The following is a 71,851-nucleotide window of genomic DNA, read 5'->3' as shown; positions in this document are numbered from 1 at the left end:
CTGGCTGCTGCTGCTGCTGCTGCTTCTGAGGTCATCTGTGTTTGACGAGTCACCTCCACTGTTCAACACCTGAACCTTGAACAAGCTGTTGTGGAAGGGAGGGAGGGAGGGAGGGGAGGATACGGAGGGAATAAAGAATTGATAGAGGAGGAAGAAAGAATAAGAACACGAAACGATTGCTGCTGCTGCAAGCTTGGAGGCTTATGTGAAGATGCAGCCTATGGGGGATGGTTGAGCATCTTTTCTTCGTAATGTACTGTAGTTCTATCTTAACTAAGCATGTCATGGATTTCAACAATTTGAGGGATTAAAGAGTGCGTCAGCACTACTAATTACATTTTTGGACAGCGAAAAACTAGAAACATGCTTTCATATTGTGAAAAACATCAATCCTACTAATTTAAGCATTTTTTAAATTATGTTCTGCATCTGCCTCCAAGAAGAGTTGCAAGGCCACATATCAATCTTTGTCAGTTAAACACTTTCAAATCATACTAACCCCACGTCACAGCTTTACCGTAAAGGTCCAGTGTGTAACGTGTTTAGTTGTTCATTATCAAAATCTGTATTGCCCAGGGCTCCAGACTAACTTTTTTACTAGGAGCACAGTGAAACTGAAAATTTTAGGGGCCCAATCAGAAAATTTAGGGGCACACACCGTAAATCAACATGCTAACCAAATATTCACATTTCTACTAATTTCCACTAATAAATACTTTGATAATAGATTACAATGTGCTGTTTCAAATTCAGTGTCACTTTTGAAGATGCAATATATAAGGTAAACTGACAGCCCCATTGCTCTCATGACAGTAAAAAAATAAATATATATTTTGTTTATTATTGTATTTGTATATTATTTTTTAGTATATTATTATTTTTTTAGTTTTATTTTCATCATGACCGTTTTTAATTGCTTTTTAATGTTTCATGTAAAGCACTTTGAATTGACTCGTTGCTGAAAGCTGCTGTAGAAATAAAGTTGTTTTGCTTTACAACCTCAGCCTGTCAGTCAGTCACCAGGGCATAGAAACCACTGTTGTGCCTGGCTGTTCGTCTCCGAGGAAGTGTAACATCAACAGCACTGCGACAGCTTTTGGCTTGCCATTAACATCATATCGCGGCAAACGCTGTCTGCGTGAAGTTATGAAAAACTGTAACCACACTTGAAACCACTTTATCGGCATTTCCGTGACTCACTGTGACTTCAACAAAACTGCAGAGCCGACGTAGTTTGCTCTGTCTGCAGCTCTGCATGTGTGCGAGTGTGTGTGTTTGTGTCAGAGCTCTGCTCTCTGTCAATTTTCAAAGAGAACAGATAAGCTTGTGCTTACGCGCTCTCAGGTACCGACATTTCAACGTTTAGGCTAAAGTGTAAAAAAAGTGGGCAAATTTACTGGTCGCACATGTGCGACTGGATGTAAAATTCAGTTCGCGTTTTCGCTGTCACATGATAAACTCACAGGTGCTGCTAATGCTGTTAATGGGTATCATAGCTTCCCAGCCCCCCGGCAAGTTTGAAGAAGGAAACATGGAGGACCACACATATTCAAAATCCAAATTTCAGGAACAAGAGTCTTCTTTTTCACCCAGAAAAAGGAAATTGAAAAGAGCAAGAGACCGGCTTTTTGAAGCGTGAAGGCTACCGTAGCTGTGATACGTACTTTGAACTGCGTGGCGCGAGAGAGTTGATTGCGATATATGATCTCAACGCTAGATGGGAGAAATTCCCACACATTGGACCTTTAATGGCAGATACAACATTAAAGCTATGATAGGCACTTCATTCATGTGCGTTATTGTGCAAAAAAATCCATAATATTTTTTCAGCATATTGTAATTCAAGTGATCTGAAATAAAAGTCAATTTCTGCATTTCCTCTTGGCTTTGTTTTCAGCCTTTAGAAAAATCTAACCCGTGACGGGAGACTTTGACCGTCTCACTGTACTTTAAATTCTGGCGTTTTTTTTTGCATATTACCAACTGCAGCTTTAATTCTGGGACGGTCGCAGGATGGAAGGTAGACCTAGCATAATCTCCACAGCACTGTGTCAGCACTGGAGAAAAGTCTGGCTGCACCCATTATCATTCTGGTATTGTGGAAAAACGCTCTGGCTTGTTTGTATTTATTTATTTATTTTTTTTAAACCAATCACAATCGTCTTTTGGCGGCGCTAAACCCAGGATGCAGCAACGGTGCCCTTGCAAAATAGATAGTGGAGATTGCGGAAGGGGAGGTAAATTCCATCTGAAATAGGCGCCCAACGGCTGGCTTATACCAAGAGTCTACATCCGGTGAGTCAGATTTGAACGTTTCATTTTCTCTTTGTCTCTCTATCTTTCAGACAGATGGCCTTATTACACGGGCATAACCACAGTGTTTACAAAAGTTAAAAAAAAAAGAAATAAAAGGGAAACACAAGGTTTACAGATATTAGAATAAAAACCTGTTCATTTATGAATTAAATTCATGTGATATGAATAAATCAATGAATATGTTTGTATACGTAACAAATATTTTTTATAAAATGTTAGCTAATTTATAGTTTCATCATTTCAGTTTTATTTATGTGACGCATCACTTTTAATGATAATAATAATAATACATTTTATTTAAAGGCGCCTTTCTCTGCACTCAAGGACACCGTACAGGGATACAAAAGACATTAAAATTAATGAAAATTTATTAAAAATGATGGGAATAATTTTATTGTAATTTAATAATTAGGATGGCCAGTGTTTACTTCGGGACAATTTAAATTGTATTTCGCTACGGTGGTGAAAAAAGTTAAGTTATAGCCCTGCCCCAAGTGGAGAATTCTTCTCATCTTTCAAAATATGTACTACAGGGTGGCCGGGTTGGTAAAGCAGGCGCACATATGTGGAGGTTTACTCCGAGATGCAGCGGCCATGGGTTCGACTCCGACCTGCAGCCCTTTGCTGCATGTCATTCCCCCTCTTTATCCCCTTTCATGTCTTCATCTGTCCTGTGAAAATAAAGGCCTAAAAAAGAAACTTTAAAAAACTAAAAAAAGTTCTACAGAGAGACTGTCTGAAAACTATGTGCACACACTCCTTAATTCACAATAATGTAAATGCTGTCTCGACAAATAACTGACACTTGCCTTCTCCGTAGAGGTGGGCTTTTGCTGCAGTCCAGAGACAAACCCCTCCTGCTGATGGCTGCATGACCAGAGTCCTGCAAGGTTTCATCTCCACTTCTGCCACTTTGGCAGGCACCATTAGAGTCATCCCTGAACCCTTCACCTCCCCAAAAGACATCAGATCTTCTATTGCTGGCATTATGAGTGTCCTCAAAAATGTTCTCATCATTGTTAAAACTGTAAGGACTGTTGCTTTTTGATGGTAAAACCTTAAGGCCATCTGATCCCTTAAAAGGAGGCAGGAATCTCTTGGGTATCTGTGAGAAACCTGTGAGTAATATTGAAAAGGGAGAGTTTCATGAAACAAAGTTGTTGGTAACTGTAATTTGGTGCCTTTTATGGGTGTGACTCTCAAATTTAAGGTTGACTATTTTGCTATTTCACTTGCTGATGAAAATAATTTACAGCAGCGAATTTACCATTCCAGATGTACTAGGGATTATTAAAATATATCATAAGACCCTAATCCCAGTTTGTTTAGGCAAGCCAAGGAATATTGAAAAAGCTTCAAGCTATCTTGTCTGTGAGTCACAATGTTAAATTTAGTAGGGCTTCAATAGGCCAGAAACTGAGCAGTTTACTCAAGTCAAGTGAAAAGGAATTCACCCTAATCCAGAGCACAACATACTGTATAGGGTGGAGAGAGACTCTGCCTCCTTCTGCATATCCTGAGTGGATGGAACCTGAGAAAGAGATGGAGGCACTTCCAGCTGCCATGGGCTGACCTCCTGGTGTAGTGGCTTTCTGTCAAATACAGTCCACAGGAGGAAACATTAATTCAGCTGTGAGAGGAAAAAGGAGAGAGAGAGGGGAGGATGTTTTTGTACTCACACTTTGTGGACAACGGGTTTCTCAAAAAACAGATTGTCCAGGGATAAGGTGCAGTCATCAGAGTCTACCATCTCATCAGATCATGTAGGTGCTCACACATTTGATTGCAAAGCAGGGCAATGTCGGTCAATCACTATGGATCCTGGTTGGGGAAATCTGGCTAAAAGAAGAAAATAAACCAGATATACTTATATGGATGCAAAAACGAACCAATACATATATTTGTAGCTATGTATTTACAATATAACGTATGTGGCTGAAATTTTGTTAGCGGTTGAATGAGAGGAAGAAGCTATTGTTGCTTTAAGCTCAGAGGCTTTTTTGAAGGTTTATTTTGTTGTGTGGCAATACGATAAACATGAAAAATGGTTTACCATCTTTTAATATTTCTCTCATGATATATCCTAGGATGTCAAGACTTCAAAAGATGTACAGTTAATTACCTAAAATTAATTTGTGCATGGATTTAAACTATTTGAGGGGTTAAAGAGAAAATCACAACTTAAGTTGCATTACATTTTTGGGACACGCAAAGAAAACTGTAAATGGATATGGGACTTTCATACAGTACAACTAGAGACAGCAATATTCCAGCTGATTTAATTTAAATTTAAGCATTTAATTAAGCTAAAGTAGCTTTTTCTAGCTCTAGCTAGCTAAAGCTAAAGCGTTAGCTAGTGAACAACCAGCTAGCTAGCAACATTTAAATATGACATGTTAACCATTAGTTAGCTGCAATAGTAATGTTAACACTAGCAGCAACATATTAAGCGAGGACCTGCATGCAAGTTATCAGTAGTATTTTCTCGCGGTGTAGCTAACGTTAACGTTACCTACCAGTGATAATGAATACATTTACTCCGTAGACATTAAAACTTTGTTGTTCGGTGAGAGCTTGACCCCACTACATTTGACAGTATAGCATTTGACAGTTTAGCGCCTCTTTACCGTGTTCACGCGAGATTGAACCTCCCATTATTATACAACAAGTAGATCCGACCAGGCAATCTGATTGGTCAATTAGACATTTAGAACGTGCACAGCATGCTCATCACTAACAATATTACTCCGCAATTTCCATGTCAACAGTCCGATCAAAAACTAATTTTGAAACATTTCACGAACCACCGGACACAGAAGCTCGCTCACATATTTATATAAAGTGATTCATCGGACTAAATGGGTTAGTCTTATTATACAGGAAATGTTTAGATCACATTAGCTGTGCCGGTGAGTCCGTGACAAGGCGCTATTATTTAAAAATAGCCTACATGTGAAGTTTGCGGACATAACTAACGATCTAACTTCAGCCACGAAAATAATATTTTTTTCCCCCGCAGATATCTTAGTAACAACAAAATTAAGCTGACAATGTAGCTTTGTGTTTGTATGTGCGGTAGATATTCGGTTTTGGTAAATCCTACGATCTAGGGACTAGAAATCCTCTCTGTTTATTTATTCATTCATTTTGTCTCACAACATGAATACAGTTTGATATATTTTTCTGTTGGTGACGTTGTATAATCCAGACTATAAATCGCAAAATTATACTAGAGTGTGGTTTAACCTTTGTTTGCTTTAATATTGCTAAAGTATGTAACAACCAATTTATTAGCACATTTCGACTAACAGTATGTTACTGCAGCTAGACATCCTTGAGCTAGACAGAAAAAAAAATATTGGCTGTATCTAAATGTTCTTGCCAAAATGTGAGTAGGCCAACTATAACAGATGCTTCATGTTAAGTTAATTAAAAATATATATATATGTCTGTTCACACCACACACAATGTTTTCTGTTTAAAACGCACGAGGCTGAACCGGCTAATCACCGTCTACGAAAGCAACAAAGACCCGAAGACAACCATGGGGGGTTACATCTCTGCTGTGTTGGCATAACGTTACAATGCTTGTCTGTGCGTCAGTGACAAGTTTTATAGCAAAACTCAATGTGTTCTTTAATTGAACAATCCAAATAATAACTGAAGTTTCAATTTATTTTATCAATTAAAACGGCGATTAACCGCCATCAACCTAAAAAAAAAAAAATCTGCTACTCAAAGGAGATGGTCATTAACTCGTTTTTTTATGCCTCCTATCTGGAGTGAACCATTACAAATCTTTCGGGGGGACATGGCGCCGACTCGTGGCATTACGTGACGAAATTATACGAGACAACGAGTTGCGTAACTTTTTAATTATAGCTGTTTTGTCAAACAGTAACACAAATAAACGTAATAATTGGAGCATGTCTTTGTTCTGTTAATGTAGATACAATTGTATGTACGGTTACCCGCACAAAAGAAATGATCTGTCCCACACCAGACCACCACGGAAAATGGCGACTGTGAAATAGATGGAAGACGAAAGTAAGAAATTATTCAATGCAGCGTTTAAATTGTGCCCTGTCTCCATCTTCACCGCTCGGAGGTAACGTGTGTTTGTTTTTAATCATTTTATTGATGTCTGTATAGTGAGTAGCGAGGGGCGATTGCCATTAGCTATAGTTTAGCCTGAGGAATAGGTTTTGGTATGGATCAGCCTAATGGAATGGTCTGCAGCTCCAGCAAGCAGCATCCAACAACACAGCGTGATATAAACGAAATGCAATGACACCCTTACGGGACATAGTGTAAATAATCCAATTCGCTCTTGATGTAGGTACATATATAAACATATCATAACTACTGTGGGTTGGCATATAACTGAACTAACGTTGCTGTGTTGAAAGTTTTAGCTCTGTACAAAATCCCCAACCGCTCATCAGAAAACATTACGGGGTCCATCTCTTTGCAGTTTTGGTGCTGCTGTAGATGTAAGAAACCCTTCTCCTCTGCCACAGGAGTATTCACTTGGTATGACACTTTTATTGCCCTTCAAATCCAAGATCTCTCACTCCTGCGACCTTGTAGCGTTATAAATGGCCACAATTAATCATTTGAGCAAAGTGTCAAGTCGGCTATATTTATTTTGTAGTCGATCAATCCTGTTTGAGCCAAGAAGTTAACTCTTGTGATAGTGTAAGTAACTAAACAGTTTACTTTTACATCAAACAAGCACATCAACCAAGAGCTATACCAATTGCAAACTGTAGCTCGTAAAACGTAGATAACATTCAAGACAATATTGGTCTTGTAAAAGGCCTGAATTTCACTGTTACGCTTCTGACCTTTGCTAAAGCATGCCTAAAGTTGTAGCCTAATTATCATCTCTACCAGATGGTTAAACATCTTAACAATCACTGATTTAGATTTGCATCTAACCGATGATTTCTTTCATTAATTAATCTGTCGATTATTCGCTTTAACACTTGGATGATACAATGTCAGAGAACAGTGAAAAATACCCCTTACATTTCCTTAAACCCAAGGTGATGTCTTCAAATTACTTTTTTTGGCCGACTAACAGTCAAAAATTAAGTCTAAATTCAAAAATAATCTAAGCCTTACTAGCAGCTTTTAAAGGAATACGCCAGCGTTTGTTGAAATACAGCTTATCACGGTCTCCCCTAGCTGTAGATAGGTGGACCAATGCATTTTTTGTCTCAGTGCAAGTAATTAGGTTTTTTTTTTTGTCTTTTGTTGGCTCACTTTTACTCACAACATGCTAACCGGCAACATAGGATTCTATTCACTACGCTAAGCTAACTCAATTCAATTCAAATTCAAAACAACTTTATTTATCCCCATAGGGCAATTCTGTTTTTAGCCTACCAGTCGTATCAACAAGACAAGACAACACTTAATCAGGCATACAGACAAACAGAGAAACACTGTCAATGACATCATATTGCATAAATGGGCATCAAAATCAAGCAAGAAATACACATACGCAGGCCACGATACTGACTAAGCAGCAACCAACTCTCAAGATAGTAGCATATTAAATAAATAATAATACTTAAGTAAATACTAAATAAGTAATGATACAAAGGTTTTGAATGCCTGGCGCATATTTAGTTGCCGCTGTCAACAATATTTAAGAATTTAATGGCCGAGGGAATAAAAGAATTGGCATATCTGTTAGTTTTCCTTGGGGGGGCAAGGTAGCGTCGTCCGTGATTGCATTAGGCAGAATTCCTGACTAAGAACATGGCCAGGATAACTCATAACCTGTCTAGCGAGGGCGCTGCCGGTGTTGCACCGGACTAAAACAATGCATGCACAAAAAATGCGTTGGCCCACCTATCTACAGCTAGGGGAGACCATGATAAGACCTATTTCAACAAACGGTGGCGTATCCCTTTAAAGCTATTTCAAGTGCAAACCTGCATCTCGCTAGGTTTGTAAAAAAAGGTCCAGTGTGTAATGTGTTAAGTTGTTCATTATCAAAATCTGTGTTGCCCGTTCACAAACTTTCCTTTTTCACGAATATTTACCCCCACCATCAATTCCAAGTATTCCTATTGGCTTGAGATTTTACATTGCATGAACTGTGTGAAAGAGTTGATTGAGATATATGATCTCAATGCTAGATGGGAGAAATTCCTACACATTGGACCTTTTAAAAAGGCTAACATGATTACTTAGATATGCAGTATAATGAATATATAACACAATCCAAAAATGTATGACAGATCTATCTACTGTTGTGTTGGTGTAAAATCAATTATTGCGCAGTAGGCATCTATGGCGGGGCATTGGAACATCTACCATAGAATTATAAATACAATTTTACCGGAGATGTGGCTAAAACATTTAAGAGTTTGTCCTGAGTACCCTCAGTACAAACTTGGTAATCAAATACATGCAAGTACAAATTCCTGGTAAATTACTTTGTATTTCTGTTGTTTACCTCACAATCGTTATGAAAAAAATACAAAATAGTTTCTGCCATGACAACTTTTCAGAGTTGTAAAATCCTGTCACAGCCCCGTGATTGTTTTTTGTCTAAATGCCTGCTATCACCATACATTCATACAAATACACAAAACCTCACCACAAAATATAATAACATTATGAATAAAATTAGGGATGTCCTGATCAGCTTTTTTGGCCCCTGATTCTGATCAGATTTTTTAAATATTGAATATCTGCCAATAACGAGTCCTGATCTGATACTTTTTTTTTTGCCTAGATAATAGAGTTGGGCCAATTTCTGGTTTGTTTGGTCCTGTGTACAAGGCTAAACCGATTTAAATTTGTGCTAACCGGTTGAACCTGCATTTGTCACTATGTTCCCTTCTGGCAAATAAAATGTTCCCAGAGCATTCTAAAGCTTAAACACGGAGCTTTCTGCTGCGGTCTGAAATAAAACTGCTAAGTATCACTGGTGCCACCGCCAAATACAGTCTTGTATGTTGTGTACGTGGATGTATAAAAAAATAGCTCATGTAGTAAACTACAGCAGCGCTCAATGTGTGTGGTTCCAGAATAAAAAATCCCATCCTTCATTTTCCCTATAAGGATTTTGATTATCAGTCATAATGTCTAAACAATCCGAGGTAGACTGACCACGAGCTCCAAGAATGTGAAATGAAAGTTTCTGCTCCCGTAGAAGCTAGAAGTCCATATGAAATTAACCTTGTTTTAAGAAAACATGTTTTATTCGCGAACTTATGGAGAAATACTACACTACCCATAATCCTAAACATAACAGCAATGTCTCTGGTGGAACTCCTTGTTATCATGGAAATGTTAACGCACCTGCGAACGGCTAGAGCCAGCTTTTACCATGGAAGTCTAAGATTGTTTCTGTACACAGTCTTGTACCTTTTGCCTTTTTCAAAATATTATTTAGCCCAGAATCTCGTTTCATGGTCACAATTCATCTCGTAGCCAGTTGGCTTGGTTCCAGGCTTAAGACTCATTATATAAGCCTTTAATGAAACATCAATGGAGATATTAAACAAGGAAAAACCTCTGAAACCAGAGCTGTATAAAAAGTGGGCGGTCACTGTTGAGCTCTATTGCCATGTTGGTGTAGTTTATAGCTTGCTTAATTTCTTATTGGGGCTAAATGTTAGCTTCAGTGTAGTGAAGCTTCATTTACTGTGTTAGCTTAGCTCACTAAACTTTCCAATAGCCTGTTTAACACTGCTAATAAGAAATATGACAATGTCAGTAACATATAATGTTTGTATATTAACGAACAAACTAACGGAGCCGCTACTAGTGTCTGACGGCAATTTACTGCAAAGCGGCCCTGTGAAGGAGATCAGTAGCCGTGGGAACATGGGTGAGGGGGAAACCGCCAAACTGTGCACGCTGTTAGTTTAACGTTAACGTTAAGTGTTTTTTGGGGTGACAAGATTAGAAAGAAAGAAAGTCTCAAAGAAAACTAAAACTGCCCCGCCAAAATGGAAACATTTCGAATATAAAGCCGACGAAAGAAGTAAACCAAAAAAGACGAGGCAAATTGTATACACCTAAGTTATTATAACCAAAGATACTAAACCATCTGTTATTTTTGTGAATAACATTTTTTTTATTTAATGTTAACACAATACACAAAACATACAATTTGCAACAGTATTACCGCCCCCCCTTCCTCATCACCACCCACCCAGACAAAGATCAAGAAAAGAGGACAGTAACTACAATATTCAAGACCATACAACAAAATAATAACAAAATAGACAATAAACTATAAACCAAATAAACATAGGTATAAATGACAACACCCAATGACACACTATGAGCTAGGGCTGGGCGATGTAAAGAAATCAAATATATTTCTGACCAAATACCTCGATATCGATATTGAAACAATATTGTAGGGTTGACAATTGGTGCTTTTACAAAATATTTACACAATGCGATTTGTGATAAATAATCATCAGTAATGTGGATATAAGGATTTAGTGGGTAAAGGAAAATAATAAAACAATTAGAACAGTACAGAAAATGAGATCACTGTAATTGTAATGTGTACTACTGTAATGTAGCCTTCAAAACCAGGAAAAGGCAACACTTATGTCATATTACAATATTATGATATCCAAAATCTAAGATGATATCTAGTCTCATATCGCGATAACGATATAATATTGATATATTGCCCAGGCCTAATATGAGCTCTCCTGAAAGCTCAGTGTAACAATTCCCTTTTCCAACCAATCCCTCCGAAAAAGGGTAAACTGTCTCTGGTAAACTGTTATAACCTCACTGCAGGTAAAAAGTCATGGCTTAGAGGCGCATTACCGTGTTGTCTGGAGTCCCTACACTCATTATGAACTTAGTGCGACACCTAGTCGTAAAATTCGGTATACTGGTTCAATCCGGTGTTATAAACTAGTTTGAAAATGTTTACAGCGGCCGAAGCCTACTAGAAAATAGAGCTGCACGCCGTTTTTCTATAAACTAACTAAAAAATGTCTTCAGCGTAATACATTCTCAGTGCAGCTAGCATTTTTGTAAAACACACATCTATAATCAACTTCTACTTACAATGGTGTAATAGCCTTTATCTTTAATATTTAGTTACAAAAATAAATCACAAATCTGTATGAGTATGAGTTCTGTATGAGATTGCAAGTGAATGCTGGACTGTTTTTGCTTTCTAGTTTAAAATACTTCCACACTGCTGACATTTTAGACATGTTAATGAGTAATGCCAAGTTACTTTTTAGTTTATGTTTTTCCGCAAATTGTGCTAAGCTGACGTAAACGATTGGAGTAAGGTGATCGTGGTGACTGCCAATACCCAGTCAGTTCAAAAATGCCCATACCGGCTCCAATCCAATACTTGCAATCTTGATGGGGACATCCCTAGTTTCAATTGAACCTTTGGGATGCTACAATGATAACTGTGGATTTTGTAGTCAAACATGAATATCTAAGAAGGCTTTACTTTTCTTTTTTCAGGTCATGGCAGCTGAAATGTCATGTCTGACAGGTGTTGATGAAGACGACAAAGATGCAGATCCTGAGATCAATGCTCTCACACTCCTGCAAGAGCCAGTGAGAATGGCACAAGAATCGGCCTCTTGCACCGATTCTTTTGGCAAGCCTTCTCTAAAACAAAACAGTGTTCTAGATGTTCTGTCAAACACAGATATGTTGTCTCCAGTTGGCCTGGGAAATGGACCTTCTTCGCATCAGGCTACACAAGCGCATGAACTCAACAGCATCTCCACAGAGAAAGAGGAGGCAAAGAGCATCACCCCACTAAAAACTGTGCAGGAAATTGACACTGCAGGGATTTGGGGTTTTGATGTAGACTCACCTGAGAACTCAGTGGATAATTTTAGTGGTGCCAGTGACCTTCATTGGGACCCTCACAAAGAGTTTATGCAGTTTCTTTGGGAGAATCATGGTGATTCCCCTGGCGAGGAGCCTAAAGATGAAGTCCTTCCTGCCAATAGCCAAAGGAGAAGGAAACGGAAAATGGACATGGTTGTCATGGTGGATCCCTCAGAAGACCTTTACCCTGATCTGAGCTGCAAGTCATCTGAGGATTTGTCTGATGCTGAAGACCAAGAAGACTCCATTCCTGTCAGAAAAGTCAGAAAGTCAAGGAAGTTCTCCCAGTCACAGTCATCACCAACAGGGAAAGTTTCTAAGTATCCCAATGGAACTGTAAAGGCCATCAAGGAAATTCTTTACAATGCACCTGCAAGAAATTCACATGAGAATAGTATAGGTCATGGGCTTTCACCATTGAAGGGGAGGCTCACCATGAATTCCCATTCAGAGGACAAGCCATCATGTTACCATTGCTCAAAATGCAAGCTTATTTTCAAGAAAGAGCATCATTTGCATCGTCATATGAAGTCTCATGTTGACTCTCCGGATATTTCGCCAAAGCCTTTTATATGCCGAGAATGTGGACAGTCCTTCAGACAAAGTGGTTCACTTATTGAGCATATGTCGTCTCACACGGAGAAAACGGCAAGACTCCACACGGAGAAAAAAGCAAGACTCACTGAAGAGATCAAATGCGTAAATGACCAGAAGAAAGAAGATAAAAAGAAGCTTTTCTGTCCTCAGTGCCCTTTTGGTACTAACTGCCCAAACACATTTGTTCAACATGCGAAAACACACGAGAAGGACAAGAGAAAGTTTAGATGTGACAAATGTAGCTTTAGGAGTCTGAGTGAGAGTGATCTTAGGAGACATAACATTATGCAGCACACAGTAATTACTGTTACAAAGCAGATCCAGAATGATGATTCTGGAATCTTCTCCTGTAACATTTGTTCTTATAGAGCTTTCAGTGAAAATGTTTTTAAGAATCACCTTCTGCGGCGCCATCAACAAACCTTTGAGGAATACGAAGCTGCACAGCGTCTTGAGAAAACTGCACAACCACTTAAGGAGCAGCACATGCCTACTAGTAAAACTGTAGAAGATGCAGAGTTTACGTCTAAAATCTCTATAAAAAATCAGATCTCTTCTAAAAGAGCTTGTTCGCCCAGTGAGTCCAATGACATTGCAGACCTATTCAAAAATAGCAAGATTAAAAGAGGTCTCAAGTCTCAACTAACAGAATCAAAGCTCGACAAATCCATCAACGTTCTCCTGTCCCGACAAAGACATGGAAAGAAAACTGCAGAACCGAGGAAGGAAAGCAATAATCACAGCACATTTGTTCAGGATTCCATAGGTGACAAAGATGACTCCGATCAGTTGCCAGGAACATTGAGTGTCAAGGTTGAAGATTCAGCTATATCCCCGAATGGCCATATGGTGTCCTCCAGTCCACCAGAAGGAGATCAGTCAACTGTCAGAAAGTCACCGTCTAAAAGGAAGATGTCCACCCCATACCGCAACACCTCTGACCAAGACTCATGCTTCATTTTACCAAAACCTCTGCCAAGTCCCAAGAAAATAAACCAAGAAGAAGAAGAAGAAGAAGTGGTGTCAGACAGTGACGAAAAAGACATTTTCCAGTTTAACGATACAGATGGCAACACTGATCTTTTTGACAATGGTATTAAGAAAGAAAATCAAAACATAATTTATACCTATAGCAGAAGAATTTCCATGAGGGGTGCTCTGCAGGCATCTAAAAGGCTGTTTGAGAAAATTAAGACTGAAGATGAAGACCCGACAGAACCTGAAATCAAAGAAGAATGCATAGAAACAGAAGTCTTTCAAGAAGCCTTTGACTCCCACCAAATACCATTGAGGGAAGACTTTACAGAGGATTTGTCAGATTTGGAATTGGACCGCAAGAACTGTCCATACTGTCCTGCAGTCTTTGAGTCGGGTGTTGGATTGTCCAATCATGTCAGAGGGCATCTTCATAGGGTTGGACTGGCCTACAATGCACGCCATGTAGTGTCTCCTGAGCAGGTGGCTTCTCAAGACAGGAGGCCACGAATTCGAAGAAAAATGTCAGCGATCCGGAGATTGAAAAAAGGTACTTGCATACTTGTTTTATGTTCTTCTATAAAAGGGAAAGTGCTTTATTACAACTTTGCTTATATTTTTGTGACTCTGGCCATTAGTGCTATCCGTTGTTATTGAGAATTAAACTTAACAAGTAATTGCTAACATTTTGGAATGTGGCATCTCCAAAAATAGGTCCACTGGGGTAACAAACAATAAGGGGTCAAGCAATCAAACAGGTTGTAAACAAACCCTAGAGTAGTCAGATTTATTTATATGACAAGATAAGAGCAATCACTAAAATGATTGATGTCTCTCATTTTACAGATTGACTTCTTAAATCCACGATTACTTGATGTACTTAGCATAGTTGTGAACACTTAGTTTTTTCTATGAAATGAAAGATTATTAGCGACATTATTGGTTTCAGTTCTACCTCAAAATAAAATTGTACCTATTCTGGAAAAACTCAGCTCGTTACCAACCTGTATTATTGTATGTTGCCCCTAGGGCTTCTCCCTCTTAGTCGATTAGTCAACTAATCGGTCGTTTTGGTCTTAGTCAACTTAGATTTCTTTAGTCAATTAGTCATGATTTATGCTTTTTTCATGCTGAATGACTTATTTCCAAGAAACGTACGAGCGCATTTCTGGTAAACACAAGAATTAAAGTGGTGCTTTTGCATGACTCTTTGCGGAAAAACTCAGATTTACAGATCAGTCGATTAAATCAACTAATTGATTAGTCGATACAATTGAATGAGTGTTAGTCGACTAAGAATTTCTTCAATCGAGCACAACCCTAGTTGCCCCATTGGACCTATTTTTATCTAGGCACGTCTGAGATCTTAGCAGTTATTTTGGTAAGTTCAATGTTCTCACAACAAATGAGAACCAATAGGCAGGCCAACGAAAATACAACCCAAGTTTTAAACTGGGTTTAAACCGTAGTTTTTCGTTATATGTGCATTGATCTTTACATTTATCATATCATACTTGTAATGTTTATGTTTTGGATTTTCTTTTTTTTTTTTCAGCATTACAGTTGGAGTCAGAATCTGAAACTGTAAAGAGCATTCACTCCTGTCCATTATGTGGGGACTCATTTGATAACAGGACTGGGCAGTCCAACCACATACGAGGCCACCTCAAAAAGCTTGGTAAAAGCTTTGCAACAAAGAATAAATCCCCATTATTTTTACTCCGGGAGTTGATGCGCGACAAGAAGGAGTTCCAGAGGGCACTTCAAATTCTGGGAAAGAGACGGAACCATTTCCAATACGGTGCTTCATCAAAGCTTTCCACTGTTGATCATTTCATGCAGCCGCCAATTGGAATCCCAAAATGTAATTCTATTCCAAGCGCTTGCACTGATGACAGGCCACTAATGCCCACCTTTTCTTTAGTGGAAATGGAATCTGAAAAAAGGCAAATAGAGACCAAGTTGGATGTTAAAAATTCCCTCTCAGGCACGACTGCCTTGATAGGAATTTTGAAGAAGAGGAAGTGTCAGGAAGACAGCAGAATAAAGGGGTCCTCTCAGATGTCAAAAAACATGCTAGCAGTTTCTTCAAACAGTGAGCACTGTTCAGGATCAAGAGTTGCATCTTCACTGCCAAAATCAATATGCGGTAAGTAACATCCTCATAGTAGTAACCAGCGGGTAAGACTGGGAGTGGAATTTTCCTGAAGTGTTTCGATTAATTTTGTACTGTCTGTAGAAGTTCTGTAATTTTCTTTATACAATTTTTTTTTTGCGGAAAAAATAATGTTAAATATCTCTTCTTTGATAATAGTAAATGTAATAGCAATATACTACACAAAAATATATTCAAAGGTGGAGTCTGCAATTTGGTGCGGTGCATTTTATTTAGCATGAGCACTGTGAAGAAAAAGCCTTTTAAATGCTACATTGCTTGTCAGCAACTGGTCATACGTTAACTTAGGAGTCAGTTTGGCTTCATGTGCACAGATTAATATGGCATGCAATTAACACACTAGTCATAATTTTGTTTGAATGAAAACCCAACTCCTGGCAGTTGCTCCTGGTGTTCTTCACCACTGTTTTTGAAGAAAGAAGTATCGGGAGTAAGAGGCGAACCAGCTTTAAAAGTGAAGTTCTATGTAGCCCAAATTTATGCCCCATGTGAAGACTAAATAACTATTATATACTTGGAAAAGTAACTGATAAATTTGTTACATTTACATTGTTACATTTGAGAATGGAATTTGGTGTAAGTGGTAACAAAACTCACATTGAGACCTTACCATCTACATCAGCTGTTTTGAAGCAGATATCTGAGTACGGAACATCAGATTTCTATTTGTTGTTAAAGGGAGGTGTCATCAGCATAAAGGCATAGAATGACATTGCCAAAGCACTTTCTGATTATGTGGCCAAAACTGATGAGCTTGTTGCATATATTAATGCAGAAGAATATCATTATCATGACTTTGTCTCATAACTTTCATAGCAGAAGACAGAGTTTGTAAAATAGAACAAAGACAGAACATGTTTCAGTACATTTCTTAATCTTACACCGTTGGATTTTTATAAATGATAAACTTGCCACAAAAAGGGAAGAAAGGACCTGTTGTTATTAAGTTCTATAAATCAACACCACTAATAAATAAGCATGATCATATTTATGTTTTTAACTTATAAGTTTGTCTTGGTATTTTTTGTCTTTTTACAGAGAAAGGTGAATTCAACAGGAAGGTGTGCGTCCATTGCAATGCAACTTTCCACAGCGGAGTTAGTTTGTCTAATCACCTCCGGGCATATGCGAAACGAAAAAGGACAGCTGTACTTGATGGAACCAGTAAGTGTCATCAACAACAGTTTGAGTTAAAGACAGAAAGAAAACATTCACCACAAGAACACAGTAGCAGTCTGGGGTATAAATGATCCGCACGCAGTGTTTTGATTAATTGGTTTCAGCAAGTTAGATGACATTTAGTTCTAAAACAGTATGTGCCGATACTTTTATGGCACCGACTGAAAATACTCTGATCCTATGAGTATCGAAAAATTATTTATCTTTTGGTTCGAGAAGTGTCTGAGCGCGTAAGCGCAAGCTTATCTGTCCTCTCTGCATATTGACAGAGAGCGGAGCTCCGACACACACACTTCACGCAGACAGCGTTTGCTGTGATATGATATTAATGGAGATGCGAAAGCGGCCGCGGTGTTGTTGACGTTACACTTCCTCTGAGACAAGCAGGCACAACAGTGGTTTATATGCCCTGGTGACTGACTGACAGGCTGAGGTTGTAAGGCAAGGCAACTTTATTTCTACAGCATCTTTCAGCAACAATTACATTCCTTTGCACTTAAGTTAGTTCTCCATTAGTTCAATGTTGAGAACAGGGCAGTCACCAAGTTTATTGTTAAAGGTTTGTGTCATTTTGCAGTTTGAACTAAAAAGTCTTTGTTGTTTACATTCCTTTGCATTTTAGTTAGTTCAATATTAGCCTGTACACAATGTGATTTGTTTATTTTTTTATTTATTATTTATAATACTGTATGTTCATGTTGTGGCAAACATGGTTTCTCTTTTTTTGTTAATTTTTAAAGTTCAGATTGATACCAATCCCAAGTATCTGACTGGCGCACCCCTATCCAAAAGCACAACCAGTTTTATTACTGATTGAGCAGTGTTACCAGAATAATTAAATTAAATTAATTTTGATAACTGTTTTGATTCACAATTAAGGTGTTTAATGTATTTTTGTTGATGTTGAAATGGATTTTAAAACATACGGTATCGAAAAAAAGTATCGTTAAGGAACCGGCATCGAAACTGAGGTATCGCAATTGGCACCAGATCGAAAGATTTTTAGCGATGCCCCGCCCTGGTTACCATTCCTAAGCAACACTTTGGCCTTGTTGTGCAGAAGTAAAAGTTCCCGTCCATCTCCGCAGAGACCTGAGGTTCCACTCGTGATAGTGGTGTCTCTGGTTTGCTTGTGCATTCCAATGAACATAACTGGCAGTATTTGGGAGGTGGGAAAACCAAGATAGGTTCTCATCCTTATTGCTGCACCAGCGACTCATACTATTTGATACTTCTTCGAATCAAAAAGGATCCAAGCACTTAAAAACTATGAATATAGAGTTTTCAGAATTGTCCCTGTACCAAAATTCTTCAAAATCAGACAGGGAAATTTGTCAAGATTGGCCAAAAATCCTCTGTGTGCCACACAAACATTAGTATTTTAATTAGCATTTTAATTAGCAATTTTTAACACAACACATCTTTATATTCACCGTTTCTCATCAAATAACATCATTTGTATCCTTGAGGCCTAACAGACCCATTGAATATACAAACATATTTCTATTATTGCCAAATTAAATCCATTCACCTCCACTGTATAGGTATTACAGCAAAAGTCTCAGACTTATACCTCAAAGCATAGATTAATGCCAAAACTGTCTGTGGGGCCAGATACCACAAGCAGTTGTGACGTCCAAATCCTAGTTATAATTAGTGTACCGGTGGTTATTTGTGTCCTCCCCAAGGTAAGGATCCAGAAGGGCATCAGCAAGGGAGATATTGCAAAAATTTTAATTGTGGAGCTTGGTGGGTGCATCCGTAGGAGGGAGGACCTCTTCGTGGCAGAAAGCCTTCAAGGCCTACTTTTCCTGAAGGCACAGATCAACATACTTTTATCCTGTGCCTTGAGACACAGAGCCAGACCATTCACCTCACTGGCACAAGGCCAAAACATAAGCATGATTAAAGCAAGGGATAATCCAAACTGACTGATTTACTGAACTGAACAGAAAATGTACTATTGTTGGAACATCACATAACATCCAAACCTTCTAGTGGTCATCGTAGACTTTGTGTCCATTTGAAATGTTGAATTAGCAAGGCTGTGCTGTAATCTCAAAGATAGAGCTTTGAATTAATAAAGTTCATTCTGTCCTTCAGCATTTGACTGTAAAGCAAGGAGGCAACGCTCAAGGCCTGGCTCAAAGAAGAAGACACTGCCCTTACCACAAACTCCAGAGGAAATGTACAGACTCACCTGCAGGTAATGCTTGTATTTTGTTTTTAATATACTTAAAGGTATAGTAAGTGATGTTATTACACTTTTTGTCAAAATCAGTGAATATCTCCCCACGGTCACTTAGCTCTCTGTTTTCTGTGTGCGTAAAAAAAAAGGTGTTAAAGGTGCACTATGCATTCCTGCATGGTTTCAGCGCAATTTAATTTTTGTCTCAACCCGCTAGCTGCCTGGCCCCTGAATACACTGTGAAAAAGCCCGGTCTCGGGAGACAACACAGGGGTCGTAAACGTCAAACAAACACTAGAAGCACAGGATAGGCACCAAAATACAGCAAACACCTTCCAGCCAATCACCAACAAGATGGTCGGGGGAGGGGGTGGGGGGGTTAGTGACAGTTGGTCAGTTAGTCATGACAGTTACAGAAACATGAGGGGAGGGGCGAGCTTGCTCTGTTTTGTTTTGAATTTACTTGGAACGTCAACAGAAGTAACGTCATGCAGGAACACATAGTGCACCTTTAATACACAGCCCTGGCTGTGTAAATGGAAAACAAAGGAGTGCAAGAGCCACAAAACACTGTTCCAGCCAATCAGCAACAGGCAGCAACAGTTGATGGTGGGGGGGCGGGCAGCATTTAAATTTGCCAGCCAGTAGTTCTCTGTCCGCGAATCTGTGGGACGGAGCTTCTAAAGGAGGGGGTTGTATTTGTTTGGCAGTTGAGTTCAAATATCAACTATCTGCGCAGAATCACTTAACTGCACCTTTTAATATACGATTTCTAAATGCAGTCCAACAGACTTCAACAGTTGCCCTAGGCAACCAGATTTTTTATCTTCTGTCGCCAACCATTTTCATTTATTTATAAAACCAAAACTGCCTAGATGACTGAGAGACCTATTGTCATAGATGTACTCCAGAAATGGTCAAACCGAATGTGGAATTATATGTCACAAACAAGCGTTGTGATGATATTGGGTCCGTGTAACGCTTATCAGTTCAATTTTCTAAACACAAACGGACATTTGGAAAAACAGAAAAATGGGTTCCAATATCCAATTTTTTTATTTTTTTCCACCTTGACAAATAAAAAAAAAAATTTGATCTTTAAGCTGTTTTTCCAATTTTCTGTTTTTATTCAGAGGATCAGAAATTTAGAAAATTACAAAATTGCTTTTTCCAACGTTTTAAATTGTTACATTTTTCTTCTACACATTTTCAGCGCTTATTATTTACTTATTATATTTCCTTTTAAAAAACAAAAATTGAAAACGGGTCAATTTGACCCAAAGTCAACACAAGGGTTAAAGTACAGCTGAGGTTGATGGGAATTTTTTGCAGGTTATTTGGTCATTAACCAAAGTATTGTACAAATGAAAATTTGGACCTGGTGGTGGTGCTAGATGAAACATTAAGGGCTCATTAAAGTTATTACAAATAATCCTGAGGGGGACATGACTGTCAGTAGAACATTTCATGGCATATTCATGAAAATAATTTTAGTCTTGATCAAAGTGGTGGAACCGTCGAAGCAATATTCCCATCCCTAGACACGCTGCCTACATAGTAGAGCTGTAATGAGGCCTTAAAAGTTCGACAAGGCCCGAGCCTGACAGAATTTGGCCCGAACCTGTTTACAGCCCGACATTATTCAAATGTGCGCACGCGCACAGCTCTTTTCTTTCGGTCGTACTTTAACAGAATGAATCTTTTGCATTTCACATAACCCACTGGCTCATTATTCTCATTATGCACATGGTCAAAAGTTTTCCACACCTCCAGACTTTGCTTTCTTTGCCGGTGCAACCAAAACGTAATTGCCAGAGGCCAGCCTCCGTTTCACCTCCTCGGCATCCATTTTCACTCTAATCGAAACGCATCACCTGACTGCTCATTTACCATGCAACCCGGAGCCCGGCCCAAAGCCCAGCCCAAGCCCGTGTAAAATGATAAAAATGAAGACACAACCCGCTGGGTCCCGTCGGGCAAAGATCTTCAGCTCTACTGCATAGGTCAAATTTCACGTATATATGATTATATTTATCATTTTATTGCGATCATTTTTTAAATCATTATTTTCCCTAGAATCAATTTTTTTAATTTTTACCAATGATTCAGCTAAATATGTTCTGATGGCGACTACATCATATCCGTTTCCTGCAAAATAGACCGAAAGCAGAAAATACATACATAAATACTAATTTTTCATTACAAATGAAATAAATGTCAGACTGACTTTTAAAAAGCAATTACTTTTCAAAAATGGCTCATGAGATATTGTCTCTAGAAGTGCATTATTCAACTTTTTGTTTTTGTTAAAGAAGGAAAAGAAAATCTTCTAGAATTGCAATGAATGAAAATCACAATACAAATGGAATCGGCACCCATGCATGGTGAAAGAATCGAATCGGGACAAAAGCTGATCGTCCCAGCCCTAGTATATTATCATCATCATCAATCTCTTCATCTCTTCACAGGTTCTGTGACCTCGTCTTCCAGGGTCCCTTGTCTGTCCAGGAGGACTGGATTAAACATTTACAGAGACACATTATGAACACTAGCATCCCTCACACTGGGCTAGGCATGGTGGAGGTCGCCTCGCTGCCCACGGACCCCCCGACCCTCAAGACTGACCAAGACCGCTCTCTGACAGCCGCACTCGCTGCCTCATGAAGCCAATGGGGACCTTTTTAGATTTCACTAGACTGTATGTGTATGTACATTGGATGTTCTTTCACTTTTTTTTTTTTTTTTTTTTTTTTTGTCAATGAAATACTGGCCAAAAGTACAAAATTGCTCAATGATGGAGATATTGTACACGTTTGGACATTTGGATAGATGAAAAAAAAAATAATTAATTATTTTGGATATTGTTACCCTTGTTCTGTTTTTACATGGTCCATTTTTTTTTGGAAGTACAATTCCAAATGGACGGACTGTTTTTCTTGTTTTATGCAGTAATGTAGTGTGGAATCCATTTCTAATAATGAAGACAACTTTTACCTCAGATTTCTCATGGTTTGAGTCCGTTTTTGTCAAAATTTGGGAGCACCTCTCTTCTGTATCAATATTCACATTTAAAAGATGCATAGAATCATTTTTCTTTTATATTGCAACATATTCAAATTCAAGCCCTCAGTCTCGTTTTCCGGCCACAGTTAGCGAGATGAATATTTTAGCTGAAAATGACGGCACCTGAAAGCTCACAGTTCCAGGAATCACAAGGTGGAAAAGTGAGCTACTACAGAAGAACAAATACAAACATGTCTGCAAACTTGTTATGCATAGAAAGTGTTTTATAGTATTTCAGTAACTGCATTGTTTCTAATACAAACACAAAATTAAAACTGAAGGTGGTTAAGAAAAGAAGAAAAAAAAAGACCTAACAGGCACAGCCAATGCCCTTCATACATGTCACCTATATTTAATGTTTAAATATACTGTTTTGAGATAATTTAATTTTAAATGTACTATATCACACAGATACAATGCTTAAAACATGTGTGTTGTTCTAAATAAAATAAAAAAAACAAGAAACAAGTTGACTTTTTCAATCATTTTTTTTCCACACAAATTATAAAAACATTGAATGCGTACATTTACAAAATTACAAACGTTATCTTCGTAAGGTGACCGAATGTTGGTTACCTGGGAGTACTGCAGCTAACGTTAATATGGACAAACTATTTGTGAACAAAAAGGTACAAGAACATCGATATCGTTTGAACAAACCTTGATTCAAGATGCCTCCATTTCTTCAGACAAATCCGGAATGTCAAACACGTACTGTATGACCTTTTTCACGGCAGATATGTTGACGTGTTGTAGTAGGAAAAGCACAGGTGTATTCAAACCCATTAGTGATGGCTGCATTCCACTTAGGAGAGGCCCTGGTATTGTGCATGCTGACTCACTGAAATAGCTCACTGGGACACTTGATGGAACTGAGCCATCGTTAAAGCGTAACTCTCGCCAAAATGCAACCTAGGGTCATTTTGTGAATGTACCCTTTTCAAACTTTCGTTTAAAAGCATATTTAGGACAGAATCGCAACTTTTAAGATTTACCGTATTTTCGGTCAAATGGCCTTTTTAATAGGAGTGGTAGGGGCACTTTTATGCTAGCCTCAAAATAGCTATTTTTGAAATACTAAGAAGGCTCAACACAACATGAAACTTTGCTCGAAGTATCACCAGGGGCTCTACACCTTAACGAAAGCGTTGACAACATTGGTTGTGTACCCAGCGTTTACTAAAAAGAAAGGTTTTGAACAACTCACCGTAGCTCTTGTTGTTTCCGGCCGCTACCACCTCGGCAGTCAGAATTAGTCGATATCCGAATGCGAATGAACGGACTCCATGTGAGGCTCCTTTTTCAACTACAAGGTCAATATTGTTTTTCAAGAACGACAAAACAAGAAATAATCCGTGCATTTATATGGAACTAAGCTTTAGGAGCAACCTAAAGGAGTAAAGACTCTCCTCCCGGTTACGTTGCATTCGGAAATCGATTGTTTTTGACTGATAAAATGGCTGCGGCCGGAAACAACAAGAGCTACGGTGAGTTGTTCAAAACCTTTTTTAGTAAAATGCTGGGTACACAACCAATGTTCTCAATGCTTTCGTTAAGGTGTAGAGCCCCTGGTGATACTTCCAGCAAAGTTTCATGTTGTGTCGAGCCATCTTAGTGTTTTAAAATTAGCTATTTTGAAGCTTGCATAAAAGTGCCCCTAGCACTCCCATTCAAAATGCCATTTGACCGAAAATACGTTATTCTTAAAAGTGGCGATTCCGTCCTAAATATGCTTTTAAATGAAAGTTTGACTTGGGTAATTTCACAAAAAGACCCTAGGTTGCATTTTGGCGAGAGTTCAATTTAAGGTTATCAATTTCAGCTTATCAATGCTTTTCTATGACAAGTCAAAAATGTCTGCTGTGAAAAAGGTCCATTAGTGGTGCCGCAACATTTATGCGCGGGTGCGATTGAGGTTTAAGTCCACAGTTCATCTGACACAAACAGCCTGTCAGTGGAAACCAGTATTTTGGAGACTTCAATGATTTCCATCATTCAAATGGGCTGCCACCCTGAAAGAAAAAAAAAGAACAGCTAGGTAATCTGATAGCTGCATCTGTAGAGCTCAATGTAATCCGATTTCAGTCCAATGTAATAGTAATTACTAGTAGCCTTCTAGGGTACTATATGCTACTTCTACTAATTATATATAGTGTACCCAGGCTGAAAAATGAATGCATTACTTTAGGTAATCATATAAGATGTTTTATTTCAATACTTTAATTATTTATTTTTTTTAATTTTTAATTTTTAATTTATCCTTTATTTTACCAGGTGATGTCCCATTGAGATAGTCAAATCTCTTTTACAAGGGAGCCCTGGAGCAACAGTACACAAGTTACACAGAATCACAAAAACAGACACAGCACAGCTCTCTTCATGCCACTTTCTACTTCTACTCCACTACATTTCAGAGAGAAATATTGTACTTTTTACTCCACTACATTCATCTGACCGCTTTAATTACTTTACAAATTAAGACTACGAGTCCAGCTGAAATGGTCTCATCAAGACCATTAAACACACAACTGTTTGGATCGTTTCCAGTTTCTAAAATGTGAGGGTATTTCTGCAGTGAGTATTTTTTACTTGTAATACTTTATTTACATTTTCCTGACGATACTTTCATACTTTTACTTAAGTAACATTTTCAACGCAGGACTTCTACTTGTATTTTTACAGTGTGGTATTAGTACTTCTACTCAAGTAAAAAGGACCTGAATACTTCTTCCACCACTGGGATTCAATGCATTAACCACACAAATAGTGAAGAAAAGCAATCTCCCCTTACTTCAAATGTACAATGTTAGTTGTATCTCTTAGAATGTTGTTCTACTATTTCACTTTATACAATAGTTTGTTCATCTTAAGACACACGAGCACAAACGCCACACGTTTCCTTCCCTTACCCACACTAAGCTTTCTGTGCTGAAAATGATCAATGAGATAATACATAATGGCTTTTCATAGCCAATTACCCAATAGTATCTGATTAATGTATAATTTCCCACTACTTTTTATATCACACATTGCAGTATATCTTTTACTTAGGTGATATAAAAAGATAATCCTGCATGTGACAAACCCCTTCTCCCCTATTTAGAATAGCTTTTTATTTTGCATTAGTAAACCGAGTCAATTGATTACTTTTTTTACTTAGTTTAATTTAGTCATGTACTCAATTTCAAATAACTGACTTTGTTTCGTCAAATTAATAATTTGCGCCAATATAATACTAAATTGACATCTCAAATTACGAACGAAATAAAATTGTATCCAAGCGGTCTTGAGTTCAAGTGCCATGTATACAAAATGGAAAGAAAGTGAGCAACTCCAATGTATTAATGAAATTATTATGTTATTCAGGAAATATTACATAAGAGGATAAACTATTAAATTGAGGGAACCAAATAAGTATACTGCGTGTTTAAATGTGCCGTAGGTAGGATTGCGAAGATCCAGCACTTAGCCAAAAAATTTGAACAGACAACTTCTCAGTCCCTCCCCCCTTTCCGCTAAAGCCCAAAATGGTCTCATAAGCCCCTCCCCCCACAAGGGAGAATGAATGCATGTGCATGAGCAGTGATTGACACGCAGTTAGACACCCCCCCTGGCCCTGATTGTGGCTTATCCGTGGGGCCAGAGGAGCAGGATTTTCTTTTCTTTTTTTAATGACCTGCTTCATGTAGTTCTACTGGAACATAGGGTCAGTTTCAGCAAATATATGACAGAAAGTTAGTTTTATAAAGGCTTAACCACTGGACCTTTACATTTGTGAGGGAATATTTGTTAAGAAAGCTCCTCTCTGCATTTCTGGCCTCGGTTCTTTTAAAACACATTTTATTCACTATGATGCCGTTGGGTTATTTTTTGAATACTTTTGAAAAAGCTCCATGCTTGCAAAATACCTTCAGGAAGTGTTCAAACTGAGGTTTCATCTCCTTCATCATGGTTTCTGCTTTGGCGAGGCAAGAACGTCTCTGCTGCACTTGAAAGTCCTTCCGAAAAATCAATTCAATGTTGAGTTTACAAAAACAATGAAAACAGAGATTCGAAAAAGAAACCAAACAATGATTAAATGTTACGCGACTTTACCGCAGGGTTACCTTTGTGTTGGAGAGGTGTTCCTGAGAGGTAATGTGAGTCTGCACTGAGGATGCAGATGTGGATATGAAGACGCTGCAAGCCGCACAGTGGAACATTTCAATCTTTGTCATGTGGTCGTTGTCCTGCAGAGCTGACAAACAAAGATCGGACTGTATTTAGGCTGCGTTTGTCTGGAACAGAAGATACTGCAATATGGCACGTGCATGTATTTTGGTTTTTTTGACAAGTCAACGTTGCTCACCTTGAAGTGCACTATCCTCTATGTTTCGGCTGAACTGCTGGCTTTTATACAGCATGACGTCCTACAGACAAGAATAAATGAAAACTTAAACCACCATCCAGACACACCAATAAGATAAGATAGACTTTATTAATCGCACACTGGGAAAATTCCCTTGTTACAGCAGCTCAAAAAGAAAAATTCACACACATCAGAATAACACAAATACATACACAAAATACACTAAAAGTATTATAAGAAAATAGAATTAGTTATTATAATAATAATAATATTTACACTATAAACACCCTTATAAACAGATATACAGACGAGTAAGGTGCAGATGAATAGAAAATGATTTTTGCACAGAAGGAGGTGACACAGAGTAATAAATAATTAAATATGCATAGTGATGGCTAATATTGCAGAATCAGCTAGCAGTGCTACATTATAATGTATTAAAGAGCCTTTTGACTGCTGCTGGAAGGAAGGACCTGCGGTAGCGCTCCTTCTTGCACTGAGGGTGCAGCAGTCTTGGAAATGCACCAACATGTGTTTATGTGTCCGTTATATTTAGGTTGGAGGAAAAAAAGTAATAGAAGAGTAGAACACGACTGCACAGATTAAGGATTCAACCCAGGAATTGTCAACAGGATGTACAGTAATGAACCATAATCTTACCTGTATGAAAGCTATAGCCAGATCATCGTAATTATTCTGCTGCTGGATGTGCTCCAGGGTGTCCCAGTGACTCTTGCTCTCCAAGTGCTCCTCCAGCTCGCGGCCATTGGCTAACTCAACTTCGCAAAGGTCACAGATGATGGGACTCCTAAAAGAGACATATTAAAAAGCTCCCATGACATGGTGCTCTTTGGATGCTTTTATACGGACCTTAGTGGTCCCCTAACACTGTATCTGAAGTCTCTTTTATATAGGTCTCAGTGGTCCCCTAACACTGTATCTGAAGTCTCTTTTATATAGGTCTCAGTGGTCCCCTAATACTGTATCTGAAGTCTCTTTCCCGAAATTCAGCCTTGGTGCAGAATTACAGAATTAGAGCCAGTCTCACAGTGAGCTTTCCTTGAGGATGTGCCATTTCTGTGTCTGTAGCTATTGAGGAGAGAAGGGGGGGGAGAAAGCCTTGACCAACTCCCACTTTCTCGGGCCAAATTCTCTGGGCGGGCAAAGCAGAGAAAGGGGAGGTAACCTTGCTCCTTATGACCTCATAAGGAGAAGATTCCAGATCGGCCCATCTGAGCTTTCATTTTCTCAAAGGCAGAGCAGGATACCCAGGGCTCGGTTTACACCTATCACCATAGGCAGGCTGGGGGCACTCATATTAATGTTAAAAAACCTCATAAAGTGGCATTTTCATGCGATGGGACCTTTAAAGCATTCAGTGTGAAAAGATAAGTTACACAACAAAAAATAGGCTTGACAAGTTTGGAAAATGTTGAGTATTTTCTTCAATTTCCTTGAGAATAACAACATGGGTGTGGAGGGTTGGAGTGATAACTAGCTGGACTTTGTTTCCTTTTTTGTCCAAATAAGATAACATACTCCTAATGCCTTTAGTGTGCCATCTGTACTATATGGTGTTGAGATAAACTGCTGTATGTATTTCGTGTAAGCGTACACCTATGGATGTACAGATTCATGACTGTGGGTACTACAGCTACTACATTTGATCCTTGGTCTCCTTTCTGTTTCATGTTATGTGCCTTGTTGTACTGTTTTTGTTTGTCAAATGTACAAAACCTCAATAAATACATATTTAAAATAAAAAAAACGAGCCTCATACAAGTTAAAAAGTGACGGCCGCTGTTAAGACCAGACAACAACAAAAGATAAGTTAAAGCTAGGAGTGTGGAACTTTTACATATAAATGAACGTCCGTTACATTCACGCCCTTGCCAAACGAGTTTACAGAACGCTGATTTAAGCCCATCACCGCCAGGGAAAGCTCTCTGTATTTCTCAGTAGATCAGAGGTGTGGGGTCTGGTATGTGGAGCTGGAACGATGCTGATCCAGCTTAGTTTTTTACTCCGAACGAGTAGTTTCATTTCCTCCACAACAGCGTCGTTACGTGAGCTGTACACAACCAACCTTGCTCACTCACCAACGGCTCTTGACAGCGTAGCTGCTTATTCTGAATAAGGACTTGGATCAGTCCTCAAATCAGTTCAACAGAGCTTTTACATCAGAATACGTGATGCTTGGTTGCAGGGTGAGTTAAAGCTACAGTGGCTGACATTTGTAGTATCAAAACAAGGAGCTAGCAAAGTTGTGAAGCAATTGGCATGAAATATTATTACACAATGCTAACCGTGTTCTCTCCCACCTAGGTCAGTCACCCAGAGTTACTGTATCACAATGTGTTTATAACTGCAGTGGTGGACATATTTTTTGTCACAACTTAGACTATGCTATCCAAGCAGCTTTGCATAAGACAGGCAGAGTTTATTCAAGTCACTGCACTTGCACTAACCTTCATCCTGGATGTATAAACTATATATTCTTTCCAAATTTTGTAACCTATTCAGACGTTTTTCTTAAGCAACAGTTACTTTGTATGTATATACTTGTTTTTCTGTATTTGTTTATTTCATAATAATGTTTAATATGTTTGTTTGTTTGTTTGTGTATGCACCTTTCACCAAGGCAAATTCCACATAAGTGTACCAATTGTGGCAAAAAAACCTTTTCGGATTTGGATTCTGGTGAAAATGTGAACATGTGTGCCCTTGTTGTTGCTTTGGCCAGCGAGTGTGATGTGAATACTCTACATGTGGCATCATTAAACAATTGGCCATCAGTATCCTTGGTTCTTACTTGTCCATTATTATTTTCCTGCTTCTTGGCACCACTGTGGAAGGTTTGATATGGTCCAGTCCTGTAGAACAATATGATACACAAAATTATTATTATAAATAGGTTCACAGAGGAAATACATGTATACATGGCAAACACGAAGTACTGCTTTGCTCATTCAAAAACTGGTATTGGTTGTCCAAAAAATATGCTCTAAAAATGTAATCTATGCACTCATGTTTCTCCAGTATCTAATTTAAAATGGTGGGACGTAACACCGGTTTACCTGTATCCACGTATTCCAACTGATGTTGATAGTCCCGCTGTAACCTGGGGGGGGATAATCTAACAGTAGTGGTCATCTACAGAGGAGAGAACAGGCTCTAATTGGTACCAAGTATCACAGTGACATCACTGCAAATAAGTCCAACAAACAGACCATGTATCCTGTTGAAGTCTACAACTCAAGTTTAAATATAACCACAGAACAAACTGCATTAATATTTAAATTCAGAAAAACACGACTTTCAGTCTTACCTCTCTGCTGTATTCTGGGATTATTATCCTCTCCTCCCCGTTGGTCCTCTGTCCTCCATAAGATGCAAGAAAGCGTTGGGTGGAGGAGCCGTGTACATGCCTGTCAGGGCTGCAGACCCTGTGGTCCAGCGGTCTACTTATGGAGTCAAAACCTGGTCGGTCCAGCGATTCCGTGGTGGGGGCATAAGCCTGTCGTTCAGGCAGTCTATGACCTGTACTGAAACCTCGGCTCTCTGTGGGTCTGGTTTCAGGGCTGAAGTCACACCTGTCGAGGAGTCGGCTCGCTGATTCGGAGTAACTCCTGTCCCAGCGGCCTTTTTTAAGGCAGCTTTCATCTTGTTCGGGTGGAGAGTGGTTGTGGTCTTGGGCGGCCATCTCGTGCTCGGAGTCTGACGAGTCAGGATCGTAAGGATTATAGATTTCAACCCTGAGGGAGACAGAAGAGGGATCAGTGTGTGTGTGTGTGTGTGTGTTATATGCAATTGACTATTATAAAGATAATCTGTAAAGACATGATACCATTTAACCACTGAAAGTTCACGCACACTATAAATGTGCTAACAAACTACAGTACATTAACTTTTGGGGAAAAAGGACATGGAATGAGAGAAATTTAATAAGAGGCTGTGTGTTTCCACACTGCATCTTTCCTGACATTTGCACTTTTACCTGAAGGGCCCAGCTGGAATAATACATAACAAGGTTAACTTCAGACAGCCCATATTTCAACACTTTATGTCACCACAAGACAAAGTTAAAAGTCACTCTCTACCTGATACTTTATCGAAAATATACTGTAGACATCACTGACTGGCTTACTTTTCTGAACTGCCAGTTCTTGTGTCCGTAGAGTCATCTTCTTCTCCTAATGGTTTGAATGAAGACTTCCATTTATCAGCAGAAGATTTGACTGTATAATACAGAATGTAAATAACAACAAAGACAATTTATTTTTGACAGACTGGATGCATTTAGATGTAATCTATACCCTTTTTTTTTATGGTTACTCGGATAAAAATGAACACAATGAACCCCAATTATGACTTGATGCTTTTGAATTGGAAAGGGGACCCAAGGACAGATTTTTCAACAGTTTCAGGCCGAGATTGAAACTTGACCCAGTTGTGAAATCCATCAAAAGGAAAATCTGCAATCATTTTGGACAGTGTCACATTGTTGTTGCATGCAAATGCCAGTTTGAGTGCAAACTGATTATCTCGGATTATCTCTGTAACTCTAATTAAGCCGTACAATGAAGAGGTACATTCATTGAAATGAATGAATGACTGCACAAAGATTGTCACGCCATACAGAAATAATAACCCAAATCAGGGAATGCCTATAACAGTAAACAAAATACAGCGGCGTCATTTGTTAAATGGTTAGTTGTGATGTGAAGTCCGAGTAATTTGAAGTTAAAGAACTAATACACCGTTGGTATATGGTTTTTGGATGATGGTGGTGGTGTTTCTAGGTGTAGCCCTACTTCGATGTCCACAGAAGTTACCTGCTCGTTTCTGGGCTGGTTGTGTCTTAGCAGCCTTGCCAGGTGACCTGATTTTTGAGTTGACTGCTGGCTTCACTGGGATGTGTAACATAGCTTCTTGGGGTATTCTGTTTTATCACAGAAAACAGGTGAAAACATGAGAAATGAGCGCAAAACTGCAACGCAAGTGAACACAACAATAATGACTAATACTTGAAATGTTCTAAGAAAAGAAGACATAGACCCTAACGTCAGCTAGCTTAGCATACTGTGCGTTTAGCCTTCAGCTACATAGCTACGCACACAGACCATGTTTATTTTCTTTGAGGTAGCGATTAGTCTAATGAAAGCCAGTCAACAAAGACACAGCCAGAAACTCATCCGACAGGCACGCTGCTCGACGTTGTTAATCTGAAACTTGCTCAAATAAATTAACGTTCAACACATTTAGTTCACGTTACGTTCAAAGACTGAAGCACCGAGTGAAGTTATAACGTTACCTCCCACACTGCTGTTGATTGTATAATACTTGAGCAGCAGCTGCTTTAGGTTTGGCTGAAGGGTTGAACGGAATAGTATTTGGACGATTCATTACTTGGTTGCTTTAACAGGAGCAGATAGTAAAGCTAGATCACATACAAACTGCTGGTTAACAGTTACTTACACCCGCCGACAGATGGCAGCATTCTGCAACACACGATATGGACGGCACCTGTACGTTTCACCCATAGAGAACATATACTGAATACACAATCGGTCCATGAGAAAGGAATCAAACACAAAATTAGTCTTGCCTTTTTTTTCTTCTTTTATCTTTAAGGTGTTTTATGGGATGCATATGCAATAATGCATAATATGGGATTGATGAAGTCCCAAATTTGGAGTCCGCCCATGTCTTCATGTGAATGTGGAATTCTCCCACTGATACATTTTAAACATCTTTGAATTGTTTGCCCAGTTTTCCTTCTAATAAAATGTTGAACATCAATTATATACAGAAATAAATGACACATTCTTCTATTTCACAGGTTTAAACCTGAGACCCATGGATGTATAATAAGCTAATAGAGCCTCACCATGGATCTATTATGCCCAACCGTTTTTTTTATTATTATTTTTATACATGTCGAGGAAGGTCTGTCAGAGGGTCAAAGCGAGACTAATGTCAGAGACGGTTTAGGACACCATCTTTGCTAATGCCATGTCATCAGGATTCATGCATAGACAGTTAAAGACAACACATATTCCCAACAGTCGTTCAGAGCAGAGTGGATATTTCCGGTTATTTCCTGTACCGGCGTCACGTGGTTTCGCCACAGCCACGCCTCCTTTAAGAGACTAGCGGCAGTTTCCTGAGTATATTGATCACGGACTGTAAATATTAACAGTCTATGGTATTGATTCTAATGGGAGAAGTGAACGTGAATACAGATTATGACCGATCCTTTCCCCCCATACTCACCAAAGTAAATGTTGGACACAGTATTCACAAGCCACATATATCCCAAACATTCTGACATTAAAATGGAAGAGTAAAGTCATTTTACAGTCGGATAAATCTGGAGAAAATGAACTTTGTTCCGAGTTTCTCTGTCTCAGAAATAGACTCTCGCGAGATCTGGAGACCGCACAGCAACCATCAACTAACGCAAACTCCACAGATGGCAATTTTTCGTCATGCTAAATATGACTTTTAGCTGTGTAAATCTCTAATGTTAACTAAAGAAAATATAAACACATTATGCAAATTCACTTTTTATCCATAACTGCTCTACACTACAAACGAGGCCACGTCCACTTAGGAGACAGGTAGTGTGTACCATTTTGCATTTCATACGTTAATAGTTTCTTTTTAATCCATCCATCAATACATCAGAGACGGTTGAATACATCGATGAGTTCATACCATTGGAGTGGCTGGAAAGCATGCTTGAAATGCGCTATAGAGAATCTTTGATACAGTCTATGGTATGTTGCTTATATCCCTGTATACTTTAAGTGACAGATGCAGGTTTATAACTGTCAATTAAATGCTATTAATAGGGGTGTCAAGTTGATCTTAAAATGGATTTGTTCGTGTTCTTTGTTTTTTTAGTTAGTAATTTAAATGTCAGAGCAAAATGAATAGCTATATATACACACTACAGGCAGGGTCAGATTAACTTGCTGGGCCCCATTAAACTCTATTTCCCTGATTCAGTGTGCATTATGTACAGTTTGTTTTTTTAAATGTACTATAGCACTACATGTACACACAAAACTAAACTAAAGTTCTTGAAACTACATTTTTGACACAGGGTTCCTCTACAAGACATAGGCTCAACTTCAGGTAACAAAGCATGAGCACTTTTGGTATATTTCAAATTACAAATGACAAATTTCCAATTAAAATAGCACAAACCAGTCGACAAATTAAGTGTTAGGCTATTTCAGGTTCCTGAAGGAGGTCTAAAAGGCCCCAGGTTCTGTGTGTGTGTTGGTTTGTTAAACTTATTAATTGCAAAATGCTTAGAAAATGTGTACCACTAAAGTACAATATCAATATCATGATCAGGGCTTTAAAGGAGATCCTGCATTATTACCTCTTATATACACCGGTGTCAAAATTTGCATCATGTATATCTTAATTACATTTGTGGTTAACTATATTACTACAAACCGGCCATGGATAACATAAAAGTAGCATTTATCCTGCTTTTGCTGACACAACTTTGGAAGCCATTGCACATAACGTAGGCATCATACATACTCAGTTATACTATTACATACTCAGTTATACTATAGTACAGTGTTTATTGACTTCCAAAAGAAAGAAAGCCCCCTAATGTTGAAATCTGTGAAAAACTTCTAAATGTAGAATGAGTACAGAAAATGATTTGATGAGGGTTTAATCTAAACAAAGCGAATGAGCAGCGGTGATGTGCAGACACTTTTAAAACCAGGGCAGGATATCTCAAAGACAGGAACACCATGATGTCCATTCTCAGAGAAGTTCCCTTATTCAGAGTATTACTGCAAGGCCATCAATTAGACTGTTGAACAGAAGGATACATGCATGCATAACACGCATAACCTTGACAAGATCAACACAGAAACAGTAAACCTATTGTTTTCTCCTCACTCAGACAATCTTACTGGTGGTACAATGATCCTTGGCTCAGTGGCCTTTGTATGGAGCCCCTTAAAGAAACAGGAGCAAAAACTTTGTAGACAGCGGGGTAGGGGATTCTCTGGGAGAAAAAGCCTGTGTTGAGTATACCTCCCCCCATTTTAACTTATCAAACACAGATGTAATTAATAAGATGATTAATTGCCGCATTGTAATAACTGTTTAGACAGAGGCTTGTTTCATTGGAGTGGGGCGGAAGTAGATAAACAATGATTAGATATTCATCTAAAATCTTGTTTTATTGTGCCATAAAGTTGTGAACTTTGAGCATAGGATAACAATGGTGGTACAGCAGCTCTAAATAAGACATACTGGGTATATAATATAGACCTACACAGAAATACATTAAGAAGAATGAAGGTCATCACACAATTCTGACATGTTAAATAATCAGTTGTTGAGCGGTTTTATTCCACATTTCAAATTTGAAAGCGTGATTTAAAAAAAAAAAAAAAAAAAAAAAGATTAAACTGTTCCCTTTTATCAGCGCACGTCTGTCTTCTCGGACAGTTTATTACAAAAGGACATTTAGTGATCTTTAAATTATTATGTTTTCAATGTGCAAATTAATTGCTATAGGCTTAATTAATTAGTATACAATCTCTACAACAGTCAGGTAAAGTTTCATTTATGGGGAGTAGTCTCTACCTGAGTTTTACAACTCTAATGTCATTTTGTTGGGATATTGAGGAAAATAAAAAGGTTTTACGATTTCAACAAAAGTTGAAAACTACTTACAAAGAAGCATTCCATTGTGTCCTCTTTCCGTAGCATGTAATTGCTCCGTTGATAGTAACTGTATGTAAAACTGACAAGAAAACATTAAATATTAATTTTTGGCCTTTTGTTAGTGAAAGCCTAGCCTGGATGCCAGCCGAACTTAGCCCCGCCCACAACATTCAAGGTCGGGAAGTTCACATTCTGACTAGAATCTGTCAGGCTAGTGAAAGCCCTCACTGTAAAAAGTAAAAAAAAAAAAAAATGCAATAGCAGCAGTTAAGGCAAAAAAGATTGTTCCGCATGGTTACAATTATACCTGAGTACCTAAAACAACAATGACAAATCTACATAATGTGTCATTGGAGCAATCAGTTTTGGTCTATAGAGTAGGACATAAAGAAGCTAAATTTCTAATGTTTTGTTACTCAAAGCTATGAAATGCCAAAACATTGCTGAACTATAATAGATACTCAGCAACAAGGAAAGCAATATATACAATTTTAATATATAAGCAACTAAGACAACTCATTAAAATAATCAAGAGAAATGCATTCATTTTTAGGGATATTACAATAATAAAGAGTCTACTCTTACATCCATTATGCAGGATTGTCATGAACTCATGAACCAGTGGTTTTTTTTGTGCTATAAGCCACTCGTAAAGGAAGTGTTGTTCTCTCGGCTAATGCTCTCCTTAACCTCCACCGGCAATGCGTCAAAGAGATGGTCCTCCACAACCAGGCCGCTTTTGCGCAGCAGGCGACAGTTTCCTAGCTGGGCGGGCAGTCTGTCCAGACAGTTCCCTCTCAGCTCCAGCTGAGTGAGCTGGACCAGTTGGCCCACGGTCTCTGGCAGCACGGTGAGCGCATTGTTCCCCAGACACAGCACCTTGAGCTTGGTGCATCTGAACAGAGACTTGGGCAGCACCTCCAGCTTGTTGGAGTTGATGGCCAAGTGCTGGAGATTGTGGAGGAGACCCACATCCAGAGGGAGCACTGTGATGGAGTTGTGGCCCACGTCCAAGTGCCGCAGTTTAGGCAGCATGAACAAGGCAGGAGGCAGGGACTCCAGTTTATTGTGGGAGAGGTGGAGAGACTCCAGAGACTTGATCTGGCCGATGGAGGATGGGATGGTGATGATTTTGTTGTGCCACAGCTTAAGGCACGTCAGCCTCTTGAGGTGCTGGAAGCTGATGATCTCCTCGATGGTTCGGATGTTGTTAGATTTCAGGTCAAGTTCCTGTAGGTTGGTCAAGCTGAAAATAGCATGGGGAATCCTCTCCAGTTCACACGTATGCAGTTCCAGATCAATTATATTTGTCATTTTTTTCAGACTGTTTAGTACCACAAGTTTGGTACCGTCATTGTGCACCACTAGCTTAATCAGATGTGGCGACAGCTCTGTGATGTTGGTGGGCATTTTTGTGAGGTTGCTCTTCAAGCATAATGTCTTCAAATGCCTCAAATCTCGCATGGACTCTAGACCAATCATTTTGTTATTTTCTGAGCTCAAGTTGCCGATTAGGTTGAGCTCCCTCAAACTCCTCAGCAAATACACCCATGCTGGGATCTCGGCAACGTCAGTGAACTTGACATGAAGGCAGCGAAGACTGTCACGCAGGAAAGCAAACGCTGTCTGCTCTACTTTGGCCGGACAGTGGCAGAGATGCAGCTCCACCAGGCTGGTCATTTGGGAGACCTTTGCCGAGAACCTCACCTCAGGAATCAGCTCCAGTTTCAGCACTTCCAAGTCTGTGATGTCGAACACTGCATTCGGAATACCAGAGAGCATGAAAAGGTGCAGCTCTTGCTGGTCCGAGGCGTTACGGGTCACAAGCTGCCTTAGTTTTTCAAAGGTCCACTCGTGATTAAGGCTGATCTCTCTGAGCTTGTTTTCGCTGACCTCGGACAAGAAGACGCCAAAGCGCTTGGAGTAGAGCTGGTCGTATTGGTCAACCATGTGTAAAAGGAATGCAAAGTCGTTTTTGACATCAGGAATGTCACTAAAGCTGCTCTCTTCCCGGACCTTCTCGAATGAGTACTCTTTCAGAGGCCGGCGGAACACCCAGAAGAGAGAGTACAGGCAAGCCATCCCGTAGATCAAAATCAAAGTCATGTAGCTAACAAGCAGCTTTTTTAGCATGAAAGCCATGTTGTGCGTACATAAGAACTTTGTGTATCCTATTAGCTGTTTGATATCAGGCTCACAATTGTGCTTGAAATTTATTTCAGCCAAAAAGGTCGAAGTGTAGGATAATATCAAAATAAACTTGACCGTTTTGACAACGGTCTGCGCTACATAAAGCTTGTAGATGAAATCGCTGTCCTCCACATGAGCTCGGAATTTTCGGACTTTCTCAAACAGGGCTTTGGCCTGCTCCCCATCTTTTTTGTCCAGGATTGTCATGCTACTTGGGACCTCTGCGATGGGCTTATCGGCAGAGAACTTCAGCCCGAGCATGGGTGTGGTTGGGCTGACATTTGAGCTTTCATCCTTCCCTTCTAAAGAGACCTGCTTTGGTGCTAAGGTGGTGCCGGTCAACCGCTGTTTGTTCTCCTCAGAGTCCTCACAAGCGGTTTCAGACAAAGCCTTCGTAGTCCAGGGAGACTCAAAACATCTACCTAGAATTGAAACAAAATGCTCAATCTTGGAGCTCGTTTTGGGGTATTTGAACCAAAAATTGCTACTGACCATAAGAATAATGGTGTGGATGAGGGCAAGGTAGGGAAAGTACTTGGAATACCAGGGCAAGGCAACATGGTAACATATTTGGTTGATGAAGACATATTGTTGAAAGTCCAGGTTGGTCCTGATCCCTGTGGGTCCAGGTTGATTGATATATTTCTCTGCCGCCACAGCAGTGTGTTGGTGTGTGACATGGATCTCGTGTGCAACGTCGTCTGGTAAGTCCTTAGAGACTAGGGGGAAGGTGGTTGCCAGAGGGACTCCGGTGGCTGCTGAGAAGGCTGCTTTCTGTGTGCTCTGCTGCGTGGGCGAGTTAGACATAGCCCCTGCCGTGGCCTCCTCCGGCTCATCTTGACACGGAAGGCAAGCCACCTGGTCCTTGGTGATCTGCATGGTCATGGCGAATATGGCCAGCATCAGCATGACCAGCCCCAGGTAGTCCATGAAGACGTCCCACCATGGCTTTAGGATGCGGTACGTTGGCTGGATGTCATTCAAGGATGCAATCTCAGATAGCGTGAACATCACTGCAACAAAAGGAGAGTCAGTTAATCAACAGAAAATTAAGCAACAAGTATTTTGATAATCAATTAATTGTTCGCTTCAGTAATTTTTTTGAATAAGAACTCAACATGCTCGTCCCAGTTATACCAATGTGAGGCATTGCTGCTTTTCTCGGTTTTCTATCATTGCCAACTAAAAGTCTTTGGGTTTTGGATTGTGGGTCAGATAAAACATGACATCTGAAGACATCACTTTTAAAGTGCCCATATTATGAAAAACAAAAATCAATGTTCAAGTGTCTCTGGTGCTTCCACACGCATACAAACTTGAAAAAAAAAAAAAAAAAACATCCATGCAGTTTTAGCAAGATACGGGTTCCAGAACGTATCCTGCCTTCAGTCTCCGGGTGAACTGGTCAAAATCGGCTGGGCAGTCTACGTCATCGGCCGAAACATTTGGTGTATGCTAACCACTTTAGCTAATACCACATCAGCTAGCTGTTTCTCCAACTTCGGTCATGACAAAGCAGGATTAGCCGGGAGACTTCTTCTAAACAGGGGTACACTTCCAACTTTGCGTTGAATACCCGCAGATGAGGTACATGCAAGTAGTTCTATACAATTTCTTTTGTAGATTAGGGTGAACTTGTGTGCGTTGTAGCAGTGTTTTGCCATTGAGAACGAGGTGGCTAACCGCTAGCAGCCTTAGCTTCTAGCTAGTAGCCCAGTACCTAGCTACTGCGCATGTGCGACTCCCAACAAAGATGGAACAGAAGTGAGATGCCTCACTCTGTAGCTAAAACAGAGAGCTCAACACACAGGGTGAAAAGAGGAGCTACAGCAATGCGCAGTACAATAAAAATATGGTGTATGTAAACCTATTCTGGTACAACCTCTAAATAAAATTATGAACCTGAAAATGAGCATAATATGGGCGCTTTAAAACTGTGACGGAACAATGATTGAGAAATTAAAATCGACAAATGTATCCATGATGAAAATAATCGCTAATTGCTATTGTTTGGATTACTAAACATCCTTTATAACTGCCTTTTTACAAAGAAGTAAATTCAAGAAGAACATCTGACACGAGTTTCTAGAGCACAAACATACATCAGGAAGTGAAATCTTTTTGGGTCAAATCCATAGCAGGCTGCCAAAAGTGGGGAGTTAGAGTAACACATTTAACCCCCTAGCTGTAATAGCTATTGATGTGTAACTGTGAAGCTACTGCTGAGTGTAAATGTCTTTTTATCTCTAGTGTGCTAAATAGATCTCTCACTTTGCAGTCTAGTGTTACTCAGTAATGCTTTAAAAGGTCCCATATTATGATCATTTTTAGGTTCATACTTTTATTTTTGAAAAAAATAAAAAAAATTAAAGCTGCGAGCAGCGATGGACGGGCCCTCGCGCCTCTGCGCATGTTTTGGGTTACCGGGGGACGCCGCTCCTTGCGACCGTGCATTCGCGCGGCACTCAGACGCCGCAAATCATCAACAATGAAAAGGGAACACCCTGCTGAGTACAACGATAGCTCACACAAGACTCTACATCATACAGTTCATTAGCTGTGATAAGGGGCGTGGCAAAAGCGTAGGGGGAGGGTCAAACCATCACCAATTAAAAAGGAAGTCTGTGCTGAGTTCAATGATACCTCACACAAGGATCTGCATCAAACGGGTCATTAGTTATAAAAGGGGGCATGGCTAAAGCTTAGGGGGAAGGCTAAACCATCACCAATGAAGAATAAAGTCTCTGCTGAGTTCAATGACACCTCACACAAGACTCAAATGTTATGAAAGGGGGCGTGGCCTGAGGAAATGGGCGTGGTCATATTATAGGGGGCGGCTCATTATTACATGTAGACCACACATTCTGAGTTTCATGTAAATCGGATGATGTTTGTCATATAAGGCGCATTTCCTGTTGCCAGCGGGGGGTGCTATGACAAAAAGTCAATTTTGGCCTGTAGTTGTCCTCAGGCCTGGACCCTTGTCCATCGTGAGAAATTTTGGGCAGATACGACAATTTACAACAACTTCTTTGTTCATCGCTAAACACTCAAAATGGCCGCCACGCCACGCCCACACCGTCTGACGAAAAGTTTTTCTTTTAATAAATTTTCATCGTTAAGGTGTTGCGATGGTACAGACCAAGTTTGAAGTCCATCGGATGAAATCTCTAGGAGGAGTTTGTTAAAGTATAGCACCTTGACTTTTAGGCCTACTTCCTGTTGCCACTAGGGGGCGCGATGACTTTAAGTAAATATCGGCCTTTATTTGTCCTCAGGGTTGGACTCTTATGAATCCTGAAAAGTTTTGAGGTAATCGGACAACGTACACTCGAGTTACACCCACTTCCTGTTTTGGCTGCGAAACGCACAAAATGGCCGCCCTGCCACGGCCACGCCCTATGACGAAAAGTTTTTCTTTTAACAACTTTTCATCTTTAACATCTTAAGATGGCACAGACCGAGTTTGAAGTTGATCGGATGAAATCTCTAGGAAGAGTTTGTTAAAGTACGACATGTGGAAATGGCCAAAATCGCACTAATTTCGAACATTTAATTCAAAATGGCGGACTTCCTGTTTGGTTTAGGGTATGGCTCTAATGAAGTTTTTTGTACATCTTGACATGCTACAGATGTGTACCAAGTTTCGTGAGTCTACGTTAAACGCACTGCAGGGGCTCAATTTTCTTAACTTTGTAGGGGGCGCTAGCGAGCCATTTTTGTGCGCCTATTCCCGAAACCCTTAAAATACGTAAATTTTCACCAGACTGCGACCGCCAAATTTGGTGAGTTTTTGAATATATTAAGCCCCTCAAAAAGTCAATTCATTTGACGGGAAAATAATAATAATTCCTTCAGTTTCAATAGGGCCTTCGCCGCTGTCGGCGCTCGGGCCTTAATAAAAACTTGGTGGCAGTAATGCACCTGTATGCACATGACTTTTTTTTCCTGCAGTGTTTACACTTTGCCTCGTCTTTTTCAGCTCACTTCTTTTGTCAGCTTCAATGTGAAATGTTTCCACTTTTTACAATATGGGACCTTTAATGATGTTTAAGCACAGAGCCAAGTTTGTGCTAAACGCAGACTTATTACAACAATTTTTACTGGAACAGTGCACAGTCCTATGATGTAGTCATAGGTCTTCCAACTGTTCTGACTCGCTAAGACATTTGGCACATTTCATCAATCACTGGCTTTTCTCATTTAGCAGATGGGGCACATGCTTCAATCAACTTTCATCTATTTCCTGCTTCTAACCCAATCAACCACAATTGAAAGACATATTTCAACAGACAGTAATTCGGGAAATAAACGATCCATCCATCTTGATAATTTGTTGTTTTCTGGACTCTGCACTGAAGAGCAACAGTTTTGTGACACAATTTAAATATTTCATACAGTTTTATACTATGCACTGCACTCCAAAATGGATGTATTTCTTGTAAGTAAGAAAGAGTTGAAGCATTTCCAATAAGAACACTTGTATTTGACTCCTGTGTGTGTGTTCATTTGATTTATTTGATAGCACATCAAACATAACATTAACAGTAATTTGAACTAAAAGTAAACTAACAAAAAACTGTATTTCAAATACAACTTATTTTGTTTTCATTAAAACAAAAGAAAATCACAGAAAAGGAAAAGGAATCTAAAATAAAAAATTTGAACAAACTATTAATTTTGTAAAAACTTCAAACTCCATCTTTCTTTTATTATTTTTATATTATTTATTTATTTTAACCAATTGTATTAGAATTATTAGAGGTTTCACCATAGATACAGAACAATATCTATGGGTTTCACTTGTTTTCCACATTTTGGTACATTTCCTGAAATTCCAATTAGATGTAATCTGATCAAATTTGTCACAATATAATATGCAGTAACTGGCCTCTAGTTTGAGGGTGACACCCTAACATATTATAGGTAGCGCTGACAGTTGTTGACACCCAGTGGCCTTATCTTCTAAAGCCAGCAGTAACAGACTGAAAAGAAATGGCTAATAGGTTGCCAGTGTATAAGCCATTCTATTTTGGTATCTTGACTCTTTCTCAAAGGAAATGTATTTAAAAGGAAATGTATTTCCGATAAGTTAAGTTTCAGTTCATCACTGAGATCAATCAGCCTCCAAACAAGCATGTAAGCTTATGGCTACTGCACAATGATCATGGATGTCTCAAGCATGAACGCCCATCATGTCACAAAGGTCAAAGTCAAAGCAGCTATGCTATTGATTGACACTGCAACGTGGTGCGATTTGTTTCTGTTTCAGAGGGTCTTCACTAGAGCCTGACCGAAAAATCAGTGGGCCGATGTTATCAACTGATACAGCGGCTGCTGTTGCTACGGCTGTACAGAGCAGACACTTTTAAGTTTGTAATTAGTGCCCGTGGTCCGACTTTGATAACAAGCTTAGTATTTTAGTGGGCACTAATACATGAAAATTAACTAAATGGGTTCATTTTCTACAAAAACCAAAAGACGGTGGGGGCGTTGGCCAAGTAATGTAATTGGTGTATGGCCGACCACTGGTCAACACCAGGTAATACCGGAAAAACCGGAAACACTGGAAATACCGACTATGTGTCAGGCTCTAGTCTTCACATATAGACCAAGATATCCCACTAGCGTAATACTGCAGGGTTATACCAAGTTAACTTGTTGTTTTGAGGAACTCACAAGTACACTTGGTTGTTACTGTATAGCTGTTGTTATATTGGTGTTTTCTCATAGTGCTATAAAAATAAATAATGGGCTTTTAGGAAGACATTTTGACATGTCATGGATGTAAATAATTAAATCAAAGATGGCTGAATGATATTTGACATGTCCAACCATCTATCTGGAGAATGCATCAGTGCAAGAGATGTTTGTGAAATGCAAGAGCAGATATGTTGCCATTCAAATGTCACATTGAAATGTTGCATAAAAGAAATGCAAATTAGGTGTGTTTCCATCAACCAGTTTAGAGGAAATAAACTAGGCCACAGCTAGTTTCGCCAGAACTTGGCGCTAGGCTACACATGGCTGAAATCCACCAGTGAACAGAGAAGATGAAGTAAAAGGTCACAAACCGCCTTGGCCATCTGACCATGGATTAATAACAACAACAACTGGATAGAGGCAAAGCCTCGTTCATCGCTATGACAGTTGCTCATTAGCGCATAAAACCAAAAAAGTTCAACTTCCGCATCTTTTTGGGCCCGAAGGCATCGTGTGACGGACACGAGAGTTGCAATAACCCGTTTGGCCATTATAACAAATTGGCTTCAAAGCTCGGCGCACTTTCTGGGGGCCTGCATCTAAAAGCCCTGACGCACCAACCTGGACTGAGCAGACGGCTTCCCGAGGTCCAAAAAGTGCCTCGGAAGACACCGAAGCTTGACCTGAGCGTACGTTCTGCGCGTGTCCGAGACGTAATACAAAAAAATGAAAACCGGAAATAACGAGCGCGTCGCGTGGGTCTGGCTTCTCCAGCTGACCGATAATGGCGACTTGTTCGAAATACGATCTCGTATTTTTCAAAAAATAGTTCACTGAAACATGGGTTTCTGAAAACATTTTAAGCGAGAAATAGGCCATGAATCGGTCTTCATTTCAGATCGACAAAGGTCAGTTTTTTGAGAGGGGTTCGTCACTCATCCTGCTCGCCATTTCCGGGTTAGCACTCCACCAATCAGATTGGTCATTGAGTCCGACCCAGCAAGTCAGGTCGGCCAAAATGAAGGCCAACAGCCCCTCCTACGGACGACGGCACGGAACACACCGAACAGACTTAAGTCACCAACCTCGCCAGACTGTCCGACGGCCGATTATCAGGTCGGTGTGTCAGGGCCTTAACGCATACGGTATACGATAGAACAATAGAAAGGTCTTCAGGAATTTGGTTTGGCAAGTTTTAATTGTCTTTTATGTGAGCTAGTATTGGCCAACAGAGTAAACAGCTGTTTATTCATGTAGGTTAAATTGTTGCTACGTCAGGCAAAGGCGTTTTCATATCCCATTTAGCAAATCAACTCTTTTAAGCGAAAAACTTTTTTGAACAAATTTTTATCAAATATTGCCATTTCCATGCAGATTTCCTAATGCAACATTTCAAAATACAAATAAAAATAGTTGAATAAAAACACAGCTAGTGAGTTGTGACAGAGAAGATATAATATGGGCTCCACAGTTTATAATGATCAATCCTGCTCTGGGGTATGGGGGGGCCATGGGGCCCAAAGGAAAGGGCGGGGACCATTTTAGTTTAAAGATGGCTATAATTTAGTGCAAACCAGTGGTGTAGTCTACGTGATACGCAGGTATACGCAGTACACCCACTAAGAAAGCGCCAGGATTTCCATATACCAATTTTAAAATGCTCAACAACAACAACATACTTTCCATTATAATTTTGAATATTCTGAATTGTCATCTGTGGGTTTTTTTTCTTCACATAGGCTAAATAAAAAGGTATTTTCACCGAAAATTGGTGCATAAAAGTGTGTCAGAATGCAGGATATGAAGTCTTTGACGCTCAAAATTTCCCTGGGGGAAGCCACCAGATCCCCCCACTATGATATGTCCCCCCCCCCTCCCTGCAAAAAGGCCGATTCTGGCCCATACATATACAGTACTACAATACATTCGACTACACCACTGGTGTAAACTAAGTTCAAGCCAGGTCTGAGGGTTAGACATGGCTGCAGACAGCAAGGAAATAGGAAATAGGTCGCAGACTGGCCATGTGGAAAACAGGCTGGGTGATTCTTTTTTCGTTTAGGTAGACTATTCCACCATAAGGGGAAATAAGACCCGTCTAGCTGGATGATACGCGGACTTTTTCCCCCCGACGTGAGGAGTTCTTGCGCAGTAAGTTATCTTGGTGTACTGGGTCAGGTGACTTGTTGAAACGTGAGCCTGAGAAACAGCATGTGTCCCGGTGGCGTTAAACATTCACACCGGGTAGCCTAAACATGTTTCTTATCTGGAATGTGCTCGGCCAAGCGCGGAGAAACAAAATTAGTGAGGTTACTGATAAAATAAATAAATATTATATTCGTTTAGAACATTGTGAAGGGAAATATACTTACTGACCGTGTGGCGTTATCTCAATCCAATTATTTCTTCCTCCGCCTGCATGCCACTTTCCACTCCGTTCTCCAGGTGCGCCTCTAACCTAATTTCTCAGCCCCGTTCAAAACTGTGGGAATGACGCCGCTGTGTGATACACAGCTCTCAGGAACATTTGTTCGTGACAGCGCCGGTTGTCAGCTACATCCCTCACACCTGAGCCCCGGGAAGCAGAGCCGGCTGGCTGCCTGGCCGTACGTTAGACTATATGCAGCAGAGCTCCAGTGCAAGTGCAAAAGAAAAGACCGATCCAATATGGAGCCGTACCTTATTTTACAGTCTATGAGCCGCACACAGACCGCAGTTGAGAGTATTATGGGCGCTTCTCATTGGAGGATGACATTATGCCAACTTCCTGAGGACACCGCCTGCTCTAGCTTATCTGACGCTGCATTCACTGCGTATGGGAGAGAAAAAAAATGATAGAGAGGGCGACACAGTCCACGGGTGGGCTGGACGTACCAGCAAAACATTTGTGGAAATGTTGGATTTAAACGTTTTTATATATATACATATATACATATATACATATATATATATATATATATATATATATATATATATATATATATATATATATATAGATACATACTTTCATTCCCAGCTAAAAGTACACATCTGTGATTTGAAAACGCAACTGCCTTCCATGAAGTTTTGCATAGGGAACTATAGGCCTATGTGGCCGAATCACAGAGTAGGCCTATACTGCTTTCACTAATGATGCTACATTTACTTTGGTACAGCCAACAAAGTTTTGTAGCAAATTTGAGAATGCCTATACTATAATATAAATTCATTATAATATAATAAATTCAGTTAGTATTCGGCAAGTGGAAAAAATTATATGTAATAGAGATCAAAACCCTGAATTGAATGCTATTGGAAATCAGCTTTATAGGCCTACCAACTGAAAACTGAGCTCTGTTGTCTACTGTCTTCCCTGCGTGTCTTGAACGAAGCAGCAGCTTCCCCTCTTTTGTTTCGAGTAGCCTACCAGACACCACAAATGCATTGTGGTGTTGAAATAACTTCGCTGATTTATTCAGAAGTCTCACATGTGCCTTTTGTGCACGTGACACACGTTTGACACAATGCCCTGTGTTGTTACAGTTAAATTAAAAGTTTAATAAATATAAGTAAATAAAAGTTATTAACATGTGCACAGAAAGCAACATTGTTAATAATCTGTCAGTCTGTCTGTATCTATCTATCTATCTATCTATCTATCTATCTATCTATCTATCTATCTATCTATCTATCTATCTGTGTGTATGTATTATAGGTATTGATAAACTCAACAGTCAATAGGACCCTGGGTGCTGAAGTCATGCATCAGCTCCAGCTCTTTCTGGATTTGGTTAACGATGCACTAGGTTGAGAAAGTGTCTCCTCAGTTGCAACCCATACAGGTTTCAACCGGTCCTGGGCTGCTGGCTGCTGGCACTCTCTTCTCACTCACGCTACTCGTGTACTTTGAGGAGAAGGAAGGAAGAAAAAAAAGAAAGAAAGAAAAGCAGCCACTGGGGCATGTAGTGCAATAGTCTGCCATGTTACAAGTTCAGACGTGGAGGTGGTGCATGACCATACATAAACACATGCAGAATGATTACACTGGTCATTTTGTCTGTGTTCTTTATAAGGCTTTACAGAAAAAAAAGAGTGCCAAATGTTTGTTCTGGGTTAAGTAATTGAAGTCTTGCGATAGTTGAGTTTATAGTGGCTCGCTTTAAGAATCCCAAACAAAGAAAGAGTGGACAAAGTGAATGAGAGAAGTAGTGCATTAGTAGATGTAAACTGTGTATCATTTAACTTTCTGCCTGGGGGCCAAGTGAATTATTTTTAGACGTTTCTCAGTGCTTCCCTCCGCAACTTGCCAAGACATTACTTGTAATGACTTTTTTTTATGATCTAAATGCTGATATCATATTGCGCAATATTTATTAGCCCGAGTTATTCTGCTAGTGACACTGATTCAGCTGTTTAGTCTAACCTCAGTCTATCCTACAGATAACTGATTGTCGCAAGACTTGTGGTTGGTGTGGTAAGGGTAGGGTAAAGGGTATAAAGATAATGTTTGGTTTATTGTCACACTGGGTAGCAGGAGGAACGCTGGTTTGATAGTATGGGATTTCTGGTCTGTGGGGCTGATGGGGCCAACAGCTGGGGACCCCAGATACCCCTGGCAACCAGCACAGTGCACTGAGAATTGGCTCAATGAGATATAAATAATTCAGCATGTACCTCCCTCTCTGATTTGTAAAGAATACACAGGGTAGTATTACACTCACAAACATTGGCTGTTGATTTAACTGCACGCAAGATATACAAAAGTGAGGTCTGAGTAGCTACTAATACACAGTCATCTAATTTAAGACCAAAGCCTCAAACCGACAACAAACCGAAACAAACAGGTTTCTATGGTAATTAATTTCCTCTTAGCACAATAAGCACTGGTTTTTCTCACCAATACACTGTGGGGTAGGAAATTCAGTTTTATGTTAAGGTTCAGAGTTAGGGATTCATGTAGTCAACAAAGGTTTCTCAGGTTTAAACAAGAAAGAGTGTGTGTGCCTGTGTGTCAAATTACATACACTACTCCCTACGTGTGCGCACAAGCTGTGTGCTTGTGTGTGGATCCTTTGTTATTACTTGACATACACTAAGCTTAACAAAGAATGACCATTTGGTGTGATATGATGTTGCAGTTGGTAAATGAATAAACAGCTGCCGAGTCACTGAGATAGTTATTGTATGTGTATTTGTATGTGTATGTGTGGTTGAGACAAAGACAAAGAAAGATACTGAGAATGCATGCCACTTTTTCTACTGCTCTGACACTAGCATGCTGGTCTCTGCTTGTTCTCATGTTGTTGGATGTACCTGTGTTAGCTCTCATGCCTGGACCTGTAGCCAGCCTAGAGTTAACAAGGTAAGTTTCCACAGGCATGATCAATCGAAGAAAGAAAACGTGCATTAATTATATGTGAAAAAGACATAAATGCAAATCAAGGACACTGTTCAGGCAAGAATCAGTTGCAACAGTATTCTGCGCACGTGGCACGCACATTTCCTCAACATTGTTTCCTAATCTTTGGGCGGGTTATGAGACAATGGGCCCTTAGGGCACAAATACATGCAAAAGGCCTCACCACCACTCCTACATAGGAACAAGACGGACTTTGTAATACTTTTGCATAAGTTTTTTTTTGGCCTTAATATCATAGGACAGCAGAATGCATGAAAGGGTAGAGAGAGGGGGGAGATGACATGCAGCAAAGGGCCGAGAGTCGGACTCAAACCCGGGCCACTGCAGTAAGGACTGATCCTTGGTACATGGGACGCATGCTCAACCAGGTAAGCTACCAGTCCAGGGCTTTTCACTCCGTTCTCCAGGTGCGCCTCTAACCTAATTTCTCAGCACCTTTCAAAACTGTGGGAATGACGCCGCTGTCTGAGGAACATTTGTTCGTGACAGCGTGGGTTGTCAACTACATCCCTCACACCTGAGCCCCGGGAAGCAGAGCCGGCTGCCTGCCTGGCTGCCTGGCCGTATGTTAGGCAATATGCAGCAGAGCTCCAGTACAATGCATTTCTAAGAAAAGACAGATCCGATATGGAGCCGTACCTTATTTTACAGTCTATGAGTCGTACACAGACCGCTGTTGAGAGTGGTTATCGGCGCTTCTCATTGGAGGATGACATCCTAAGCTTTGGGCGGATTAGGAGACAATGGGCCCTTAGGGCACAAGTATGCAAAAGGCCCCACCACCACTCCTACATAGGAGCAAGACAGACTTTGTAATACTTTTGCCTAAGTGTTTTTTTGGCCTAAGACAGCAGAATGCATGAAAGGGTAGAGAGAGGTGGGGATGACATGCAGCAAAGGGCCAAGAGTCGGACTCAAACCCGGGCCACTGCAGTAAGGACTGATCCTTGGTACATGGGATGCATGCTCAACCAGGTAAGCTACCAGTCCAGGGTTGTTTTGCCCCTTCTTGTAGTTATTTATTGTCTCTTCACAGTTGCTTTGCGTCTCTTTGTAGTCGTTTTATGTTTCTTTCTGGCCATTTTGTATATCTTCATGGTATGTCTCTTTAAATTACATTTTGCCAGTGAATGCCAGGGGGGACCCTGACACTTTGGGCCCCTGAGCCTGGGCCAGGTAGGCCTGTTCAGTAATCCATCCATGTCCTAATCAACAGCTGTAGGTGTCGGATTAGACTGCCCAGATGATGCATGTCAACAAAAAAATATGACTCTACTCCATAGAGTGTCATTTTACTATTCAAACAAATATGACATCAAAGGTGTTTAACAACTGAGAGAGAGAGAGAGAGAGAGCAGCACCTAATGATCTGTCAATGAAAACTAATTACTGTAATCATCCTGGAACAACGAGATTGACTGATGAGCCAGGGAAAACTTTCTATCTTTTTTTATCTAGCTCCACCTGCTGTTGTCCTGGTGCACACTGCACTCACTTCACTGATACTGTTAAGGGTAATGATAATGCATTACAATCATAGCCATAGTTATATTCAGTTTCCAAAGAAGTTTTTTAAGAAAAAGTAGGTTACAGAAATGAATGTATGTTGTCACACATACTATAGGCCTACGTAGTGGGTGATTTAGGTTTATATGAGTTTTTTTTTTTTTTTTAAATAGATATTTAAATTGTAGACACATGTGGACTTGTCATTGGATTACAACGCCTGAGCAAATCAAGTGACTCTTTGTGGCACTGTGTGGTTTCCTTCACAGGACCGGGAAGTATGATGTAGAGGGGCAGTCACAGATTGGTACAGAGTAAGAGACACAGGCTGGCACTGTCAGACGGCAATATCACAGGCCTTTTTATTTATTTATTTATTTTTAACAGGCTTTAGGGCCATTTATATAACCTTTTCATAAAAACTGAAAGCATTTATCTTGTTTTAATGGTAAGCCAATTATTGGTTTGTGTTTCCAAGTAATTACACTGACATTGAATCACATATTCTGGTCAAATACAAGGTTTGTGCTTGGTAAGTTCTGTTACTTTATATCTCCCGTTAAAGTTACCTAACATGGTTTGATTGGTGATTTACGCTTTGTTTGGCATGTCTATATAATGAGTATATTCCTTTTCTTTTAATTTAATTATTTCCAATAATTGGTAGTGTTACCCAGAGAGTTTGTCAGTAGGCTAGCCTAGAAGCTAGCGGGTGTAGCTTAACATAAAAAAGTGAAATACCTACAGCCAAACATACACTTCAGAAAATATTTAGAGTTAAGTTAAAAAAAAATCCACTTCCAATTGCCACCTGTCAAAACAATTATTAACACCGTTCATTTATATTTTAATGCGTTTTGCAATCAAAATGTTTTTTTTTCAAACAATAACGAATAACTGTTTACCTGGTAACACCTGGGGGGTTGACTAATACGTGAAACAACCTTCTCCATACCGTAAGGGTCTAAACGTTGTTCACCTTTCCAGTAAATAGTCCGCTCAGTTAATAGAACCCTTAAACTACGAGGCAGACGTTACCCAACTAACGTTCTGCTAGCAACATTCAAAGTCAATAAAATTGCGTACAGTTGATAAATGACAACATAACAACAGGACAAGCTAGCTATATCCAACCATGTCATTGTTCCCAAATTATTATCAAGACTTTAACTAACATATAATACGCCATGTGTACGGTCGGCCGCAGCCTAAAGTAACATAAACAGTTGATGGTTGAACAGCGGATGTGAGATGATCGCTAACGTTACATGTTAAAGAAAGTCCTGGAAGTTCAGGGGAGCAGTGCAACTTACTTGCATGTTGTTTGTTAGCGCCATCCTGTGGTGTTCACATGACGAGGCACTGAAGGACTACACTCAGTGTTGTAAGATATTCAGAATAAACAGACAGTGAAACTGTAACGTTAGCTAGGTGTCTTATATTGAAAGAAATAAAATGACAATATATGACGTTATGCTTTTTGTCACTTTTTAATGGACAAAAAGCAGCCAATCAAAATTTAGTCTTCGGAAATCGTGATTTTCTAGGCACATTGCATACATGGTCCATTCAAATATATATGAATATTACTATACGTTATACCCAATCGTATAATCATAGACATCAGAATTGTTGTGCTAGAAATGATTTTACACCCTGCTTATCAACAAAACACTGTTATACAAACGGGAGTCTATTTCGACTAGTTTGAGCCTCATAGCTCCCCATACTCCAACGGACACGTGATCGGAAAAAGTTATAAATACAGGTGGTGCATTCAATTGTTTCTTTGACGGGCGGAGCAAAGGAATGATATGGCGTCGACAAGCCGGTGCGTAGCAACTTTAACCAAATATAGCATATCTTCCTTCTTAATGTGTGGCTCTCAAAATGTGATCTCGTACAAGTTATAGAGTTGACATGATGAGAGACGCTAGTGCTAGACCTAAAATGGTACGTCCTTGTCCGTACAGTTACCGTTAGGTGTAACGTTACGATGTATTGTGCTAACGACTACTTAGCTAGCTAGCTAACGTTAACTGGTTAACGTTAGATGGTACCAGAAGTCACTGTTATTTGTGTCGCCTTTACATTCTTCTGCGTTGTGCTGGCACTCAATAGCTTCAGTTGATTGTCACGTTAACGTTACTTCGCATCGTAGTCTTGTAGACTTTCCGCCACTTAACGTTAACGTTAAATGCTTTGTTAACAACAGCTAATGTTAACGTTAGTGTAGTTTATTGCTGAAAGTTATGCACATAATTTTACTTAGAGTCTCATGGACATCAGCGGTGTATTAGTCATTTGTAGACACATGCAAAGGTCTTTTGTGCAGCTTGTGAACATTTAGCCTTAAATAATTAGTTAGTATCTCAACATAATGAGTTGGTATATCACATTCAAGTTAGTATCTTAAAACAATGACTTAGTACATTGAGATACTATCTCTACTTTCAGCACGTTTCTCATTATTTTAAGATATTAAGTCATTGTTTACATTTTTTTTTATCATAATTACTTAAAGGATCTTTTTTATCACATTGGCGAAAATAGGCTTTCGTACACTTGTTAAAAAACACTGTCTGGGAAATGTTTGGTTTATTAGAATGTAAATGCAAAGACATGGTTTGCCACTGTTTTGGCCCCCATTAGATCATCAAGGAATCTCAAGATTATTTGGTTGTTCCCAAGAAAAATGGTCATTGACGCAAAGCCTTTATCTTCATTTCATTGTAATACAGCAGCGTTGTTATCAATAACTAACAAACCATTACACTTTTAAAAATGCTTAATATTCACGAGGGCCAACGTCAGCCAGCTCTATCCATAATGTTTCCTATTATTGTGGTGCTAATCGCCAGATTTTCTGCCTCCTATGAATCTGGACTTCTATCACTTACTGGTGCTTTGTTAGCCAATTAACTAAGTTAGCATTTGCACTTTGTTTGCATTCATTTTACGTTACAGCCTCTCTATCTTAATCATTGTCCTGATTTATGTGTCAGACTTGCCCATTTGGTCTTGTATCATGATGTAGCAGCTGCTATCTTGGACCAAACAGGGGCTTGAGTTGAGCTAGATGCAGCTGCTGGACAGAATCACGATCTGTTCGGAGACCAATAACAAGAGAAAACCAACGTGCACCATCCGTCATTAGGTGATGTAATAGGTTTCCTTTTATTTTGTGGAAGCATTTTTCACTCAAAGGTGAAACAACACAGATGTGATTAGAGCTGTAACAATTCCAAATGTTACAATTAATTTTTTCAGAAATAATTGCAATTGACAATAGAATTTTTCTCTTTCTATTTATTACTTTTCTTAAACAAATTCAAGTTTTAAATGAATTCCAGGATACATCTTTTGGTTATATATCACTCTTATGTGACCCAGATAATGTAATAACACAAGTACACAGCCTATGAAGTAAACCACGCCTCTTTATTATTATTATTATTATTATTATCATAATACTACTTTCTTACTGTATTGTATTGTACCTTGTCATTTTTGTTGCTATGAACGCGTATAGGGTCAAGTGCCAACAACTAACAATACAAATAATAAAAATATAGTCCGACCAATAATCACTTATATAATTGGAATTTGGCATATCTAAACAAAATCAACGATTACCAGCAGTCGTATGCCTTAAGACCTTAGCTAATGTTATCATTTAATTGCGGTTAAACAAAGACACCGCTTGACAGATCATTAGTCATCAACTATTTTGATAATTTGAGTTACTTTTACGTAAAAATCCCAAATGTTCTCTTAATCCAGCCTAATAAACGTGAGGATTTTGGTCTAAATAACTGTAGATTTAATATTTTGGGCTTTTTGAAGGCGTCACTTTACGCTCGTGAGAAACTGTGATAAGCATTTCTTTCACTATTTTTTGACATTTCATACACTTAACAAATAATTGAGAAAATAATTTACAACTTTATAATGAGAATAATTTGTTAGTTGCGGTCCTGATGTTTCTTAACTACCTGCTGCTGTTACGCGTTGCCTTCAGGTTTTTTGATGTTGTCCACTTGCTGTTGACAGTTTATCATGGATAAATACTACTATGACCTTTTTTTTTTTTTTTTTTTTTTTTTTAAACATATTTTTATTGCTTTTTTGTTTTAGTACATCACCATCCAACACTCACAACATCACGAACACATGGCAGAAGAGAAAACAACAATCAAAACACCAATAATACTAAAAGGACCAAAACATGTGAACAAATAAATAAAGATAGCAAAAAAAATAAATAAATAAATAAATAAATAAAAAAAAAAAATATATATATAATAATAATCATAATAATAAATTAAAATTAAAGAGAATTAAAATAAAATAAATACATCCTGATGTAGATTACAGCGCACACTCCCAAACATCACTTAGACAATTTCCATCATCTTATTCTCCCACCGCCCCCCCCACATCTCCACTCCTTAACAGATCCAGAAACATCTTCCAAATATTATAAAATTCAGAAGTCCTCCCTCTAACAATATAGGTCAATTTCTCAAGGGCCAAACTTGAGGTTAGGTTACTTAACCAGTGGTTAAAAGACGGGCACCCAACGTTCTTCCAACATAAGGCGATACAGCGTTTGGCCTGTAGTAAACAAAGGTCAACCATTTTTCTTTCCTGACATGATAAAGTACAATCGTCTGAATAAATGCCTAAAATACATAACTTGGGGCAAAAAGGTACAGGGGAAGTTGTGATCTGAGATATATATTTTAACACTGATCTCCAAAATTTTTGAATCTCATCACACATCCATAAACAGTGATATAACGTACCCTGGTGAGTATTACACTTATAACATAAATCAAGTATATTGGGATCAAATTTATTTAATTGTACAGGGGAGATGTATGTTCGCATTGTCCAATTAAATTGTATCATTCTCAATCTAGTGTTGATGGTTTGAGTTTGAGTCTTTAGACATATTTTACTCCATTCAGCAAGTGAAATATCTTCTTGTAAGTCACGTACCCACTCCTGTCTTTTACTATCAGAGTTCTCCTTATGGTTTTCAACTAACAAGTTATAAAACTGGGAGACCAGTCTCTTACCAAAACCGTTTTTTGTAACATGTGTTTCTAAGACCGAGAGTGGGGGTTGTGTCACTGAATTATTTAAGTGTGTCAGAATAAAACTTCTAAGTTGTAAATACTTAAAGAAGTGTTTCTGTGGTATATCAAATTTTACCTTTAACTCATTGAATGACATTAGAGTATAATCCTCATATACATCCTGCAATTTCACTATGCCCTTGTTCCACCATGTTTTAAAACCCATGTCGTTCCTAGCCGGGACAAAGTGTTCATTACCCCAGATTGGGGAGAAACAGGACAACCTTGGAGAGTCATCCAGCATCTTTTGTACTCCGTGCCAAACAACAATAGTGTTTTTAACAAAAGGATTAGTAGCATTTTGCTTTAATGTTTTAAAAGATGCTGAGTATAAGTACGTATCTAATGACAAACCTTTTGAGGACAGTTTTTCAATTTCTAACCACGGCAGGAAAACATCTTTCGAAAACCAAAACATTGTGGTCCTCAACTGAGCAGCCCAGTAATACCATTCTAGATTTGGCAATTGTAGCCCTCCTCTGTCATAAGGTAAATATAAGAGGGAGAGTCTGAGTCTTGGCTTCCTATTATTCCAGATGAAATTAGAAAGAAGCTTTCTGGTCCTAGGAAAAAAAGAAGGCGGAGGGGCCAGCGGAATCGACTGAAAAAAATATAAAAATTTAGGTAATATAGTCATCTTTATTATGTTTATTCTGCCCATTAAAGAGAGCGGCAGTGTTGTCCACCTAGTGATCTCTTCCAACACCTCTACTACCATGGGCTCATAATTGGCTGCGCTAAGCATACTAATTTTGGAGTTATTCTGATGCCCAAGTATTTAAATTCCTCCGTGGCATTCTTAAATGGGTGGGATACTACTGGTTTCTTCCTCTCGTTTATATTTAAGAACATAATAGACGACTTTTCTTTGTTCACTTTGAACCCAGAGATACTACCAAATTGATTGAACAACTCCAAGAGAGATGGTATTGATTCAGCAAGACGCGATAAAAACACAATAGTATCATCAGCGTACATTGCTGTGTTGTGTACAATATCACCGGTCCTAATACCATGGATTGAGGGTTGTGATCTAATCGCTATTGCTAAGGGTTCCATGGCTATTACAAATAGTAGAGGAGAAATTGGAGACCCTTGCCTTGTGCCTCGAAATAACTTAAAAGGCTGTGAGATGAGGTTATTAGTAGACACCATTGCAGAAGAATCAACCAGTAAAATTTCGACCCATCTACGAAAGTACTCCCCAAATCCAAAGCGCTTAAGCACCTCGAGCAGATAGGGCCATTCAACTCGGTCGAATGCCTTCTCCGTCGAAAGTGATAATATTGCAGTATCAGGGGACTCCTCACATTCATGGATTATATTAAGAACTCTCCTCACATTGTGGAATCCCTGACGATTTTGGACAAAACCATTCTGGTCTCCATGTATCATGGCTGGTAGAACACTCTCCAGTCTCATAGCTAGAACCTTAGCTATAATTTTCGAATCAGAGTTTAATAGTGATATGGGTCTGTAAGAACTGCTGTCGGTAGACTCTCTGCCTGGTTTTAGAATAAGAGTGATCAGAGCACTACGTAATGAAGCCGGGAGGCAACCTGATTTAAAGGATTCCACATAAACATCCAATAACGGGGCTATTAATTTTGCTTTAAATAGTTTGTAAATATCTATCGGAAGCCCATCTGGACCTGAAGCTTTACCTCCTCTCATGTTTGCAATGGCGTTAGAGATGTCATTCAAATTTAATTCCCTATCCAAATCAGATTTTGTACCCTCAGAAATACAGGGAAAGACCAATCCCTCCAGGAAGCTGTTTTGGTTTACCAGGTCTAGTGGGCTGTCAGATTTGTAAAGAGTTTTATAATATGAGACAAAGGTGCTATTAATTTCTGTGGGATCTGTAGATAATTCTCCTTGTTCGTTCCTAATCGCATTAATGGCTCTGTCGGATTCAAGTTTCTTTATCTGCCAAGCTAGCAGTTTACCCGGCTTTTCCCCCTGATCATAAAAAGTTTGTTTCAATCTTATTAGACCATCTTCAGCCTTAAGCACAGAAAGCTCCTCGTATTTTTAGCCTTAAGGGTCAATAATTCCTGTTTTTTTTTGTGTTGAATCATCCATGATAACTTCTCTCTCTACTTCTCTAATTTTAGTGTCTAATTCGTTCATAGTCTGTTTGAATTTGTTAAATTTAGAGCTGGTGAAGCTTATCATTTGTCCTCTAATATATACTTTGAAAGCTTCCCACCTAATGGTTGCCGTTGTTTGATTCGTATTTATTGAGAAGTAGAGATCAATGTGTTCACCTACAAATTTTATAAAGTCAGAGTCTTGTATCCATTTAGGGTGCAAGCGCCAATTAGCAGAGCGTCTATTTAATTGTTCCACGTTGTAAAATAGTGAGGCTGGGGCATGATCTGACAAAACAATACTATCATATATACAATTAGTTATACTGGGTAGCAGAGATGAGGAAATAAAAAATAATCTATTCGGGAGTGGGTCTTAAACACTGCTGAGTAGCATGAGAATTCCTTTTTGTTAGGGTTTAGAGTCCTCCACGGATCACAGAGGTTCAGGTCTTTCATATATTGTTGTATTTTCTTTCTTGTTTGAGAATGGGTTGTGTCCACCCCTGATGAGCGATCAAGCTTCGGGTCTAAAGCACAATTTAAGTCCCCTGCCAATATTATCTTACCAGGAAGGGTGGCCATCAACAAGAATAAATTCTGAAAAAATGATGGGTTATCATCATTTGGGCCATATACATTAACCAAGTTGATATTTTCTTTCAAGAGAGTTCCTTGAACCACAAAAAATCTACCAGCTTTATCATAAATCGTGTTGTTTACTTGGAAAGGTACTGAATTATGAATTAACGTCATAACTCCTCTAGAATGAGAAGGAAAACAGGATGCTAGCACTTTGCCTGGCCATCTTCTACATACTTTCACCAGGTCCTCTCTAAGTAAATGAGTCTCTTGGATAAACACTATTGATGACTTAAGTTGTTTAAGCCTGGTAAGAACCTGTTTTAGTTTAGCCAATTTAACCATTCCTCTCACATTCCAAGAAGTAAGTTTAAGATTCTTATTCAAAGTCATTTAAACCAATACTCCACCAGATTGAGCAGCATCCTGTAGTTGTTGGGAAACCTTTTGAGCATCTCTGTGTTGTATCGGGAGCGCACCAGCAAAATGCAACATGAAAAAAAAAAAAAAAGAAAAGATAAAATCTGCCATAAACGAAACCCCTTAACTGTCAACCTGAACAGGACAGCCCCTCGTCTTACACCACCCTCCCCCTGATATTGGGGTGCAGCTAAGTGCACAAACTGATCCAATGTAAACAAGGGAGCAGCTAGACCAAACCGAGCGGTCATTATAACAAACCACTACAAAACTAACAGGACGATTGTGTCCCCTGGCAAAAGTATACAATCTACACAAACAAGTATGCAATGTTCCTCATAAACGGTCTTGTAGCTTAACTCTCATCTAGGAAATCCAGCACTATGGTGAATAACCTCTTCTCCGATAAACAAATTCAACCCACTTAAAAAGGGCGCGTGGCAGTTTCTCTGTTACCCTGTGAGTCCTCTGTGATCTGTAAACCTTGGATGAATTTTTCAGCATCTGCTGGGGTTTCAAACTCCCGTGTTTGTCCATCGGACGACACTCGTAGTTTGGCTGGGTAAATTAATCCGTAACGTATGTTCATCGACCTCAGCTGTTGTTTTACCCGGTCAAAACCCCTCCTTCTACGGTGGAGATCCGTCGAAAGATCCGGGAAAAACATGATCTCTTGACCACCGCAGATAACTTTATCTTTGGCCCTGGCTGCTCGCATCACACGGACTTTATCCTGGAAGTTTAAAAACTTCACTATGAGGACTCTCGGTGTAGGTCTAGTTGATAGATTAGGATGTGTCCGACCGGGCAACCTGTGCGCTCTTTCGATGAGGGGTTGTCTCGGGAATGTTGCTAGTCCCAGCGCTTCGGGAAGCCACTTCTCCAGGAAAGCCACCGCATCATTTCCTTCCATCTTCTCCGGCACATTAATTAGTCGCAGGTTGGATCGACGGGAACGGTTTTCGAGCTCGTCTAGTTTGGACGTGAGGAGAGTCACTTGTTTAACTAGTTCCTCAGACTTGCCTTTCTCAGAGTTAACGGTGTCTTCTACACTGCTAATGCGCCCTTCTGCTTCATCCATGCGTGTCGAGAAGTCCCGCACGTCCCTTTTAACGTCCTGAATCGCTTTCAAAACCACATCAATCTTTGTGGAAAAGTCATTCCTGATCCCGTCGAGTATCTGAATAACATCCATGTTGTGGGCCGTTCCAGTATCTACGTCCACGTGCAGCACAGGGCTAGCATCACCTGTCGAGTTAGCTAGGCTGTTAGCATCGGAGCTCTCGTCTTCCCCACTCGGAGAAGAGTTAGCTTTAGGTCTGTTTTGTGCTTTCTTCGCCGGCATATTGTCACGGGTATACAGTAATAAGTCGCCACAAGCAATATTTACCACTGTTCATGCCGTTAAAGGAAAGTTTACAGGATTTTACTAAAATATCGCCAGGAGCTCACAAAAATGCGTCTGCTTAGTTCAGCGCCATAACCACGCCCCCCCTACTATGACCTTTTTATTTATCTTTGATAATGTTTTGTTCTGGATTCACCAGCCAGCTTTAGTCAGTTTTGGGCTTCAGCCTGCTCGGCCTGGGTATTTCTTCTCGGCAAGAAGTTTAAAAATGGCAATTAGCTTAGCTTTTATTTTCATTTTGTATTCATTTGAAATTTCCTCTTATGAGGGATCTTTTTACAAGTCACCCTCTGCTAGCAGTTTGAATGCAGCTCTTGTAGACTAGTCTTTGTAGCTGTAAAGTGCGTTTTGTGTCTGAACCTTTCTACCCCACCCCATGTTGACCGGTCTTCATTTCTCCCTTTCCCATCTCTTTCTGGCCTTTTGAGCTGTTTGATCACTTAACTGTTGTTTTGCTTTTGTAGCGGAGATGCCCTGGCCCTTCCTAGAGTTCAGTGTCCCAACCACCCTGAGGCCATACTGGTGGAGGACTACAGAGCAGGGGACATGATTTGTCCTGAATGTGGACTTGTAGTAGGTCAGTATATACACACACAGACCATGTGCACTTTTGCTTTTGAATCCTAGGGATTTCCGTGTTAGAACACACGCTTCCTTTCCATTTGGTTTCAGTTTTTTTTTTTTTTTTTTTTTTTTTAAGATTATTTTTGGAGCATTTTTGCCTTTTTTAATTGATAGGACAGTTCAGAATCAGTTTTATTGGCCAGGTTTGCGCAAACAAACAAGGAATTTGACTCTGGTTAATCTTTGCCCTCAAAGTACAACACTCACTTAACATAAGAATAAAAACCAAAAAGACAGTAAGAAATATATATAAAAAAAATACTGTTAAGTATGCAGTATAACAATACAATAGAATTTAGAAATTTACAAAAATATACAATAACTGAAGAGAGGGAACAGAAATAGTGCAATATCAGTATAGTCTGAGATTTAAGATTTAGACAGTAGAGGGGGGCGAAGACATGTAGCAAAGGGCCGTAGGGCGGAATTCGAACCCCCAGCCGCTGCAGTAAGGACTGAGCTTTGGTCCGCTTTACCGGGGCGCCCCCGTTTGTTTCTTTTCATTTACTTTACTCAGTTGAGCTCTTATCATGGTCCAATAATCAAAGTCGTCAGCACGCACAAAGGTTTCTCATCGCACGTCTTCCTGAACCCGCTTGTTTGGTTTTTAGGGCACCGTATTTAAAATAATTCTGCGTGTCAACATCGGCTGAGTTGACCGGCTACACAAGGACACGGTTTCCAAAGCGTGAAGACGGTAAGACAAAGCTGTAGGGAACTTTATGGCTCTCCTCTAACGAGCCCCCTGAGCAAAGAGCAGGTCAGGTGGGAGATGAGAGACGCCAGCTGCTCTCTAATGCAAGCCAAAGGGCCCCTGTGTGCCTGCTCCCTCAGTGTTGGCTGTTTAAGACGATGAATGTCAATTTACCTCGAGATGTTAGAAAGACTTATATATGGTTAAAAAAAAAAAACGTAATAGGATTAAAATATCAGAAAGCGCATCCTCGACCCTACTACACAGTTCCAAGAACAGACAGTCATGATAATAAGCAATATGCCGTGCCTTTCTCACACCTTTTATCCTTTGTACGTCTCCAATTTAATGCAATTGAATGGCTGAACATTTTGTTATGTATTTCTCCCTCCCAACACACAGTGATAAGAAAACGAGTACAGAGACGGAAGGGATTATGTGTAAACTGTTTGAACTAGATTCAGAGTTCAGTACAGTAGTAGAACTTCAAAAGGGCTGTTGACGAGATGGACGGTATAGAAACATTTAAGATATCATTCACAGTATCTGAGTCTCGGAAGACCCGTTTGCATGAGGGAATCATTCTGAATATGGCACCATCTTCTAATGAATTATTCCAGAGGGGGATGTTGTACAGCCAGACAGAAGAACACAGTCAATGCATTTGATTTGTGTTCACTCACTGTTTTTGTCCGTGCAGGTGATTCACAGAACATTTACCAAAAACCTGTCACTGCCATGTCCCATTTCTAAAATTGACTCTTCTGTGTTTCTTGTAAAATGTCATGTCCGTGTTTCTTTCAGCGAAGAAAGAAAAGGAAACCTGTTTTAGAGCAACAGGTGTAGCCATCAATTCACAAGATTGAAAAGCTGACATCCAAAAAAAGAAATGGGAATCACTCCATCAGAAACATTTTATTAACTCTACATTGAAACAAGCTGAAATGTAGGGCTGGGTACCGAAACTAGGGATGGGCATTCGATTAAATTTTCTTCGTCGATCGTCGGGAGAATTAACGATCGACTATCGATTAATCATTAATATTTTTTATGTTAAAATTCATTATTTATTTAACTTTTTATAAAAATGCAACAAAAATACAGCTCGTTTTTCCTCAATGAGATCTTAATTACAAGAAGAACAACTTGTGGCAGTTAAACTGGAGGATATAGATAAAGATATAGATTATAGATATATGCGCTGCGGTGCTCTGAAGCAGCAGAACCTGCAGATGCGAGCCAACGTTCTTAAACAGAGACCCTCATTTGTTCCAAAACAATAAATAAAAAGAATTATGTTAAATAATAACTTAACCAAAAACATAATACTTAGATCTGACAGGTTTTGTCAAAATGTGACTCAAAACTATCCAAGGCACGGACAAAGCCTAATAAAAAATAACCAGTAGGCTAACTCAGATACAACTTCTGCACCAGTCTACTGATTTTTGTTGAGAAAGATAAGCATGTTGACATGATCCGGGGTCAGACACCACCGCTACCTGGTGACCTTCAGTCCAGCTGCCGAAAACACCCGCGTAGCCGGGATGCACAGGTCGCCTACCTCCGCGCTAACTGGGCCAGCCCGGGGAACCTTATTCCATTCTTCGTAGTGAGTTTCTACCAGTCTGGTGATGGTACGTTGTGATGAAATGTGATATGCTGGTTCCAATATCCATCTCAATGAACTTGCAGGTCCCTTGGGTAATTTTCTCTGCTCGTTGTGCATTGCAGCTCCTCCGTGCTAACGCCGAGTTTATGCTAGGTTGAGACTGAAAGCAGGATGTACCGACATTAACCAGGGTCGGGTGCACTTTGTTTAGTGCACTCATTTGCAGTGAACTAAGTAGTTTTTTTTTCCCAATCAAAATGGTCCCACGCCACACTTCGCCGTATCCTCTTCATGATTACTTTTGAAATCAAAACGGAAACTCGCCGCCAGGTAACTGAGTATGGAGTCAAATATTGCCCCCGAGTGGTAAAATGTTTAATTGCTGCCACACTGTGAAATTCATTTAATTGTTTCAAGACTCCCACTACACAACGCAACCAGCATTAGTTTAATCGATAACTAATTAACGTGAGCGACAAAATTCTTAATAATTATCGATTGTTGAGTAATCATGCCCATCCCTAACCGAAACGGGGTGCCAACAGGGCACCGGTGCCGACATAAACGGTAGTAACGAGACTGAATAAGAACGAAAACTTCGGTGCCTGACTGATATCAGGTAACGTTAGCCTACCTTTAGCTAGCAACTGGATACGGTTAAAATGCTGACCGCTAACGTTAAACAGTGTAAAGTGTGACTGTATTTCACTGTAGAGGATTCCAACAGCGGGACGTAATCGTCTGCTCTGCAGCTGCCATTGTCGGAATTAAACTACAGAAACGGTACGTTCACTTTAAACAGGTAGCCTTGTGGTGCATTCAAAGTTATTGTAAAATACCATTTTCCCATCTGGTGTTTTTTTTCTTTTTTGTCGTTTACCAGCAATTTACTAATGAAATAAGTTATTGTTATAAGTTATAGTTATTACATTATTATTAAATCATTTCATTTTGACCATATGGCCTTGGCAATAAACAAGCTGTTCTTTAATGTCGCCGACTGTTTAGTACCTTTCTTTTTTTTCTTCTTCTTTTTTTAACTTTCTTAAAAAGTACCAGCTCAGGCACCGTTTAGTACCGGCACCATTTTTAAAAGTATCACTTTAGCACCGGTATCAGAAAAAAACCCAAAGGATACCCAACCCTACTGAAATGTTAGTCGTGATGCAAATACACCAATTTAAGCTAGTTACAATGAACGTCTAGGAACAAGTTGTTGTTCTTGTACAATTTTTTTGTTTTTATAAATATGTATACATTTAATTTGAAAATGTCCTCAGGTGACCGTGTAATCGACGTAGGCTCAGAGTGGAGGACGTTCTCCAATGAGAAAGCCCTCAAAGACCCATCCCGAGTGGGAGACGCCCAGAACCCGCTGCTCAACGGGGGCGACCTAACCACCATGATCAGCAAGGTGAGTTTGGGTCAAACGATGATCCGGAAACGTCCGTGTCAGCGTCTGCTGTCCCACAGAATACCTGCAACCACAGGAAAACACATCCTCAAATGTATCTTGAAATACAACTTTCGGTGAGTTTTCCTGCTAAACGTCCACCGTTTCCACCCCAGGGAACTGGTGCCGCTAGCTTTGACGAATTCGGTAACTCCAAGTACCAGAACCGGAGGACCATGAGCAGTTCTGACCGGGCCATGCTCAACGCCTTTAAAGAAATCAGCACCATGGCAGATCGCATCAACCTGCCAAGGAACATCATAGTAAGTAAAAATTCTCTCTCTCTCTCTCTCTCTCTCTCTCTCTCTCTCTCTCTCTCTCTCTCTCTGTGTGTGTGTAATGTGCTTTTGGAAAGATTATCCCAAACTAGGTGTAGCTAAGCAGTCAAATACAGAGAGGCAAAAAAAAAGCTGTACCACTGTCACATTCCTTTAAGCTCGAGACATTGCCTCAATAGTGTACACGTGGATGGAAATTACATTTCATTTTCAGCTAAACAACATTGGTTGTTTGACTAAAAGTCCAGCACTATTTTGCATTGATTGATTGATTGATTGATTGATTGATTGTTTTTGCTCTGCAGGACAGAACAAACAACTTATTCAAGCAGGTGTATGAACAGAAGAGCCTGAAGGGGCGAGCCAATGATGCCATCGCTTCGGCCTGTCTCTACATCGCCTGCAGACAAGAAGGTGTCCCAAGAACATTTAAAGGTCCCAACCCTTTTCTTCTCTTGATTGAAGATTTTGAGCTGCCTGCCCCTATATTATTTAACTCGAGGAATGATTAATGGCCCCCAAATCAAAACAAGTTGTTACTTTTTAATATGTGCTAACAAGTCCTTTGCTGACCAAAAAAAAACAACCTTTAAGAGACAAACCCTTCTTTCCGATAGCCGCTCCTAAATTTCAGAATTGTCTCTCTGAAATTGGCTGAAACAGTCTTGATTTTATTTTTTTGTTTCTCATGTTACATAGGATAAGAAATTGTTTGCTTAATTATGGTAAAAAAAAAAAAAAAACTGATAAAAACATACAGTGGGGGAAATAAGTATTTGACCCCTTGCTGATTTTGCAGGTTTGCCCACTTACAAAGAATGCAAAAATCTACAATTGTAATCATATGTACATTCTAACAGTGAAAGACAGAATCCCAAAGAAAATTCCAGAAAATCACATCATATGAATTTATTAAAATTGATAACCATCTGATGAGGAAAAACAAGTTGGCCAGCACAGATGTCAAACGGTTTTTATAGTTTGTGACAAGGTTTGTGCACATTTCGGCAGGGATGTTGGCCCACTCCTCCCTGCAGACAGCCTCCAAATCATTCAGGTTCCGAGGTTGTCGCCTGGCAACTCGAATTTTAAGCTCCCTCCAAAGATTTTCAATCAGATTCAGGTCTGGAGACTGGCTAGGCCACTCCAGAACCTTGATGTGCTTCTTCTTCAGCCACTCTTTTGTTGCTTTGGCGGTGTGCTTAGGATCGTTGTCGTGCTGAAACACCCATCCTCGACCCATCTTCAGCTCACTCACTGAGGGAAGGAGATGTCGGTCCAGAATTCCACGATACATGGCCCCGTCCATCCTCCCCTCAATACGATGGAGTTGTCCCGTCCCCTTGGCTGAAAAGCACCCCCAAAGCATGAGGTTGCCACCACCATGCTTGACGGTGGGGATGGTGTTCTTTGGGTTGTACTCGGTGTTCTTTGCCCTCCAAACACGACGAGTTGAGTTGAGGCCAAAAAGTTCTATTTTGGTCTCATCTGACCACATCACCTTCTTCCAGGCCTCTTCTGAGTCGTCCAGGTGGTGAATGGCGAACTTCATGCGGGCCTGTACATGTTTCTTCTTGAGCAGGGGGACCTTGCGTGCGCTGCAGGATTTCAATCCATGACGGCGTAGTGTGTTACCAACCGTTTCTTTTGTAACTGTGGTCCCAGCTGCCTTCAGTTGATTCATCAGTTCCCCCTTGTGGTTTTGGGATGATTCCTCACCGTTCGCATGATCAGGGACACCCCACGAGGCAAGATCTTGTGTGGAGGCCCAGACCGAGGGAGGTTGGCGGTGGTGTGGTGCTTCTTCCATTTCCTGATAACTGCACCGACAGTTGATCTTTTCTCTCAAGTTGCTTTCCGATTCTCTTGTAGCCCATCCCAGCCTTGTGCAGATCAGCAATCTTGTCCCTGATGTCCGTGAGAAAGCTCTTTGGTCTTGCCCATCGTGGTGATGTTGGATGCTGGTTGTTTGGGTGTTGACAGGTGTCTTTTATACAGGTAACGAGGTGAGGCAGGTGTATTTGATGTAGATAATTGGTTCGGATTGGGGCTGTGTCTTAAAGAAAGACTAACTGGCTTGTAGGAGCCAAAATACTTGCTGTTTGTCCAGGGGGTCAAATACTTGTTTTTCCTCATCAGATGGTTATCAATTTTAATAAATTCATATGATGTGATTTTCTGGAATTTTCTTTGGGATTCTGTCTTTCACTGTTAGAATGTACATATGATTAAAATTGTAGATTTTTGCATTCTTTGTAAGTGGGCAAACCTGCAAAATCAGCAAGGGGTCAAATACTTATTTCCCCCACTGTATGGATGGTTGTACTAATATATATTAACATATATTCTTTGAAATTTGCTCTCACCTTTTCCTGCAAAAGTGAAACCCACACCAAAGTGTTTCTCAATGGGATTTAATCTGCCAATGACTGAAGCCCATTTGACTCGGGTTACTATGATCTCAAAGAAGGAAACGTCCTATTATTATAGACTTAAAAGATTACACGATTTGTGAACTTTCTCTTCTCTAATTTACTGTGAAGGTCACAGTAGAGATTCAGCAGAGAAACGAAAGCTGGCTGAAAAGGGAAACCTTTCGGTTACACTGTACTTGAATGTATCGACATGATGCTGTCGTGAACGTGTCATAAACGTTATAAACAGCTCATAAACGTTTAAGACATAACGCTTCTGCCATTAAGTGTCATTGAATTTTTGTCATGACAAGTTATGGTGAGGGTTAGGGTTCATGTGTTCACGACCGTGTCATGTCACTCTTACGTAGATACCTTCAAGTAAAGGGTTAACAAGACATTTCTTTGACGTCACTGCGTCTCTACCTCCACAGAGATCTGCGCCGTCTCCCGGATCTCCAAGAAGGAAATCGGCCGGTGCTTCAAGCTGATCCTGAAGGCGCTGGAGACCAGCGTGGACCTCATCACCACCGGAGACTTCATGTCCCGCTTCTGCTCCAACCTGGGCTTGCCCAAACAGGTGCAGATGGCGGCCACCTTCATCGCCCGGAAGGCCGTGGAGCTGGACCTGGTGCCCGGCCGGAGCCCCATCTCAGTGGCTGCAGCAGCCATCTACATGGCCTCCCAGGCCTCTGCAGAGAAGAAGACCCAGAAGGGTGAGTGGTAATACTGTTGAGACCAGATGTGGAAGATGTACGTTTTTCAATTATATTTTTTTTGGCCATATAAATGACCGTTATATTTACATATACTGTTAGTAGAGGTCCTCCGTAGGCCAAGATTTCTGACCTGCAAAAAAACTTACCTAAACCTGGCGTGAATAGGCAATTTTTCTTTTTTTTTGGGTCAAGTGACAGGTCAGACTTCTTCAGAACGCTCAAATCTTGCCCAGATCAGATTTTTTTCCCATCAGATTTAGACCACTTCCATATGTGGTCCAGAATCAGACCCAGGTCTGATTTATAATTTTTTTTTTCTCAATGCGGCCGCAGTGTGAACAACCAAGGCGGATTTGATGCGACTTTTACGTCACTCTACATCGACATTTGTCCCAATTATGCGCCGGCGGGAGTTAGCCCTGGGCACAGACAGTAAAATTAAAAACTTGACTAGGCCTACAACATTGAGAGCAGTGATGGAGCAAGTCAATGGAGGGAGAGTGAGCTGTTAGACCTAATCAGTGTATGGGGGAGATACTTCCATTCAATCAAAACTAGAAGGATCATACCGTAACCGCTCCGTTTATAAAAAATAAAAAAAATAAATAAAAAAAAAGTCAAAGGCTGCCATTACACAAACATTTAGAAATAAAAGCCAAAATGCTGACTTCCTCCATAACCTCCCTAAGGCCGCTTACACACTGCGCGCGGCTTGAGCCGCGCCAGAGACACCTATTTTTCACGTGAAACGCGAGCGTGTTGGAAGTGTTTCCAGGCAAAATAGAATAGGAAAATATGTTTATATGTCATTTAGACAGAAATGCATATTAATAAATGACATTTTGATGTTTGAAAGTCTAGGTTTTGACATAAATGTAGATATAAATGTAAAATATTTTCAAATGTTGCACTGGTCATACAGAACAAAATATTCTGTAACATTTTGCAGTCAATACTGCCGATGTTGTCTTGCTTTAATCAAATCAGTAGGCTATAGGCTATATAAAGGGTAGTAGGATAGGCTACGATAACAACGTGAGTGACGGTCCAACATCAGATGTATAGGCTCTTTACAGCTACACAGACAGCCCACTTAGCCATTTTTCAGAGTTTGAATCTGTCGGCACTATGTCCCGAGATCAGCCCTCCCTGTATCTAGCAGCAGGAGCAGCGCCGCGTCAGACACGCTTCTGGCGTGTAGGACAATCAACGCAGCTGAGACGCAACCGAAACGCCACACTGGCAAGACGGGTGCAGTGTGTAACCGGCCTAACTTTAGTGCAACAGCTCGCTGAGGTCATTGTTAATGGTCTTTTGCGCATGCGGGTCAGTTCGAAACTGCCAACAGTTCACACTGGAATCTTAAAAAGGCCACATTTTTAAAGTTCATGTGAACAGCCAAACAAAAAAATTGGATCTGAGCAAATAAATCCGAATAAAGCATTAAGACTTGCGGTGTGAACGTAGCCAGACCCAGCCTCCAAAGCGGTCCGTGAACGTTCAAACTTAACTGAACCAACAGCAGCGCATGTATACAGACCGTAAAATCCCTGTCCAATAATCCAAGCTTTAATCAGTCCCTCCAGAAAAACACCATTATGCGATCGCATAATTCAATGCATAATCAGCCAAAGTCCGCATATTTATGCGGGGGCCGCATTTTTTCAAATACGCCGCACTTTCGCCGCATAAATTGCCGATTTCCGTGCAAAATATGCGGGGCTTGCATGATTTCATAATCCCCACGTTTTAGTTGCAAAAAAAGTCACATATATCTTAGCAGAAAGTTGAAAAATGTTGCGTTTACTTCACACAAGAGCGGCCATTTTCCCCTGTTGCCATGGGAACGTTAGGAAGTGACTTAATTACGTGACGTGAACATCATCAAAAAACAGGGTGTTGGGGGAATCGCTTTTTTTTCTCTTTTTCATCAAACCGCAGTTTTTGAAAGTTCATTCTATTTTCATCGCATAAAATTGCATAAATATCCCGCATATTTCATCGCATTTTTTAAGAAATCGTGCTGCATAATCAAGGAGTTTTGACCGCAACGATCACAAAAAACTGCCATAAACCACTGCTCGTGTAACACATTATATTTTGTGAGATTGTGGTATGTGCTGTATGCATTATCTTCATTAGTAATATTAAAGCCATTAGATAAATGTAGTGGGGTACATAGTTAAGAACATAGCACTTACAGTTGGCCATTGGTAATGAGTGAAAAGTGGAAGTGTACTTCACTCAAGTTAAAGTTGTTCTTCTACACCAGCCTAATGAAAGGGAAATGGATAAAGCTGAGAAGGTCAGCATCACGTCTTAATGGTCTGATAAAAAGGTCTCTAGTCAGTCATTATCCCTGTTGAAGTGTCCTTTAAGCAGAACAGTGGTGTCCCTCTAGCTCCGCATGTGATGTGTTTTAAGTTTTCCAGTCATTTTATGTCCACTTGTTTTGCATTTTTAGAGCTACAGAAAAATGGAGCAGGTTTCAGATTCTAAAAGGTTTAAAGGTCCCATGGCATGAAAATTTCACTTTGAGGTTTTTTAACATTAATATGCGTTCCCCCAGCCTGCCTATGGTCCCCCAGTGGCTAGAAATGGTGATAGGTGTAAACCGAGACCTGGGTATCCTGCTCGGTCTTGAAATGAAAGCTCAGATGGGCCGATCTGGAATCTTCTCCTTATGAGGTCATAAGGAGCAAGGTTACCTCCCCTTTCTCCCCCACCCACATGCTTATATAAAAGAGACTTCAGATACAGTATTAGGGGACCACTAAGGCCTATTTAAAGAGACTTCAGATACAGTATTAGGGGACCACTAAGGTCTATATAAAAGAGACTTCAGATACAGTTTTAAGGGACCACTAAGGTCTATATAAAAGCATCCACAGAGCACCACGTCATGGGACCTTTAAGAGTTTTAACGTCGTCTCTGCTGCTCCCACAGAAATTGGGGATATTGCCGGCGTTGCTGACGTTACGATCAGACAGTCCTACCGCCTTATCTACCCGCGCGCTGCAGAACTCTTCCCTCCAGACTTCAAATTCGACACACCCGTCGACAAGCTGCCCCAACTGTGAAGACGACGCTCCCTAAACAGTGACGATATTATTTCTGCTGTACTTTACAGGATTGTATACTTTCTTTGAAATCATATTTGTGTTGATTTGGAAGATTTCTCTTGTCCCGCCTAAGACTTGTAGCCTTTTTGTCAAGGCGCCCTCACAGGAATAAAACGGACACATTCCAGTGCTTAAACAAACTGCTTGCAGACTGTACTTACAGTATTTTATTTGAGTGTGTGTGTGTGTATATATATATATATATATATATATATATATATATATATATATATATATATATATATATATATATATATATATACTGTATCATGTATGTATGTCAAAGTGGGAAAATGTAATTAATGCTTGCAATTTTAGGCTGGTTTCATACTGTATACATAAACCTTGTTTTTGTAGTAAAATGACCTGGTTCTATTTTGTTAGTTTAAACTGTAAGATGTAATTTAAAAAAAAAAGTCATTAAAGCATGGTAATCAGCTCATGGTTTGAATAACATTAAACATCTGTTTTCATAAAAACCTATTTTCTACTGCGGATATCTATCTATATCTATCTATACCATTCTCCTCTGACCTCTGGCATCAACAAGGCATTTTTGCCAGCATACTGGATGTTTTTCCTTTTTCAGACCATTCTTTGTAAACTCTAGAAATGGTTGTGAGTGATAATCCCAGCAATTGAGCAGATTGTGAAATACTCAAACCAACCCATCTGGCACCAACAACCAGGCCACGCTCAAAGTTGCTTAGATCACCTCTTTCCCATTCTGACATTCAGTTTGGAGTTCAGGAGATTGTCTAGACCTGGACCACACCCCTACATGCATTGACGCAGCTGCCATGTGATTGGTTGATTAGATAATTTCATTAACGTGAAATTGACCAGGTGTTCCTAATAATCCTTTAGGTGAGCGTATCCATCTATCTGATCGATCTATCTGATCGATCGATCGATCGATATACACTGGTCAAAAGTTTTAGAACACCCAAATTTTTCTATTGAAATTTTAGCAGTTCAAGTCCAATGAATAGCTTGAAATGGTACAAAGGTAAATGGTGAACTGCCTGAGGTAAAAAAAAATAAAAAAATAAAAAAGTGAGGTTACCCAAAACTG

At 39.8% G+C, this 71,851-nt stretch overlaps 4 protein-coding genes across 14 annotated transcripts in view; 2 read left to right on the top strand and 2 right to left on the bottom strand.

The window, feature by feature from the left end:
• hfm1 (helicase for meiosis 1) overlaps positions 1-4,958 on the bottom strand; it is a 20,730-nt gene extending 15,772 nt beyond the window's left edge. For 4 of the 5 annotated variants that reach the window (XM_028592455.1, XM_028592456.1, XM_028592457.1 and 1 more), the window contains exons 1-5: positions 4,833-4,957; positions 3,996-4,155; positions 3,793-3,908; positions 3,126-3,432; positions 1-85 (exon numbers count right to left, since the gene is read on the bottom strand). The exon at positions 1-85 is cut by the window's left edge and continues 241 nt beyond it. In XM_028592455.1, coding sequence (XP_028448256.1) covers positions 1-85; positions 3,126-3,432; positions 3,793-3,908; positions 3,996-4,066 — 579 coding nt within the window. In that variant the 5' untranslated portion in view covers positions 4,067-4,155; positions 4,833-4,957. Of the gene's footprint in view, positions 86-3,125; positions 3,433-3,792; positions 3,909-3,995; positions 4,156-4,832 lie in introns of all 5 variants that reach the window. The other variant, XM_028592459.1, reaches the window with a different exon arrangement.
• Positions 4,959-5,122: 164 nt separating this feature from the next.
• On the top strand, positions 5,123-22,039 carry znf644a (zinc finger protein 644a). Of its 4 annotated transcripts, XM_028594193.1 has the most exons (7): positions 6,124-6,175; positions 6,266-6,424; positions 11,800-14,299; positions 15,305-15,898; positions 16,964-17,089; positions 19,208-19,310; positions 21,761-22,039. In XM_028594193.1, the coding sequence occupies exons 3-7, from the start codon at positions 11,803-11,805 to the stop codon at positions 21,954-21,956; spliced, it is 3,516 nt and encodes a 1,171-aa protein (XP_028449994.1). In that variant the 5' UTR covers positions 6,124-6,175; positions 6,266-6,424; positions 11,800-11,802; the 3' UTR covers positions 21,957-22,039. The 4 variants fall into 4 exon arrangements, with proteins under 4 accessions (XP_028449996.1, XP_028449994.1, XP_028449995.1 ...); XM_028594195.1 differs by lacking the exons at positions 6,124-6,175; positions 6,266-6,424 and adding an exon at positions 5,123-5,178; XM_028594194.1 differs by having other exon boundaries at positions 6,129-6,363.
• A 9,524-nt stretch (positions 22,040-31,563) lies between these two features.
• Positions 31,564-51,640, bottom strand: lrrc8da (leucine rich repeat containing 8 VRAC subunit Da). Of its 3 annotated transcripts, none has more exons than XM_028593735.1 (4): positions 51,526-51,640; positions 45,681-46,117; positions 35,425-38,618; positions 31,564-31,645 (listed from the first exon to the last, which is right to left on the bottom strand). In XM_028593735.1, coding segments are annotated over exons 2-3 (2,568 nt in total). In that variant the 5' UTR covers positions 45,682-46,117; positions 51,526-51,640; the 3' UTR covers positions 31,564-31,645; positions 35,425-36,051. The 3 variants fall into 3 exon arrangements, with proteins under 3 accessions (XP_028449536.1, XP_028449538.1, XP_028449537.1); XM_028593737.1 differs by having other exon boundaries at positions 45,685-46,117; XM_028593736.1 differs by lacking the exon at positions 45,681-46,117.
• Positions 51,641-51,954: 314 nt separating this feature from the next.
• Positions 51,955-70,916, top strand: gtf2b (general transcription factor IIB). Of its 2 annotated transcripts, none has more exons than XM_028593225.1 (7): positions 51,955-52,043; positions 60,324-60,436; positions 64,070-64,203; positions 64,359-64,505; positions 64,826-64,955; positions 67,369-67,650; positions 70,601-70,916. In XM_028593225.1, exons 1-7 carry the CDS (start codon positions 52,027-52,029, stop codon positions 70,732-70,734), a joined length of 957 nt encoding a protein of 318 aa, XP_028449026.1. In that variant the 5' UTR covers positions 51,955-52,026; the 3' UTR covers positions 70,735-70,916. The 2 variants fall into 2 exon arrangements, with proteins under 2 accessions (XP_028449026.1, XP_028449027.1); XM_028593226.1 differs by lacking the exon at positions 51,955-52,043 and adding an exon at positions 52,071-52,165.
• Positions 70,917-71,851: the final 935 nt, after the last annotated feature.

The sequence above is a fragment of the Perca flavescens genome, chromosome 12 (assembly GCF_004354835.1).
Source record: "Perca flavescens isolate YP-PL-M2 chromosome 12, PFLA_1.0, whole genome shotgun sequence".
NCBI classification, from domain to species: Eukaryota; Metazoa; Chordata; class Actinopteri; order Perciformes; family Percidae; genus Perca; species Perca flavescens.
This window is presented reverse-complemented; position numbering and strand designations above follow the sequence as displayed.

What these genes read in the sequence shown, in the direction of transcription:
- znf644a (XM_028594195.1), top strand. Translation starts at nt 11,803, where the DNA reads ATGGCAGCTGAAATGTCATGTCTGACAGGTGTTGATGAAGACGACAAA. An exon ending in ACTGCCAAAATCAATATGCG is followed by an intron (nt 15,899 to 16,963) that starts GTAAGTAACATC and finishes GTCTTTTTACAG; the next exon opens with AGAAAGGTGAATTCAACAGG. An exon ending in ATGTACAGACTCACCTGCAG is followed by an intron (nt 19,311 to 21,760) that starts GTAATGCTTGTA and finishes ATCTCTTCACAG; the next exon opens with GTTCTGTGACCTCGTCTTCC.
- gtf2b (XM_028593225.1), top strand. An exon ending in TGTCCCAAGAACATTTAAAG is followed by an intron (nt 64,956 to 67,368) that starts GTCCCAACCCTT and finishes CTACCTCCACAG; the next exon opens with AGATCTGCGCCGTCTCCCGG. An exon ending in AGAGAAGAAGACCCAGAAGG is followed by an intron (nt 67,651 to 70,600) that starts GTGAGTGGTAAT and finishes CTGCTCCCACAG; the next exon opens with AAATTGGGGATATTGCCGGC.